This window comes from Vigna angularis, chromosome 5 (assembly GCF_016808095.1).
Source record: "Vigna angularis cultivar LongXiaoDou No.4 chromosome 5, ASM1680809v1, whole genome shotgun sequence".
Taxonomy (NCBI): Eukaryota; Viridiplantae; Streptophyta; class Magnoliopsida; order Fabales; family Fabaceae; genus Vigna; species Vigna angularis.
The window spans coordinates 27,680,584-27,752,672 of record NC_068974.1 but is presented as its reverse complement, the minus strand read 5'-3'; the positions used below and the strand labels follow the sequence as shown (position 1 = coordinate 27,752,672).

Genomic DNA, 72,089 nt, shown 5'->3' with positions numbered 1-72,089 from the left:
TTGTCTACCATTAACAAACTACAACCATGATCATTTCTATGTGTTTTCTCAGGCTATCCCCTTAATCATAGAGGTTATAAATATTTTGATTTGTCCAACAAAAATGTAATAATATCACGACATGTCATGTTTTTTAAAACATGGTTTCCTTTTACTCATGTGATAGTTTCACCAATGACATACATCTCTCCCTTATTCATCCCTAGCCCAACCCTAACCATATCCTTTTCCTAACCCATAACCTGCAAGATTACCCTCTTATTCATCTAGCACATCCACCTCCACGACTAACCTATCCACTTCTCCTATACTTCAAACCATCCTGCCCTACCTCTGAACCTTACCCCTCTATCACGAGCCCCCCTCATAGTAGGACCATGACCACTCGTAGCATGACCAATGTTTACAAACCCAAAAAGCTCTTTAACCTTTTTGTTTTCATTGTCGATCCGATGATATCACCTCTTCCCAAATATCCAACCCTTTCTTTATCATACCCTAATTGGAAATCTACCATGGAGTTTGAATTTGATGCTCTAATTAAAAATAATATGTGAGATTTGGTTATGCGACCTTGTAATTTTAATGTCATTCATTATATGTGTATTTTCGAACATAAAAAGAAATTAGATGGTTGTTTTAAGCATTACAAAGCTTGTTTTGTAGGTGATGCAGGTCTCAAATTGTAGGTGTTGATTGTGATGAGACATTCAGTCATGTGGTGAAACCTGCGACCATTTGCACGATTCTTACCATTACTCTCTTCAAATTTTGGCCATTCATTAGTTGGATGTCCAAAATGCATTTCTCCATGTTTATTTACATCAGACTATATACATGCATCAATTGTTCATTTTTCATGATCCCCTTCACCCTAATCATGTTTGTCGTTTGAGAAAATCTCTTTATAGTCTGAAGCAAGCACCTTGTACCTGTTGTCAACATTTTTGTTTACCATTGGATTCCAACATAGTGCTTTTGATCGCTCTTTCTTCATCTACTAACGTGGTTCTGACATGGCATACAGGCTTCTCTATGTTGATGACATCATTCACATCACCTATTTCATGCCTGTCGCAAATCCATCATAACACTCATTTTCTTTGAATTTTCTATGAAGGATCCTTGTCCTTTAAGTTATTTTCTTGGGATTGTTCTTCAGTCAGACCATTTATGCTAATGACATCATTGCATGTGCCGACATGATCTCTTACTCTGATTGATGCTAAGTAAAGGCTCAGTACATCCTTTGGCACATTGTATGAGGAACCCACTATGTACCGAAGTCTTGTTGGTGCTTTACAATATCTCACCTTCACTCGTCGTGACATTTCATATGACTTTTAGTAGGTCTGTCTTCACATGCATGCCCCCTGCACTAGGCACAAGCTAGCATTGAAACGCATTCTGCAGTATGTTCAAGGTGCTCTTTTATCTTACCTTCGTTAAGAAACTTATTTCTTACATTGGTGTTGGTTGGAGTGGATGTCCTGACACTAGACGCTCCACATGTGGTTACTATGTGTTTCTTGGTGACAAATGGTCTTCAAACCACCAGCATATTCTCTTTCATTCTAATGCAAAGGTTGAATATCAGGGTGTTGCAAATGTTATTGTTGAATCTTGTTGGTTCCACAATCTCCTACTAGAGCTTTATTTGCCTTTTCTCAAGTTACTTTGCTATATTATGATAATGTTAATTCCATTTATCTATCTGGTAATCATGTGTAGCATCCACGCGTAAAACATATTGAGATGGATATCCACTTTATTCAGGAAAAGGTAGAACGTGTTCAAACAAAAGTTCTTCATATCCCTTCCTACCACCAGATTGTTGACATCTTCACGAAAGGCCTATCTTGAGTTCTTTTTTATGATTTTCGGACCATTTTAAGCATCCGTGAACTTTTTGCTTAGACAGCGGGAGTGTGATAGAATCCAAATTATTCTTTTGAAATTAAGCTAATTAATAAGTAATGTCTTGTAATTAAACTAATCAAATCCCTGTAATTAGACTACACCAGTGCAAAAACAGCGTATAATGTCACACGTTCAACGTCTAACCACTTAATAGCAAACATTAAAAATGACTGGTGACAATTTTGTAAATAAATGCAATTATTAAACGTCGTTTAGAATTATAATTCGACGTAAAAGGATATAAAACGTCGAATGCCTCAGCGTTAGACGTCAAAAGGTTAGTGAATTCAATAAAAAATTGAGCGGGATATTGAAAATTCATTCACTTTATCTTAGCGCGCGAGACCCTCTTCTCTGCTCAAATTTTTCTCGAACGAAGTTTGACGAGCATCACATGTAATCTTTCTTTCATTTGATACAAATGCATGTTAATTAACTACTTTAGGTATGATTTTCGTTTTTTTTTCATCGATTATTTTCGTGTTCTTGTTCTTCATAAGCACATTCTGTTTTCTCTCTCACTGGTGGCAACACTTTATTCTGATGAACCCACCTTTTGAAGGTTAGTTTTTCGTTTTCGTTTTGAAGAACTTATTTGTTGAACTTGTTTGTTGTTTGATTGAACTTGTTTGATGTTTGATTGAACTTGTTTGTTGTTTGTTATTTTTATTTGTTGTTGATTCTATACTACCGTTCATAGTTCTGCTTTTCAGATCTCGTAGAGTTGTAAAAAAGGATTACAATTAATTAAAAAAAATAAAACAAAATTTGATTAACGTCGTATATTGACAAAATTCGACGTTAAATTAACATCGTATATTGACAAAATTTGATGTTAAATTAACGGCGAATTTTAAATTCAACGTCAATTTAACATCTCCCAATATGACGTCATTCTCGAATTTGACGTGAAAAGCCAAAAATATTCGACGTTGTACGTTGTTTCTGTACTAGTGCTTTTATATATTTTTGTGCTTTTATATATTTTGTAATTATATACATAATTACATTCCTGATTTAGATCATACTCTTATCTACATATACTTATATCCAATATATAATGAGACGCACATTCAATTCATCTTTCTTACATATACCAATGACATAATCATATATAAAAGAAAACCACAAAAAACCCTATTGGCTAAGGTTAGCCCATAGGCCTTCTTTTTTTTAAAAAAAAAAATTCATTTTGAATATAGGAAAACATACAATTAACTCATAATCTATCGCAAATCTAAATGCTTTTAATTTGTTAAAGAATTATATACACATATTTTAATCAGACTAATATAGATTTTGTAAAGGGTTTCAATGAACTTTGTTACTTGCTTATATAAAAAATTACACAGCAACATAGGACGTTGAAATCATTGACTAGCTAAAAATATTTTTTTAAGTATATAAGATAGTCATTTCATTTTGTTTTGTAAAAAAATCATCTAGATCTGAATCAAAATTAAATAATGAATTTATGAATAAGTAGTTTATGAATTTTTTATTTATATGTTTTTTTTTATGTATGGCTTAAATTTATACTTAAATTCTATCAATGGTTTATTTCTCTTTAACAATATATATATATATATATATATATATATATATATATATATATATATATATATATATATATATATATATATATATATATATATATATATATGGGTTTGCTAACGCGCGTACGCCTGTTTTTCAGTTGGTACATTTTAACAATGTGTACCGGGTTTTAGTAGAAAAAAATACCCTTATATCATGGATTCTAAGTTTTAAGGTTAAGGGTATTTTAATAATTTTCATTCTCAAAACTAAAAAAAAAAAAAAAACCCCAAACCCTTGCTCACCTCCCTTATTCGTCTCAACCCTTTCTCTTTCATCTCTATCACTCCAACATTTTCTCTGTCATCCTATGGTAGCCCCAACTGAAAAAAATCCGAAACACTGGCGATTAAATAATCTTACAAAAAATGATTTTATAATGAGTTTTCATTTTATAATTTTTGTCTTATATAATTTTATCCAATTTTCACAAGCATAAAGAAATTGGTAATTAACCTGGAAAAAAATATAAATACTCGTGGTTAAACAATTTCTTACAAAAAATGATTTTATAATGAGTTTTCATTTTATAATTTTTGTTAGCATAATGACTTCAAAGGAATTGGTAATTGGCCTGGAAAAATTAGAAACACTCGTTGTTAAACAATTTCTTACAAAAAATGATTTTATAATGAATTTTCATTTTATAATTTTTGTCGTATATAATTTTATCTAATTTTCACAAGCATAATGACATCCGAAGGAATTGGTAATTGGCCTGGAGGGTTATTTTTAGAGATGATGATTCAACATATGCAGATGATGAAATTAGAGAGGTTAGTGAAGATGGTGAAATTGAAGAAATCTTGAATGAACCTTTGCCTGAAGGTGAATATGTCAATGACTCAACTCTTTACAAAGGCAAATTGTTTAACGGCAAGTGTTTCTGATTTTTTCAATTGGGATTACAGTAGGGATGACAGTGCTTCTGATTTTTTCAATTGGGGCTACAATAGGGATGATAGAGAAAAGGTTGGAGTCAGAGAGATGACATAGAAAGTGTTGAGAGGAATGAGAGAGGTGAGTAAGGATTTTGGGGTTTCTTTTTTTTTTTTTAGTTTTGAGAATGAAAATTATTAAAATACCCTTAACCTTAAAACTTAGAATCCATGATATATAAGGCTATTTTTGTCTACTAAAACCTGGTACACATTACTAAAATGTAGCAAGTGAAAAACAAGCTTACACGCGTTAGCAAACGTAGTAATTATAAAAAATCTTCAGATTTTATTAAAATTAATCTAATATTCTCACATTTTTGTTAGATTTTATGTTTCTTTGAAATTTTATCACAATATACTATGTACTGCTTTATTGAATATTATAGGTTATTTTTTTTTTAAAATTGATAAAATTAATAAATAGATTATAATTACTAACTGTATTAAACTACATATTATATATTTTATTTAATAACATAATAATAAATATGATATAAAAATATTAATTTAAATATAATAAAATTACATCATATTAAACTATCTAATAAAATATATAATTTTAGATATGTTATAAATAATATTGTTTCTAAGAATTAATTAAAAACTTATAAAAATTAATTAAAAATTTATAAGAAGATCAAATCTACTCTAACCCTATCCTTACTCTATTTGAGATGGAACATTTGAGACTAAATTTTTTTTATCTCCACTTAAGAAAATCTCTTAAAGGAAAACTTTTTAGATGATGAATTAAAACTAACCCATAAATTATAGGTCAAGTTTATACGAGCATACCTAACTCTAATTACCTCTTGCTAGCTGCATTTATTTTTCGAGTTATGGTTGTGGTAAATGATTATATATCCATTGGAAGTTGATATTGACCAACCACAGACCAATCAAACCTACATACGCGTAAGGTACTACGGTTTTATATGACAGTGGAAAACTACCTAGTTTTGATTTTGTTTTAAGGAAGAAGATATATTCTCACTTTCCACAAAAAAGTTAAGATTTAAGATCCTTATATACTTTCCAACCCAATCTAACCAATCTTAGTTTACTTTTTTTCATGCTTCTTAGGTTTGTGCCATTGGGTGAAAAACGAAATCCATTGGTATTTTAACAAATGTATCACTTTTTTTTGAAGAAAATAAAAGTTGTTGAGTCAACACATCTAAAAATATTTTAATTATGCATTGTACCTATTTTCTTTAATAAATGTATTAAATATAAAAGATTGATTTTTTAGATTGTTAATTTCTTGCACATTAAAGGATTATAATATATTTTCATCCTAAAACATATTTATAAAAAATAAATATTAATTTAAATTATATTAAATTAAATAGTAATTTAAAATTGATATCAAATTAATTTATAAACTTGAAAAGTAAGTTTCTTTAAAAGATATACATATAAATTTATAAATTAATTTTAATTTTAAATGTAAATCTAGATTTAGTTTCAATCCAATTATTTAGATTTGTAATTAAGTATAGTATATATGCTAGTCAATGTAGTGTGGTAGTTCTAAAACGTATTCTTAGAATAATAATTTCTCCTTTTGCTTGATTACGATGCAAGTTTAGTGGTTGGACATGTGTATCATTATATAGAAATTAACAATACACCATCAAATATCATCATGCAAAAATATTACTAAAAAAATAACTACTTCGATCTTATCCTGACTGCTTTTTTACTTCGTTCATTAATGATGACACTTAGTGGAGATTTTGGAAGAAGCGATTAAGAAAACCAAATAAAAAGGTTCCCTATGAGTAAGGTCTCTATTTTCATGAAACGCTAATTGGGAGTGGAGGAAGTGATTAACTTGTTTAGTTTTTAATATATCAAAATCAATCAAATTTTTTAAGTTAATGTAAAACATTTAAGTGTATGTGAATCAAGTGCATAATAGTAAGAACAAATTTTCATTGAACTTTCCAAACAATAAAACCAATTATATCATAAGAGGGTTGCCAAATAGCAAGTCCATGATCACGAGGCTCATGACCCAAAAAGTAAACGCAAGCTAAACAAAACGCTTTGTATTAGCTAAAACCAATCACCTTCGATATCCAAACATAAATTTAAAGCAAATGTAAAATTGTGCTCAGAGATGTCAAAAAAGATCCGGTAGGCTAACTAGCTCAAAAAAGGGGTCAGAACAATGTTTTCAACTTAAAAGTCCTAATAACCTGGTTCGTCAAACTTGTTAGTTTAACAAGCCAGTTCAAGGTCAAGTCAGGCTAAAGTCTAGTAGTCCGACTTTATTGAAAAATATGAACTTGTACCGTGACACTTAATAATAACATAACTCGTCTTTATTAACACAACTCAACAATCTCGGCAAAGGTTAGATATGACTCAGTCAAGGTTTGATATATAGCTCGATCAAGATCTAAAACAGCCAGCACGGTAGTCCTATTCAGTCCTTTCCAACTTGTTTTCAAGTAAAAAATAAAAAATTTTAGTCTATTTTCATGTAATATTAGATTTTTGATGACAAAAAAAAAGACGAGCTAGTCCAAAAGTCCGACAACTTGCGAACTAGGTTGTAAGTTCAACCCGTTTTCAATTAACAGACCAGTCCGAGCTTACACGTGTTTTGGCGGACAATATCGAACCGGGCTTAAACGGACTTGTTGGTCCGTTTTATCACCCATATTAAAAACACAAAAAATAAAATTAAGAAGAAAGACCACACATCAAAATAAATGTGTTTAGTAAAAATAAGAAGAGGAAAAATATTGTAGAGTTAGTTAGTTATTTTTAGTCTATTTATTGAAGAGCTAGAACTCTTGGTAGTAGTTGTGGACATTTTTCTATTTTAGTAATAATGAACATTTTTTTTATTATCTCTCATAAGGTTAGAAAAGGTTTCTTTTTTTCCTACTTAGCCACATTTATATGTCATTACATTTTTCATTTGTTTCTTTTCTTTCAAAAATATATACTTTTGTTTTTAATTAATTTTATCTATGTAAGGACTTAGAAAATAGAGTATTAGAATAGATAGGTGTATTAAAATAATGAGACGAGCATTTTTATTTTAAAATAATCTTATAATATAAATAGAAATTTATAAAGCTCGATTCATTATCTAAATCACCTCTATCTCTCTAGAACTCTATTCTCCTTGAATTCTCTGAATTCTCTCTACCTTTTCTTACTATAGAGTTATCTGTTCAACGATCAGGAAGCGCCTAGACGATCCTAGTGTCGAGAGCAACAATCTAGACCGATCAATTTCTTAGTCTGAGTCGGTAAGTCATTTTTCCCTTCTTCTTGTACGTTCTTGAACCTTGATCATGCAATTGTTTCTGTTTGCATGTATCTAGTAGTTTCTTTCTTCAATTCTCAGCTTAATTTAGGTTCTAAGAGTTGTTCTCTATCACCAATCGATGAATTGTAGGTTTTTGTAGAGTTTCCTTGTGGCACAAGCTTCAATTTGGGGTTTCTAGAGCTGGGTAGTACTTCTCTAAGGTAAGGGAAGCTGGATTTTTTTTCTCTGTTTAGCTAATTATATTATGCATGTGTGAAGAGTATGTTAGTCATATATATAATAAGCTGAATTGTTGCCTTTGATGTTATAATGAATGTGCTTACTGTGGCTGTTGTAAGTGTGTATGAAGAAATTATGAATATGAACTGGTTTGAATAATGATTATGATGTTATAGACTAGATGAAATGTTAAAATTTGGATGTGACTGACTTATGAGAAAGTTGAGTGAAATATACTGGTTTTAGGTAAGTTTTGAGGAAGTGGGGTAGTGAAATCTTGAATTAGGAGCTGTAGGCTGTATTGGTAAGTTGGAATAGGTTATATAGGTCAATTAGGACTTGCTTGAGTCCTTAAGTGACTGAAAATAGTGCCAAAAGTGGTAGAATGGGTTTTGAGTCTCTAAGTTGATAAATTTGATGTTTTGTAGTAGAAATTGATCCATAAATCCTATAGATTGATGTTAGGAAGGTTTAGAATCACTTAGTCAAGTCTAATTAGGTATATAAAACAATTTAGGGGTGTTTGAAGTTGGGGAGAATAGATAGAATCGGTAATTGGGGTTTGAGTTGCATAATTCTGCAGATTTTCGTTCTGCAGATTATGCAGACTCGCTGTGCAAATAGATTCGCATAGCGAGTCACCCTGGCGAGATGCTCTCTGCCAGGGCATTCGCACAACGAATAGACGCGCTGTGCGAATGGTTTGAGAGGGTTGCTCTCTGTTTGACGATTCGCATGGCGAATCAGGACGCTATGCGACTGGTTGGGGTTTGGGACTACTGCCATTTTATTCGAATAGCGAAAAGGGGCGCATAGCGAGTGAGTTGGGATGGTTCGTCTCTGTCTAGGCTTTCGCATAGCGACCTGGGGCGCTATGTGAGGGGTTGAGCTTTGGTACCTCTATGAGTTAATTCGCACAGCGAGATAAGTCGTTGTGCGAGACACTCCTGGTTTCGCTTTGTGAATTGGGTGCGCGGAGCGAAAGATCTGAAAGTGTTTACCCATTTATTTGCTTTGTATTGAGTTGAATTAAATTAATTGTGGCATGTATTGTGAAGTATGTCTGAAGGTGTATGACAATATATAATTGAGTATTATTATAAATGAAATTACAAATAAAAGTATGTGATTCAAAGGAGTGAATGTAAGTTTCAGTGTAGAATCTCTTGGTAAGATTCCAGGTTGTTTAGAATAAATGCAGGAGCTCAGTCTTGGGGGTTATCCTGAAACTCCAATGGTCTTTCATTCTCAAGTAGAGAGGATTGAACCATGTCGTGAGGAGTAGCAGGAGGTCTTAGTCTTGGAGGCTTCCAGTATGCCTCAAGGCCCGAAACAGACTAACCTCGTGAGTGTGGTAGGGTGAAACCCATTGACAATGGCTTTGCAAAGCAGTAGAGGCCACCACAAGTGCAAGACCCGCCATAGCTCGACAATCATTCTAAGTGTGGATGAGTCAAGTCTAGAATATAACATGCTAGGATGTTTGATTTAGTTATTGTGCTTGAGTTATCTTGTGGATGTTATATGCTATTAAATTAGGTGTTTTCTTGTGTATCTAGCATACCCTTCTGCTTGTGTTTGTATTTTGTATGTGTGGTGTTTTTCTTTTGCAATATCATCCTATGGATGTGAGTAGAGGGAGATGATGTGCCTCTGGAGCAAGCTTTGGAGGGAGATGATGCTGCTGTTTGGCTCAGTTTAGTTAGGTTTTTATTTTGGTGTATAGTTGTAGAATACACTCCTGTAAATAAAGTTTTAAATTATACGGTTATTTTGAATGACTGTAAAAGTTTATAATTTATTTCCTAGTCTTTAACTGTTCTATTTTATTATTTATAGGACTACTATTATATGATTTATTACTATATTTTGGAATGTTACAATTTACTTTATTTTTCTATCTTCCTAACAAAGAAATTATTTCTAAGAATACAATAATTTAGCATAATTTAAAAGAAAAATGGACCGAACTTGAAAAACGGGTGCTCCATTTGGGCACAACATTTGATATTTTTTAGGAGGGGATTTCTTTCTTATCCTCATTTTTTTGCATTCCATAACTATAAAATTTCTTATTTTATTTTTAAAAAATAAATTTTAAATTACACAATTTAAAAATAATTTTTTTTGTAATTTTTTTTCCTTTTTTTGAATGGTACAATATAAAACATTTCCTTCCTTTAAATACATCCATGATACATCACATACAAGAGTAATAATGATGATAAGAGAGACAATTTGGTCTTTAAACCTTCCCTACAGGGTGTATATGAAAATTATGGAATGTGGAAAGAAATGACACTTTCATGATTACTTGAGTTTTATTTTTATTACTGTGTTCATCCATTTTCTAAATATTTTTTGTTGGTGACTCTTTCAACTCAACAATTACTTCCTACACCCCATATTTTCTATATGCACCCCAAAGTGTTAAAATACCAAAATTATCCCTATGGTAATAATTATATGGAGCGGAAGTGTTTGAGCGTTGTTATTGTAATTTGTCATGGTGTATTTGTGTTGGTGATTGGTGTGATAATAGTTATAAGGAGCGTGAGTGTTTGAGTGTTTATTGTTTCTTAGTAATATATTTGTGGTGGTTAATGGCGGTGGTGATGAGAGTTTGTGGTTGTTGGTGGTGATCGGTGATAATTTTTTATGGTGGTAGCAGATATTAGCGTTACATAAGTGAGTTTCTTAAATACCTCTTTCAAGATTAAGAATTATACATTCCAAAATAAATAAAACCATAATAAAATTCACACTACTTCAACTGTAGTACAGTGCAACCCTTGAATATTATCCAATAGTAAATCAAAAGTGAGCATTGAAGCCTTAGGTTTTGGTTGGCGAGTAGCAGAGTTCATTAGCAGCAGTGGTTCCATTGTTGACCTTTCACACGTGCCAAACCACTTAGCTTCCATGTACTTGTGTTTCCTCCATGGCCCAATGTGCATTTTCTTCTCCTTCATGCACCTTTTAGCAGCTGAGCACATGATCTTCACCAATGCTCTTAACCTCTCTGCTTTCCCTACAAACACTTCTGGCAATCGCTTAATCAATTCCTTGTATTCTTCATTCGCACATGCCATCTCGAATTCCCCTCTAAAGCTCAATTCAATCACCACTTTCACTTCTCTTTTGCTCTTTGATAAATCCTCTCTCACTTCCAAATATGAGTGCTCCCCTTCCAAAATCAACACCACTTCCTCAGTTACATAATATTAAAAGTTCCATATCGAATAGATATAAGAACATTTTATATATAGATGCAAATTTTACTATATGTATATACCTGATATGATTTCCGATGAACTCCTCCATTTAGACTTGCAAATGGCGCAGTTGTAGCCAAGGTTCAACAATCGATGACATAGCTCTTTCAGCATGCAGTTCCTGCAATTCTTAGCCACCACTTGCCGCCGACAACTACACACCATCTCAGAATTATCCATTTCTCTCATGATCTCCTTCGTTGCTTCCCTAACCTTTTTCTCACATGAACTAGTCCTGCACAAAATTCCCTTTTTTTTGCAAAGAAAGTTTCATCATTAATATTATGTTAAAGTATACATGAAGGATTCATCGTTAACAAGAAAACTGTATGTACCTTAAGAAGCTGATCTTTTTCCTCCCAAAAGGCCTTACACTTTTCTGACGAAGAATCATCGTTTTCGTTGTTGTTGTTTTCATCAACATCTCCGTCTTTATTGGAATCGAATGAATCCCAACTCTCAAAAACTATGTCAGCTAAACTCACTTCGTCGGAGCTCCGGCCAGTTGCCGAACCAGTGAAGAATTCTTTGGCCATGAGTATGCATTTGAAGTGAAGTTATCTTTGTTATATACAATGAGATGGGACAGTGTGTGAGCACTTTAATAATAATTAACTCTTGATTAATTAATCTATTCATTAATTACTTAATTATTCAGTATATGGTACGGTACAAAGTTGTACATGGTCTTATCCATTGTGAATGTTGGAAATTGATGCAGCATATTATTCCATCCTTAATTCATGTTCTTCCAACCATCGGAGTGACTGACTTAACTGAAAACATGGAACATTCTGGTATTGCAAATATAATTCACTTTTATCATCTGTGTGTTCATTAATTACTTTATCTTATCTGTAAAAACGTGAACTGAAAAAGGCATATGATCAATGTGTATTAATAACTTTATATTTTGTTGGTGCCATTTGGATGATACTTGTATCATTTTTCAGTCATGTTTTTGGTGTACGTGAACCTTATAAAATAATATTTTATTTATTTTTCTATTATATATTGTATTATTTATTAGAACAATGATATAGATACATGATTACATCTTGTTTTCTTCTCCCTTTCTTCTCATCATATAATCTATTCTGTAAACTTGTCACCGGTAAGTATATATAAAGTGCTGATTAACATTTTTCATGTACATGAATCATTTTTATATTTATTATATTTACTTTTCTCAATTTGTTTTTTGCCTTTACATTCTCTCAGATTAAATAGCATTTAGTGTGATTGATTATTTGTTCTTTATTTATCCGTTATGAATAGTGGGATTTCAGCTTACGGGTCTAGGTTATTGTTATCTACAACTAATATATCTTTATTTTATATACATTATAATATGTTTTTAAAATACTTTCCAAAATGTAAAGTTGGAAAACTGTCCGTCAAGTACGTTTCAAATGTATTATTATTTTTAAAACATTAGCAAAAAAATTTTGACGACTTATTTATGCAATTAATGAACTTTTAATTTAAAATGATATAGAGTATTATATCCGTCCTACTAAAATCATTATCTGACATTATTCTTGTGATAACGACATCTTCAAAGTTATGTTGACTCAAAACAAAAAGATGAAGTTATGGAGATGAAATTGTCTCATAGTTTTGAGAATTATACTTACGATTTTGTTGAGTGTTTACTATGGAATGGAGGTGTTTGATGAATTTCTTGATATGTTAAGCCAACTCTAAAGAAGTGTGACTAGAGAAACCTCATGAAATGTTCTGGCCTTGACTTGAGACAAGGTATGGTTACTCAAATATTTTAGAGTTAAGTCTCTCTTGTGTTGTTTAAGTTTCATACTTAGTAGATTTTTCTCCCATTTTTTGACTTGTGAATTTTTGAGTTTCCAAAAGGGATTGTCAAATATGATTTGTGATGTTTGTGTGTGGTAAAAAGTGAAAAGTAAAAGGAAAAAAGGAAAAGTAAAAGTTAAAGCAAAAGTCAAAGGAAAAGTAAAAGTAAAAAGCAAAAGTTGTTTTGCTTTGACATGACATATTACCTTTCACCACAGTGCATCATTAACTCTCTACTAGTGAAGACAGGAAGTAACCATTTTTCTACTTTAGTTATTTTCCTTTTTGTGATCTATTCTAGTGCCTTTCTTTAGGTAACTTTTTTGTGCCTAACCTTTGTTCTTGAGCTTTATTTTATTGATTGTCTTGTTCAATACTCTATGTTTTGTCTCATCATAACTCTTTTTGAAGAACTTTTGTTCATTTTGGCCTTTATTTGTCCTTTCCTTGGATTTCTATCTCTAGGATTTGGTTTTGGAAAGGAACAAGCACCATTTGTTTGTATTATACATTTTTTAGTTCTAAAATTGTATTATTTTTGGACTTGTAACTCATGGCCTTATTAGGTGTCTTGGGGTAGTCTTTGATGCTCAATCTCATCTCTTAAAAAGAACTTATAAACTGTATTTGAAAAGATTTCTAGTTGGTAGAGGTTTGAAGGTTCCAAAGTGTCTTCTAACTTTACCATTAGGTCGCATAGTCTAGTTTAAGTGTTTTCTTTAACTACTTATAATTTAGCATGTCCACTTATGTATCAAACCTAATTCCATTTGAGAAGTTTGTTGCGAGAAGACTTGAGGTAAAACTAAGCTAGGAAAAGCTTGGTTGTTAAGTAATCATTTGTTATTAATCTCCCTTTCCTGTAAGTGGACTTGAGATCATTTTGTCCCCTTACGTTTCTTAAGCAATTTCCTTTTGAAATACAAGTTTTGTGTGTCCACTGCATAATTTCAAAAATCTTAAGAATGATAGATTCTTTGTGAAATTTGTTTTCCAAAATTCTTTTGAAAAAAATGAGAGCCTGCATGAGAACAAAATTTGTTCATCCCTCATTTGATAGAAACCAAGAGTTAATATGTGAGATGAGAGAACTCATTACAAGAAGAAAAACATTTATTAATAATGTAAATGAGTTATATTGTAAAGAAGATGGGTTTGAAGAAGAAGTGAAGAAGCTCTTGAGTGCAAGAGGAAAAGAGAGATTAAAAGAAGAAGGGATGAACAATTAAGAGAGTTAGAAAAGAAATAAAAAGAGGTAGAAGCTAAGAGAGAGGAATATAAAAGAAAGAGAAAGAAAGACAAGGAGAATGAACAAAGAGAGAAAGAGGACCAAGAAAGAAAAGAGAACAAGGAAGAGGAAAGAAGAAATAATGAAGAGAGAAAGAAAAGAGAAAGGAAAGAGAAATATAATAGAGAAAAATAAGATATTGAGATAAAAGAAAGAGAAGAAAAAGAAATCTTGTTCAAGGAGGAAATGTTACTACAACCACCTTTTATCCATGCAATATTAATTAAAACTTATAGGACAAAGAGAGTTTTCAAATCTTTGAACTTTTCTCAATTTACCATTAATTCATCTTTCTTACATCCAACTTATATTAAGGAGAAATTTTCAAATTCACTTCTTTATTTCATTATTTTATACTCCTCATTAGATTTTTCACAACCACACTTTGAGTTGATGTTACCTTTTAGGGTACAATTAACTCAAAATAGACACAAAAACTTTTATGAAGTGGGTCTTGAAAGTTCTAAAACAAATTCTTTCAAACTTAACACAAGGCTTTCTTCTAATTTTTCATTTAGATATATTTTGTTTATGATACAAAAATTTCTTGAATTTTTGTTTGATAACTACTACATATGGATCTTTGATCCTGGAGGAATAATACACAAGTTGACCAATAATAAGAAAAAGGCATTGTCATGAAGAAACATGAATATTTAAGGATAAATCATTTTCAAGATGAGCTAGGTTCATCTTGAAATATTTGATGACATATGTCCTACCCATGACCCAAACACATTCAAGATGAGCTAGATTCATCCATGCAAGAAGACTATTTGAGCTCGGGGGAAGAAAGCCAAACATCTTCAAAAGGAGGAAGAATGTTCGTATGACAACTTGAGGATTTAAGGACAAAGTCTTTTGAAGAGGGAGGGTATGACGACATACGCCTTAGCCAAGAAGATTCAAGAAGAGCTAGAGTCATTTATGCAAAAAGAAGCAAAGCTCCTTCTCTAGGACCATCATGAAATCATTCTAGACCTTGTATTAAGGTCAAGTAATATAGGATTTCTTTTTAGGCCTTGTATTAAGGGCTATGTAGTGTATAATTTATAAACCTAGCTTGATGGGTGGTATCCCACCGTGGAGCATATGGTCACATGACAAGCTCTTAGTGAAGAGTTTTCTTACAAAGGTAGTGATCATGTGTCATTTTCTAAGTGGAGAAACTTTTACTAAAGTAGATTGTCACATGACACTCTAAGAGTGGAGAGTTTTTAAGGCTTTGGTATACTTTGGAGACACCTTCGTCTATAAATAGAGGTGTCTCCTCCCTTGTAAAAACACTTGAAGAATTTAGAATGTTATGCTGTCAAAATATAAGCAACCATATCTTGTCCCAAGACAAAGAGCATCCCACAAGGTTCATCTAGCCACCATTCTTTAGAGTTGACCCAACCTCTCGAGAGAACTCCACCAACACCTTCATTCCACCATAAACACTTACCAAAAGGAACAAAAGCTCTTCAAAAGGAGTTATGGTGAGATAAAACAAAGAGTATTGAACAAGACAATTAAGAAAATAAAGCTCAAGAATAAATGTTAGGCACACAAAAGAATTACCTAAAGAAAGACACTATAATATATCATAAAAACCAAAAAAAACTAAAGTAGAGAAATGATTATTTCCTGTCTTCATGCGAGATAATGATGCAATGTGGTCAAAGGTAATATGTCATCTCAAAGCAACTTTTTCTTTTTACTTTTACTTTTCACTTTTACTTTTGACTTTTGCTTATACTTTTACTTTTACTTTTACTTTTTACTTTTACTTTTACTTTTCCGTTTTCATTTTTATTTTTCACTTTTAACCACACATAAGCATAACAAATTAGATCTAATAACCTCTTTCGAAAACTAAAAAATTCAATAGTCACAAAATGAAGAAAAACCTACTATAATCAAAACATAGCATGAAACTCAAATGAACACAAAGAACTTGTCAATGGTCTAATGACAAGCACGAACTCAAATATGCAAAATAAAAGCAATCAAATGGATGTACATAGAGAGATTTCAAAATTCAAGTTGAATATATTTTTTTGTGACTTTTGCAATGCTCAAACTAGGAAAAATTGACACAAAAATGATTACACATGACTCTAGACAACATGGATGGATTTAAAAATAAAAATGGCCAAAAACAACATCAAAACATAACCATATATGTGAAGAAAGATTCAACAAAATATAGAAGGACACAACAACACATGTATATGGAAAACTAGTGGTAAAAATCAAATGGTTCCGATGAAGAACAAAGTAGAACCATAAAAACAACGTATATGGACGTGAAAAATGGAAGACAATAAGGAACATAATATAAACAACAACAAAAACACGAAGATAGGTAAAGGAGTAAGAAACTTAGATCTTGTAGAACCAAAGTTCTTGATACCAAATGATAGCAAACTCCTCAAGCTAGGTTGGGTCAAAGCAAGAAGATGAAGCTATGGAGATGGAAGTGACGCGAAAGCTATGAATATGATGGTGAACCTCACGGTTTTGGTGAGTGTTTATGGTGGAAGAAGGTGGTTTATGGTGGTGTTAGAGAGGTTGGACCAACTCTAGGGAATGGTGACTAGAGGGACCTCATGGGATGCTCTAGCCTTGACTTAGGATAAGATATGGTTGTTCAAATATTTTGGTAGCATAACATTGTGAGATCTCCAAGTCATTTTACAAGGGAGGAGACACCTTTGTTTATAGAGGAAGGTGTCTCCAAAGTAGATAAGAAACCCTAAAACTCTTCATTGTTAGAGTAACATGTGGCAAGCCACTTTAGCAAAAGTTTCTCCATTAGAAAAATGATACATCATCATTACCTTTGTAAGAAAATTCTTCACTAAGAGTTTTTCATGTGGCCATCATGCCCCACAGTGAGACACCCTCCATCAAGTTAGGTTTACAGACCAATCACTACATGGCCCTTAATACAAGGCCTAAAAAGAAACCCTATACTACTTGACCCTTAATACAAGGTCTAGAATCACTTCATGATGGCCCTAGAGAAAGAACTTTGTTTCTCTTTGCATAGATAACGCTAGTTCTTCTTGAATGTGTTTGGGTCATGGCTAAGACATATGTCATCACCTTGAGTCACCTCTCACTACTCCCTTTAAATCAACATGTGTTGTCTAACAAATCATGTTATTGTTCGATGACACAATGGCATCTAGGAGTGACAAAATAGGTCAAGCTGATCCGTTTTGGCCTGACCCGTTTTTTACATGTTGAAAATGGTCCAAGGCAAGCAAGTTTGTTTACATTGCACGAGTAAGAAATAACTTGTTTCATCCTATGACAAGCGGACAAGGTAATGGGCCAGCCCATCTAGTCCGCCTTTTTTCTTTAAGAAAAAATTGTGTTTTATTTTTCTTAACTTGATTTAAAGAAGACTACACTATAATAATATATGGAGATAGAAATCACATATTCATGGGTGAAAATGAACTCTTAAGAATTTTGGTTTCAAGAGCTACCATGCTTTCAATCACTTCAACACAAATTAATGCTTAAGTTTAAAGGACATAACCTAAATTTTAAAGAACTGGCTATTAATCAAATTTAAAAACCCACATTAGGGACGCATTATGTGCATCTCAATAGAGCTAAGACATAAAATTCTATTATTCTTTCTATCTACTGTTACTTTCATTATTCATGTTAACTAATAATAAAGTTTAGGCAAAAAAATAAAATATTGATACGAGCCACGGGACAGCTTGTTTTACTTATGTTAATGGGCCACGAGCCAGCCTGTGACTGTAACCCAATGGGCCGATAGGCCAAATGATTCGAATTAATATGGGCTGACAAGTAGAAAACTTGGCCTAACCCACCTTTTTCTCCATAGGTTGACGAGATGGCCCGTCCGGCCAACCCATTTTACCACCCCTAATGGCATCCATTGTCCTACAACCCAATAGTTAGGTTTGTTTTCTAAAGTTGCAGTAATGTGTGTGATTCTTGTGACACCTGACATAGGTATTTTCCTCAAATTCATTCTTTCCCTTTCATTCATGCTTCCTTGGAGTCTAGTTTGTTTTCCTCCACTAGAATTGTTTCATATTCACTTATTTCACACACTTAAATGGATATTTGAGTTTAAAAAAGCATAAAAGAACTCAAACATAATAAAAAACAAAAAGAAGATAAACTTGATGATTAAAATATGATAAAAGTTATAGAGGGCTTGATTTTATTAACAAAATTTACCACAACTAAAAGGTAAAAATTAATGTATCATCTATGTCAAATTGAGTCAAGTCAAATCAAGTTAGACTTATGTCTGACCAAGCCATAGCAAATCCACATTAAGTTGTATATAGTTAGGCCTACCTATGGTTGAGTCGACTCAAGCCCACTTTTGGTTGAACTAAGTTGAGCACACCACAAACAAGTTTGGTCAAAGTCACCTTTGACTGAGTATAGTCGAGCCTACCTCAGACTGGGTCTACCGAGCTCACCTTGGGTCAAGCCCACTTTAGGCTGATTCAAGTTTATTCCACCTTAGACTAAGTCCAATTAATTCAAGTCCACCTTGGGGTAAAGTCGAGTCTACCTCGACCGAATTGAGTCAAATTTACCTCATGCTAAGTCAAGTTGGTCCACCTTATTCATGTCATGTTGCGCCCACCTCAAATTAAGTCGAGTCAAGCGAACCTCGAGCCTAGTCAAGTCAAACTCACGTAAGGTTGAATATTGTTATGGCCATGTTACATTGAGTAGAGTCAGACCACATAAGATCAAGTCGCTTAGGTCGATGTTGGTTGAGTCTAGTTGAGCCTGCGTAAGATTGAGTCTTGAGGCAACCCACCTTTGGTTGAGTTAAGTTGAACCATCCTTTGATTGAGTCAAGCCAAGCACACGTTGATTGAGTTAAGTTAGATTGGTGTTTGACCGAGTTAAGTTAGACTGATGTCAAGTCAAAATCAATCCAAGTTTTAAATAATTTCATACTAATTCAAGTTGAGATAGAGGTTCAATCAAGTTTGGATGCAAAGTTAAGTTTAGTTGAACTCAATTTAAGTTGGTTAACTTTTGAGTTAAGTTGCAAATAGTAAAATTCAATTTATAATTAATTTAAGATGTTTGAAAATCAATTTATAACTTAAAATATTTTAAAGAATCTTATTATTATGAAAATATGTAAACATTAATTAAATTATTGCCGTGGGAGCAAATCTACTTTGTCTGTCTGACCCTATAATAATTTTAAAATGCAGTTTTGGAGACAGAAACTTTTTGAGCTTATTCAATGGATCAATGAATAAGAGGTTTATTTAAAAATATATTAGAGTTAATCATGAACCTTAGATTAGTTCACTCAATTTTATGTTGTGCTAAAGCTATTACTATGGTTAATCAAAAGCAAGTAATCCAGGTGGTTATAAGTTTTTCAAATAGAGCAAAGAGTATGATTTACTTCGTTCATAGATTTAATATATAGTTTAGAAATTTGAGTGTCCCTGATATTATTAGGGCTGGGCACAATTTACTTAAAAATTATAAACTATAGTTATCTGTACTCTTTTATACTTAAAAAAACTTAAACTATTTTTATTAAAACCTAGTTAACTGTTTAACAATTCAGTTTAAATATATTGAACTTATTTTATTTTTAATACAGTTAACTGTACTGTACTATGGTTTAGGTTTGCGATCAAAAATTTCTCCTGCCTCATTACATTCTTTTCTCAGTATTTCTATGGTTGAAGGCTCCCGTGGAAGGTTCGCAAGCTCGTCGCCGTTGAAGGCTCGCAAGCTCGTCGCTGTTGAAGAGGCTCGTCGCGTTGAAGAGGCTCGTCGCCGTTGAAGGCTCGTCACAGTTGAAAGCTCGTCGCCGTTGAAGGCTCGTCACAGTTGAAAGCTCGTCGCCGTTGAAGGCTTTGCCGCCCTCTGCCGTCGTCAAACTGTCGAAGGCTCTACAAAACATTTCTCTCTTAGCGAGAAGCAAAGGCATATCACTCTGCAACCCAAAAGTACTAGCGAGAAGCAAAGGCATATCACTCTGCAACCCAAAAGTACAGTTGTTTTTCCTTTCCCTTTCAAAAGGGATAAATAAAATTGGAAAGCGATGCACATTAGGGTGAATCCAGTGAAGTAACAATTGATTTTTTTCTTTGTTAATAAAATGTGTTGTGTCTTTTTCTTTGTTAATTTTAGGTTTCTTTCAAAATTATGTATGTTTTAGTGTTGTATGTTGTTCAAAGCTTAGACTTTTTATGAGGAATTTGATGGAAACTAATGAAAGATTGTTGCTTTGGAAGTATGTTATATGATCTTTTTGCATTCTGTCCATTGGGTACATTGGTTAACTTTGTTTTTAATGTTAACTCTGTTTAGACAGGCTTTCAGGGGTGACATTGGATAATTAGTTTGTTTTGATTGAAGCAGGATAGAGTTTACGAGAAATTTGTGTGGATTTTGGGAATCATTAAGTGGTTGTATGCTTTGGTTTGTATTTGCTGGCCTTTTGAAGCTCCTTTTGGCATTTTCATTATCCTTTATTATATTCATTATTGATCTTGATGAGTTTAATTGAATATTTTATGGTGTCTTGGAACATACTATGATCGATCTGAAGTACAAATGCATCAACTATTGAGGAGCTAGTTTCAAATACCATGAAGCTTCCACTTTTATCCAGTTCATATTCTTCCAATGATGACTTGGTTAGGGTTGATGATAGGCCGTGTGATTTTTGAAGGAAACCCAGAAAGTTATGGTGAGGGAGAATACCTTCTCTAGTCAGGGTCAAAAGGAAGGGCTGGAGCCAACATCTACGGAGTTGAATGGTTTCCTTTACCATATCACCAAGGGTAAAGGGTGTGCTTTGTATGCTTCATTCAGAGTATTCATTTTCGTTAAGCTCATATGCAGAGATGTAGAAATAATGTACTTGAGAGAAAGTATAGGTTGTTTAAAGTGGGTGATGAAGAAGGACTTCCAAGCGTAACTCTTAAAATAATTAATTATGGTGAACATAATGAGGGTGAGAATTCCTTTGACCTTTAGGCAGAATACTAAGTTCTGCTCTTGATGTGAACTAATATTATTTGAACTATTAAATTCTTAATATGTTGAAAGTTTTAAGTACAACTATTAAAAATGCTGAAGCATAACATTATTTGTTCATTTGAATGTGATACATGCTGATTTATATTTGATCTGTTGATTTGAATCTTTACCTTTGTTGATGGAAAGAAGATAAATAAGTCGAAAAAGGGAAGACTTGGATCTACTGAAACCCATAGTCCTGAACTACATAGGGGAAAGCACAAAAAAGGTTAAGACACAAATCAAGAAGGTATCGATTTTGATTTCGTATTTGGTTATGGTTTATAAATTCCACATTCTAATGTAAATGCTTGCTTGTGAAGAACATACAATAGCTGTGTATATCTTGTGGTTTTATGTGTTGTGGTTTATTTATTTTATTAGCATATTGCATGTTGTTTGGTTATGAGTATTCATAGCTGTTGTCTCATTGAATGATGCCACATTTATTTTTCTTGACATAAACATTTATATGTATAGAAGGGGCTATAGATGTAATCTTTAGTGAACACTATCAAAAAGTTGGTTGACACCGATATTGTCTTTGGTGTTAGATCTGTGTTATCACTTCTGCTATGTTTTTAATTATTTTGGGTCTTTCATTAGTTTTGTTAATGTTCTTTATGGAGAAATTGGTTTTCTGATTTTGGAAATTTGGTGACTTTTTTTCCTGCTTTGGAGTGTGTGATTACTGGATTTTTATTTAGTGAGATTCATTTCAGAGCTGATGAATTGGATGTCAACAAATGGAAAGGGATATTGAACGTCCTTAGCAAGGGAGAAGAATGCATCATAAAACTTGAAGATAAGAGCTCGGGTAAAACCACATGGAATTTGCTTCTAATATAATGTACAATTTTTTCTTTATTTTTTAATTTTATGATGAAATATATAATTAGGTGAATTATATGCTCGGACATTTTTAAGAGGAGAGCCGCATCCAGTGGAGTATGTTATTGACAGCAACGAGTGGTTTTCGCATATTACTGATTCATGATGATTTCAAGGACAATTTTTTAGTTCAGTTTAGTTAATCTGAACTAAAAAATAGTTCAGTTCAATTACTCTGAACTATTTTTTAGTTCAGTGCAGTTTTTTTGAACTGATTTATAGTTAACTAAAAATTTTTATAGTGCAGTACAGTATAATACATTTTGCCCACCCCTATATATTATACAAAAATAAGTTTTCGTGTATAATAATTTGTGTACTTTACTTCTAAATGTATATATTGTATAGTATAAGAACAAACATTACTTTTAATAAATTTATTACTTCTTTACGATAATAATTTTAAAAGTTTTGCAGAGTGTGATTTGCGATCGAATGATTATCCAAAACTATTTTGTGTAGTTGGTGTATGCTCGGCAAAAGGAATTTTCTATTATTTTGTTTTTAATATTATTTTTATGGTGGTGACTAGGTAAAATTGGAGGAACTGAGTTGTAAAGCGACATTTATCAATTAATAATTAGAAAAAAAACCTTAAAAGTTCATTCTCTCCTACGGTTATCTCATACAAGTTAGAGAAAAATTTTCTCAATGATTATGATAATAATTTTTAACTGCGTTGATACTTGAGTGACATACTCTGTTACAAAACTTCGAAAATGAATGGAAAAAGTGCAACAAATTAATTGAAAAGACGCACAAAGAAACAAGAGTTAAATATATAAAATATTACATATGTAAAATTGCTTTCGTCACCCCTTCTTTGTTTTTATAATTATATAGACATATTACAAGAGTATTTGTAATTTTTCTTGAATCAAATAAAATTATAATATTTCTTATAATCATCCATCCTTCTCTTTGTATCGTTCTAATTGGAACAAGACATATTTATAAGTATAATTGCTTTTTTTTTTCTCTTTTATTGTTCATATACTTGGTCCATCCATATCTTAAAAATGAATATGAAACTACTTCTATTTTTCTCAAAAATTAAATATAATTTAGTCAAAGATTATTGTCGTTAGAAATTCAAACTCAAACATTATTGAAACAATTCACCTTAATAATCCGTTTTCCAAGCTTTGATAGGAAATCTTGATATAGACCTACAAAATAATATAACTTATGGTCATGAAATGATGTCAGATCTGACTAGGTCCATTTAGAATAGAAGAAAAAAAGCAACTTCAAATTTTCCAGCAAGTTGCTATTGTTAACATGTACTTATGTTATAACTATTTAAAATTTCATACAGTTGTTTACATCTATATATACAAGTTTGTTACATAAAGTAAACAATTATAAGATGTCTTATTTTAAAATAAAAACAAATCGTAATTAGAAATAAAATCAAAGTGAATATATTAAAATTTTATATATTACAAAAAACATTAGAAATGAAAATCACAATTCACCCTAACTTTAGTTTTTCAAAGACACAGTTTTAAGCGTCATAATTAATTTTCATAAACAATATCATACAATATACACTATTATTATACATTATTTATATAAATATTATATTGATATTTTTATTAAAATAAACTTTTTTTATTTAATATTTATAAAATTATTTTTAAAGTAACTCTAACAGGATTTTATTTAAATTAATTAATTTTAATTTTATAAAAAATATAAATTAATAATATAATAGTTCTATATATTTAATCTTTTTTAAATAAAACTTAAATTTATTTAATAAATATAATATTATTTATATGATAGATAACAAAGTATTGCCTTGAAATAAAATAAATATTTGTCTAACTTTCTTATTATTATTATAGCAATAAATTAATTTAATATGTAATCATTTTAATTTAATTAATTAAAGAAATTAATTAATTTATTAAAGACTTAAAAAATAAAATATTGATATGAATAAAATATTGGTATCATTTTAATATATATATATATATATATATATAACTAAAAAATTAAAATATCATAATAATATTTATGTATGTATAGAAAATTAGTTTTAATTTCGAGAGAATAATATTATTTCATTTGAAAAATAAAAAATTAAAAAAATAAATATAAAAACTGAATTAAATATTGGTAATGATTTTTGTTTCTAACTAGAAAAATTAAAGAAACCAGAAACTCACACATGTGATGTATCTTTAATAATGATGATTCAGTGTTAAATTAATTAAATTTTCAAAAATTAGAATTTAATTGAAAAGAAAAATAAAAAATTAACTTACTTAAAAATTTTCAACCAAAACTGAAAAAAAAAACTAATTAAACCTTATTTAATTAAATAACACTTTTAGAAAAAAAAAAACACATATAACAAGAAAATAAAGAATAAATTTACTAGATAAATATAATTTGTCCTGCATACAAGCTATTATTTATAAATGATGAAAGAAAACAAACATATCAAACTCTGCTTCTTCTTTTTTTTCTATTTCGGGGCATCAAGAATTTATGAAAATAAAAGAAAATCATCAATTTTTTTATGAATTGTAAAATAAATTGCTAACATCATATATAATTTTGAACAGGTGTGTCCTGTGTGCTGCAAATCACAGCATATCTTGAAGAAGGTTCCATGTTAGGTAGATGTAAGAATTAAAGAGATAAGATCATATCTTTATTTTATTATAAAGTAAAGATCAAAGAACTAATAAAGTGAAAAAGTAGTCTCAAACTAAATTACTTTATACCATACCATAACACCCTCAGCCAACTTGGCTAATACTTCACCAATTAAAACAAGATAACTACAAAGCTATCATGGGAGAGAAAGCAACCCATATTATATTTAAATTTTAGTGTGCTTTAGTAAAATACAAATTTATCTTTAATAAAAGGTAAATAAAATTTAAATTTAAATATAAATTTGATTTCTATATTTAAATTTATAACTTATTTTAATTTTTATATTCTATTCTCGAGTCTAATATTTTTTAATATATATATATATATATATATATATATATATATATATAAATGAACAAAAGTAATTAGTTAGATTAGGGTTGTCCCAAAGTTAGAATTCATCAAATGTTATGGAACTTTTTTTTAAAATTAGTGGTTGGTTAAAAGATGCAAAATGTAAATTAAAACCATCATAGGAAAGTGAAACATTTGTCTATAATTCGTTATCTTTATAAATTAAAAATTCAGAACTTTAAGAAGTTGCTCGTAAGAAGACGTAAAGTGTAAATTAAATCATTATAGGAAAATGAAACATTTGTCTATAACTCAGTTCTTATCTTCTATAAATAAAAAATTCAAAATTTGAGAGTATAGAATAAGTTTGAGATTCGAAAAAGAAAAAACAAATAGAAGCAATTTTGTTCCATTCTCTTTATTATAGTCGAGATTTGATTAAGTGAGAACACTTTAAATCTATATAATACTATGAATATATTGAAAAAATTCTTTTTACTAGAATATATTGAAAAAAATGTTCTTGTAATCAAGTTTGACTGGTAAAAATCCAAACATGTGTCGTTAGTGGAATTTACGTGTCAAGAGGGAGGCTCGACACTCAGATGACGAACGTCAAGCGAAGGAGACCCTTAAAATCAGTTAGTGGAAAGCAAGTGTCGACTGAAGATGGGACGTTCGTTGTGACGTGTGCAGCAAAACTTGGATTTTCAGAAAATCTGCTTCACTCTCTGCATGCACCCTCTTTTCACGTTTCTGAAGAACCTCATTCTCTCCTCCTTCTCTCTACATCCTCTTCATCTTCTCTCTGAGTAAACACTCACTTTCTCTTCTCCGATCTCCATTCAGGCACCGTAGGAGCACTTCCGGCGTCCCAAGCTTTAGTTTGATCCGATTGGTTTCAAATTCTGAACGGGTAAGTTTTCCTTGTCTTTAACCGTTCGTTCTTGAAAACATGCAAACCAAGTTCTGGTTGCATGGGTCCTTAGTTTCATTCTGAACGAGTTTGGACTGTTGTTTTATTTTGGTTCGAAGAGTCGTTGAGCATTGAGGGTAGAAAGGATCGTAGTTCGGCGAACTGAGTCTCAGTCTGTAGGACGTACGTTCACGCTCAAAGGTAAGGGAAGCTTATTTAATTTAATTTGTATTTGTATGTTGTTGTACTGGATGAACGCTCGTTATTTGACTGAATGACTTTGATGCATGATGATTGATATGATTAGATTGCATGAACGTTCGTTTGTTTAATAAGTGGAAATGAAATATGGTTGAGTTATGTTTTAATGCATGAAAGATATGAACGTTATATGATATGGATTGTATGAAGTATGAAAGTTGATCATGATATGAATGTATAAAGTTATGAAACTATATGTTAAGAAAGGAGATAAATACAAATAAATTCTGAATATGAAATTTCTCATATGAAAGTGTACGTTCGTAACTGAACGGTTATTGACCGTTCGGTTCTTCTGGTAAACATAGTTGAAATGAGATTCTTTCATTTGGAGAGAATCCTAGTTGAGGACGAGCGTCCTCGTGTGGTAATACTATGCTTGAGCGTTCGGCCAAGCACAGTTGTATCTGGGTATCCTGTGATAACTTAAATCTTTATATATATGTAATGGTAATATTTTCGTTGTTCGTAAACACTACTTCTATAGTATCTGACTATATTTATCAAGCCTTTTATTTTAAGTTCATTAGTGCTCGGTCTTACACCAAGCACTCGTACTGAGTAGTGCTCGGTCTTACACCAAGCACTCGTACTGAGTAGTGCTCGGTCTTACACCAAGCGCTCGTTCTCGTTTCTTATATAATCTATCTTGATGAAAAGTAGCGATCGTCTAACTTAAATAAAATCTTCTTCTCCACCGTGCTCGGTCATTGACTGGCATTCGGAATTCTTTATGTAAATTTAAATAAGCTAAATATTTTTAAGCGTTCGGTTTCTTCAGGTGAATCCTTCTAAGTATTCTTCTCTAAAAGTCTTGAAGTGTATACGTCCATTTGGTTTCGGCTTAGAGCTTTAGTATTTGGCCTAGTTCTTTCTGCGTTCAGTTAGAACTCTCAAGGGTCAGTTCATCTAATTGACTCACTTTGTAAGTAACGTCCATTCTAGTCATTCTTGCGATATGCAGTTAACCTCGGTTTCTTTCGTAATCCGATAGTAACCCTCTCGGTCTTATTCTATTCTTGAACTGGAGACCTCTCTGTCTCGTTCCAAGTGTTCGTCCTCGTTCTGAGTAAGGATTGAACGTTCGGTATCGAGTATCCGTAAGAATCTTTGAACAAAGATGAAATTTAACTTATTGGTAATGAAAGATGAATTTAAGAAAAGTGATAATGAAGGATGAAATTGAGAATGATTATGAATGAAATAGGAAGAGAATGTGATATGAATGAAATGATGTGTATTTGAACGAGCGTTCCAGGGAGGAACGACTCATGGATGAATATTGGAATTGGTAAAGTATGACTGTGGGCATGCTAATGCTGGCGGTTCATCCTGATGTTCCGTGAGTACTCGTCCTCACGTAGAGGAGGGTAGGTCATGTGTGGGAACGACAGGAGGTCATAGTCCTTAGGGGTACTTTGGACGGAACGGACTAACCTCGGGTGGCAGCTGATGAGAGTATTCCAGTTACTACATCACCCGGGTGCACGAACGCCTGTAGCTACGCAGATTTCATACAGTCCGGACAGTCAGTCTAGTGATAGGCTTGTGTGATACGTACGTTGAAATTTATCTGGTGTTGAATTATTTGAAATGTATGTTTATGCATGAAGTAAATTACATAAGCTTACCCTGCGTTTCCTGTCGTGTCTGGTTTTGTACGTCCGTCCTTGTCATTGCAATGATCATCCGTGTGGATGTGAGCAGAAGGAGTCGAGCTACTGGAAAAGGCGCTGGAAGAAGAAAATTTGGAAGAAATCGAAGTCAAGACCGAAGAGTAGGACGTTCGGTCAATAGTCTAGTTATAGTAAGGTGGACGTCCGCTCACCTTCCCTTTTGTTTAAGTATGAACGATCGGTGTCGTTATTTTGTAAACCGGTCGGATAGTTTTGGGTAGTGAGGTACGGCTTGAATTTGTAACTCTTTCTGTAAGGCCGTTCGGCCATGAGCGTACGCTCGACTCTAGGGTAAGACTAATCTGGATTATTATTAATGTAATTATTCTATCATATGGTTTATTGCTGTATTTTTTGGATGTTACACTATGTATGTTGATGTCTGAGTATTTGAACTTATAGAAATAATGTTAGGTTTAGAAATAATGTTATTTTTAGAAATGTAATAATTGATGCAGATGAGATTTTTATGTTAATTCATATTAGAGCATGATTCTTCATTACAAATACGTATTCAGTAACAATTTTTTTTTATTCAAACTGGTATTTATGTCTTATTTCATACATATTGTCTATTTAAAACAAACAAAACATAATATGGTGCTCTATCTATTAACTTTTTTGGTTTTCACTAACATTTTGATATTATCTTAATTTATGTTTTATATTTGTTTAAGGAGTTGTAGGTTAACAACATCTCTTTAGGTTTTAGGTTTTGTTTGATGTTGTAGGGGAAGGTGCATGAGGAAGTTGATCCATGGGTTTTTTTTCTTTTTTTTTTCTCTCTTTTCTTATATTCATGTATTAGGGTTGGAATAACCTTATTATATCTCTTTAATTATATTTGTTATTTTTGTAAAAAAATAAAAGACTTTACAAAAATAAAAGTAGAAATTACTTTTACTATATAAATTAGAATTTTAATTTCTTTTTTTTTTTAATTTTCTGTTATTTTCTTTAAAATTTTGAGATTATTTCTCTTTCTTTTATTTCTTTAGAGGGCCTACTTTGGAAGACAATAAATTTTATAATAATTGAATTTAATCAATTTTTTTAATAAGGTTTTTTTTCTTATATTTCAAGTTTTTCCTTTTTTTTATGGTTTGCATATAGGAGGTTTGTTCTCACTAAAAAAGGTTTTAGTTGAATAAATTAATCTCTAATAATATAAGTTTGTGGTGATATATTTTATTTGTCAATTAAGTATATGAGAATATGTTAAAACTTCTCTAGTTTTCCTAACTTTTGGATTGTTTCCTAAAGAGCACACGAATTGAGGTAAATAAAGATAGATTCTTATTTAAACATGATTTCACTTCTACCAAAAAGGAAATTTAACACAATCCATTGAATAGTACTTACATCAATTTCACACTAGATATATAGATGTCATCATCTAATAAGTGAAATAATTTTTACATTTGTTATTAAATCAATTTGAGAAATATTTTAATAGTTATGATCAAAATTGATATACCCTTTAGATCAATTTTGAATATATTACATTTGTTGTCTTAGAGAATCGATGTATATGTCTTGTTATTAGTTCAAAATTGCTTTGTAAGACACATGTTACATCAATCTTAGTTATTATTGAATGTAGTAAAAAATTATATATGAGATTAATCTTCCTTGTGTATAAAATACGTATAAAGTACTTTATTTATAATGAAAGAAATAAAGGCTAAACCCAAAATACAAACTAAAAAAATAACAAAGTAGTATAAGATAAGTTACTAAAGATAAAAGATAAATATAAGATATCTAATAATCTAAGATATGTAACACTCTCCCTTAAGTTGGTACATATAAATTGTATATATCAAGCTTGTTACACATATAATCAATTCTTGGTCCCCGTAAAGACTTAGTAACAAGATTCGCTAACTAATCATTTGAGTTAATGAACTTAACCTTGACATCTCCAGATATAATCGTTTCTCGAATAAAATGGCAAACAATCTCAATGTGTTTGGTTCTCTCATGAAATACATGATTTAAACCAATATGGATAGTAGCCTAATTGTCACATATAAGTGTCATTTGAGTGACGTCTCTAAATTATAACTCTTTAAACAATTGCTTAAGCCAAACAAATTCACAAGCGGTTAAGGTGGTAACTCTATATTTTGCTTATGCACTAGATCTTTCTTATTGTATAGTTTGTTTCTTGATTTTCCAAGAAATCAAGTTACCACCAATGGAGACATAATATCCGAAAGTAGATCTTCTATTAAAAGGAGATTATGCTCAATCAACATTTGAATAACAAACAAGTCTTGTATGGTTATTGGAACCATATAACAACCTTTCTCCAAGAGATCTTTTAATGTATTTTAATATACGAATGACTACATTCCAATGATTTTCACATGGAGAATTAAGAAATAGGCCTACCACACTGACTACAAAGGAAATGTCAAAATGAGTAATTGTAAGATAATTCAATTTTCTAACTAATCTTCTATATTGCTCAAGATCTCACATAGACTCCCCCTGATTTGATAAGAGTTTGGTATTAGGATCCATGGGTGTGCTAATAAATTCTGAATTCATCAACCTAGTTTCCTCAAAAACATCCAATGCATATTTCTTTTGAGATATAATAATACAATTGTTGGAAGACTACATACCAATCTAAAAGACTCTCCCTGAGCAACAAATACTAGAGGTTGCTCCATATAAATCTCTTCCTACAAATCTCCATTAAGGAACACATTTTTTACATCCAATTGATAAAGAGATCATTGTTAAATAACAACCATGACTATAAATAAATAAATAAATATAATCTTTTTTATTGAAAGGGGGAGCAATGTGAGTGCTAAACCCAATCCCTGTGTTTGTTTTTATGATGACAACACATTGATTATAGCAACACATAGATGTTGTCATGACATAACATAAATGTGTATTTGTGATTGATACACATGTTGCTATGAAAATGTTTCTTGATGAATACATATGTTGATATGTTGATTAGTTTGCATACTTCTATGATCATAATGGTACTTATATCTCTATATGCATACTGTTTTTGTGTGTTAAAACCACAAGCACAAAGCAACTTTGTATGAAATAATCGATTATAGTGATGTTGTAATCAATTAAGTTCATCAGATAGTTTATGTTTTTAAACTGTGGCAAAAAAACAAGTTTTAAATCGATTACATTAAGTGTAAAATCGATTAAAACTCGTGTCTTTGCAAACATATTGTTGAAATGTGTTGTGATGAGTTTTTGAAGAGAAAAAGTTTTCAAAATCTGTTTAAGTGAAAAGCTTAATCGATTACACTAGTTATGTAATCAATTAAGTCTGTTATAATTTGAAAATTGTTTTCAAGCTTAGTCATATATATGATAACGGTCATATTTTTAAATATGTTTGACTAGCATTTATTGCAAATCGATTACATTAATTGTGCATTCAATTGGAAATGTGTTAGTTGTAATACTGTTATATCTGCTACTAATGTAACCGATTACATTACTAACGTAATCGCGTGCTTTGCGTCTGTCACGAGGAAAACTATAAATTGATGCATTACACATAACTTTGTAACAGATTGATCATTCAAAACTTTCATATATAATATCTTTGATTTGAGAAAAGTGTTATAGGTGTTGAGACATTCCAAGAAACAAGATTCATATCTTGAAGGTTTCTTGAAGAACAAATTTGGATTTACATTACTGATCAATTACTGCACGAGTGAGGTGTATTCTTACCTGATGATACTTTGTTTTCTGCAATCTCGGATTATTAAAATATGTTGATGGAGTAAAACATATTTCTTAAAAGGTACTCCTAGAAATATGAACGATTTCTAACCCTTGTTGTGTTTGGTATACCATCGCTGAACAAAAAATGGTCAATTTTCCGTTTTTATATACCCTGTTTGGAGGGGCAAAGTAAAAAAAGCTGTCTTGGTTACATGATTATTTCGGAAAGTGCTTTTTCCACTTTGATAGTTTGTATTATAAGATTGAGCCAAAATCAAATTGAACATCCAACAACAGCACCAGTGGTCTAGTGGTAGAATAGTACCCTGCCACGGTACAGACCCGGGTTCGATTCCCGGCTGGTGCAAGTTGCGGGGATAGCTCAGTTGGGAGAGCGTCAGACTGAAGATCTGAAGGTCACGTGTTCGATCCACGTTCACCGCAAAACCCTTTTTCTCACAACCTTTTCCTAATTTTACCGCAAATCCATCAATTCTCTGTCAAAAAAAGCTTGCACCAGCCGGGAATCGAACCCGGGTCTGTAACGTGGCAGGGTACTATTCTACCACTAGACCACTGGTGCTTCTTTGAGACATTGTTTCCGAATTCTTTTAGATATTCTTACCTATAATTTTCAATCGGCTAAAATATCTTGTGCAGTGCAGCTAAATTGATCAAATTATCAAAAAATTTGTCAACTTTGAACCTTCGTCGTAAATGGCAGCAGATTTTTTGGACCATTTTGATAATTTCTTGGAAGGAACACATGTCTGCAAACTGAAACATTCTTCTTTGGAGGTGAAGAAACACCAAAGAATCAAATGGATAAGTAAAAAACATTTTTTAATATGTTAAGGTTAGCTTACCCTTCCTTTGATCACTTTCATATTTGTTCTTAGAAACAAAATCTTGTCAAAAGATCTCTACCATCTTCCATGTCAAACCTTCTCATCTCTTCCCTTCTTCTCACCACAAACCTTATCTTTCTAACCTCAGTTTCATCCACAGAGTTCATCTACAACACCAACTTCAACTCCACCAACACTCTTATCTATGGCAACGCCACTATTCAATCTTCCATTCTCACCCTTACCAATAGCTCCACCTTCTCTGTGGGCCGTGCTTTCTACCCTTTTAAGATCCCCACCAAATCTTCCAATTCTTCAACCCCTTTACCTTTCTCAACCTCCTTCATTTTCTCCATTGCTCCGTTCAAAGGCCTTCTCCCTGGCCATGGCTTTGTCTTCATATTCACACCTTCTGCAGGCACCATTGGGGTGAGTTCTGCTCAGCATCTGGGCCTCTTCAACTTAACCAACAATGGTGATCCCAACAACCATGTCTTTGGCATTGAGTTTGATGTGTTTGACAACCAAGAGTTCGATGACATCGATGAAAATCATGTGGGGGTGGACGTAAACTCTCTTGTTTCTTTTGCTTCCCATGCTGCTGGATTTTGGGGTGGGAACGATGGTGACAGGTTTGAGGATTTGAAGCTTAATAATGGTGAGAACTATCAAGTGTGGATTGACTATTTAGATTCCAGAGTTAATGTTACGATGGCTCTTGCAGGCCAAAAGAGACCCAAGAAGCCTTTGATTAGTGAACTTGTGGATCTCTCTGAAGTGCTTTTGGATGAAATGTATGTTGGATTTTGTGGGGCAACAGGGCAGCTAGTAGAGAGTCATAAGATTTTGGCTTGGAGCTTCAGTAACTCAAATGTTTCTATCGGTGATGCTTTAGTTACTACAAATCTGCCTTCATTTGTGCTTCCCAGAGAATCTATTCTTAGGTCAAAAGGTTTTGTTGTAGGGATCACTATAGGTGTTTTGTTTGTCATCGGTAGTGCAGTTGTAATGTTTGTGTTTTTTCTCAGAAGAAAAAGGAGCAAAAGAAAGGAGGAGGAAGAAGACATTGAAGACTGGGAACTAGAGTATTGGCCACACCGTGTAAGATATGAGGACATTTATGCTGCAACTAAAGGATTTTCAGACCAAAATGTAATTGGGTTTGGAGGGAATGGAAAAGTGTATAAAGGGCTTCTCCAAGGAGTGCAAGTTGCAGTCAAAAGAATTCCTTATGACAGTAAACATGGAATGAGAGAGTTTTTGTCTGAGATTTCAAGTTTAGGCAGGTTGAAGCATAGGAATGTGGTTCCATTGAGAGGTTGGTGTAAGAAGGAGAAAGGGAACTTGATCTTAATCTATGACTATATGGAAAATGGAAGTTTGGATAAAAGAATATTTGATGGTGATGAGAACACAGTTTTTGGTTGGGAGGAGAGAGTGAAGGTGCTGAAGGATGTAGCTCATGGTATATTGTATTTGCATGATGGTTGGGAGGTTAAGGTGTTGCACAGAGACATCAAGTCAAGCAATGTGTTGCTTGATAAGGATATGAATGCAAAATTGGGGGATTTTGGACTTGCCACAATGCATCATCATGAGCAGATAGGTCACACATCACAAGTGATTGGAACTGTTGGTTTCATGGCACCAGAACTTGTTCATACAGGGAGAGCCTCAACTCAGAGTGATGTGTTCAGCTTTGGAGTGTTGGTTTTAGAGGTGGTGTGTGGGAGAAGGCCAAATGAGGAAAACAAGCCAACCTTGGTTGTTTGGTTGATGGGGCTAATGGAGAGAGGAGAAGAGTGTTGTGGTCTTGATGAAAGATTAAAAGGGAGAAGTGAATGTGAATGTAAGATTGATGAGGTTAAGAGGGTTATTCATCTTGGTTTGTTGTGCACTCATCCTGATCCTCATGTTAGGCCAAGTATGAGACAGGTTGTGAAAGTGCTTGAGGGAGAGGATTTAGATGGAAGCTTGGTTGAGAAAATAAATTCAGCAGCTGAATATGTTGGGAGCTTTGGTAACAGCATTCACCCCACAATTCAGGATATTTTTGCCTCCCACTTCTCTTACTCAACTGTGTGTGACACTGAGGGCAGATAAATAGCCTAGAAAATCATTTCAGTATTGGTTCATTGAAACAACTGCAAAATGCATCATTGCAAATTTGCTAAGTGTGTCCCCAGTGACAGTCTTGGCTATTGTTACACACCGGTTGAATTGTTTGTATATGAAAATGGCATTCTGTATATGCTTTAAAATTTTGTTCTATTCAAAGTACTTGTTTACTATATAATAATAGATTCCAATGTGATTTTTTTTAATATTTTGGGTTGTAAAATCTTTTTCATTTACAAAGAGATCGTATCAGAAAGTATAATGTAGCTCAGAGTTTTTCTTCTGATGCAAAAAGATAGCCTTGCGGATCCCTTGTGCAAAATCTATCATCCAACCCAAATGCCTTAAGAATCAATAGAAGAAAAACATTGAGGTATCCAATTATGTGTGCAAAACTGAACCATAACATTTTATACATCTTGCCCTTTGTTATTAAATAAATGAAGTTAAAAATACATTTGAATTTGATCATGCTTAATTTTGTTCATAGTAAATCTATTAACTTCCACATCATCTCATACTTAAAGTCAGTTATTAGTTCAAACATTTGTTTCACTTGATCAATTACTATTATCAATAGATTTTAATAACATTGTTTCACTTTAACTATTCACCAAAATGTTGGCAACCGATCTCCCTTTAGTCATCTATCCAAACACCACACATACAATCTCAATCTTGGATTTATCAAAACTAGCATAATATTCTCAACCATTTTAAAATAAAATAAGATACTCTAACTTCATGTTATAAAATAATAAATTTAGTTTCAATTAAAAGTAAAACAACATTGTTTATGTTATAAAATAAAAATACAATATTAAATCAAACATAAATATATATAAATGAAATTAAGTATAACATACTCACATTTATATTGTCTATTGACATTGATAATAATCTCATATGTCATATAACGAGACTTTTGACTCGAAAAAAAAATTAGAAATAATTATAAAAATTACAAATTGACACATAATATGTTAATTTTATTAAAAACAATTTAAAAATAACATAATTAATAAATTTTTTAAAATTAAAATTTAATTGAATCAAAAATTAAATAAGAATTAATTTAAAATTTTACAACCATATAAAACGAGTAATTAAATATTTAAATTTTTAAATGAAGGCGCTCTTTATCAAATTAAATGGTAAAACTTATCATATACATTTGCCAGTGTGTAAAATCAATAACTATTTATATTTAAACATTTGATTCGTAGTTTTTTCTTAATAACTCCTTGTTTTCCCTTCTTATTAGCAAACAAGTCCAATATTTCTTATAATTTTTTTCCTTATTAGCAAACAAGTCCAATGTTTCTTTTAATTTTTTTTCTATCTTGGATAATCATTCTTCTAAACAGTTTTGACTATTTGCTTCTTTGATTTTTTTTTTCTTTATTTTCTAACAACTTCAAAAGCATCTGTTTAATTTAATATAATCTGAAACAGATGTACAAGCAATGAAATCTTCCTTTATTCCGTGAATACGATGTTTCATTCTTGCAACACCACTATAACATATATAGATAATACTTACTAAAAGTCTACTGGCTGAAACACTCTCACACCGACTCCATGTAATTTTCTTTCTTTCTTTTTGATTTTATTGATTCAATATCTTCACCAACAAATTCAAACAAAATTGTTTTCTTTCCTAAGAGATAAAATAAACAAAATATTTAAATAACGACTAATTCTTTATAGAAAGATAAAAAATAAAGAATATAAGAAAAACTATAAACTAATTCAGGCTGATTTTCTTTTGGAAAAATAAATAAATAAAATTTTTAAATATCAAATATGATTTTATATAGAAAATAAAAATAATTATCGAATAATTTAAATTGTAACTTCAAATTTTTCAATAGAAATAAAATACAAAGACATTAATCAACAACTAATTTGTATTAAAAATTAAAAAGAAATCAAAAATGAAAATATAGTAATGGATATATATTAATTTAACAATAATTAATTTTTTTAAAAAGATAAAAATAAACTGAATCTTAAACGTCCTAGAATATCAAAGTTCAACAAATTGTTCCATTGTTTCTCTTTAGTGTTGTACATTATTATTAACCAGCTAATCTTGTGGTCTACAAAATTAATGAATGACAAATGTATATCACTTATATGTTATGGATTCTTCCCACATTTATTTTTTATTTTATTTTTAAATAATATTTTTAATTAAGATAATTATTTTATCAATATTATATTTTAATTGATCGTTAATTTAAGTTTAACTGTTTTTTTATTTTATTGTTTTTTTAAAACTTAAATATTTTCTTAATTAAAAAATTAAGCACAAAATAAATAAAAATATAAAATAATGCAATAATGCAATATTGGGGAGTTTGTTGAAGCTAGGCTGCATCACATGGGATAGTTGCTTCACCCAACTGGAATAAAGGAGATTGAAGGGCATATATACCTCCACAACTAGATTGAATCTGACAACCATCAATCATGTTTACTTTTCAAAAGCTCATAAACATATCTCTTAGGTAGAGATTCTTGAGGTAAGCTTATCCATATTTTGACAAAGTCTTAACATGTTTAGAGATTTTTTTGCATTTGACATCGTTGTTTTTACAAGACAGACAGCCAGCAATTGGTATGGACAATGACCAATTGTATAGTGACCTTGATGAGCTTTCATGGCTCAACCAAATTTCACACGCCATTGACTTTCAGGAACTTAAGACAGTGTTTCATTAATCATTAGGGTTTCTCATGTGGAAGCTTCAACCATAGTAATGTTATCCGACTGTGACTTGCTAAATTATTTTTGAAAAAAAGATAGAGACACTCTTTCCAACACACTCTTTTTTATACTTTTTTTATGGAGAAATTTATTGAAAGCTACAAAATCAATGAAAATAACTATTCAATAAAAAGTGAATCTCACTTTTCTATTCTAGGAAATTTCAATCAATAAAAAACATAGGTTTCTTTGTCGCATGAAAGAACGTAGTTAAAGAGTACATTTCCATCATTATCCCTCTCAATTTCATGGGATTTTCTTAATAGTTAAGAAAAGAAATGTGGCACAAAGATTGGAAAGAACTGAATAAAATGAATTGCTTATATAAATATTATCTAAGGGTGAAGCATGAAGAGTTGAAGAAAGACTAATCTCTTCTTATGAAGCCTGCAATTTACATGATATTATATTTATGTATATATATACTACAGTAAATTGAATGCACTTTCTTCCTCTCCTCAGACTTGTGATAAATAAATGTTGTCATAAAAATATGTAAGTGGTTGGTTGAACAAACAGAAATACTAAAGTAATGTCACCACTTCCGCTGTGCACGAACTTTCTCACCTCTTGACTTATCAATTCTTGCTCGTCTTGAAAACTCTTGGATCTTTCGATCATGCTCTTTCAGCATCTGATCCATGTTGCTTGATGACACCATTAATGGTCCTGAGAGGTATATCTTGTTGTTTCCCATCGACTCCCTCCCACCCTGAAACAGTGTCCCCACATCAATTTTCAACTAAAAAAACTGTTGCTATAGTGGTCAAATATTCATTCACTGTTGCCACAGTACTTGGACTCCATTTACTATAATTAGTGGCCTATCATCTGTGAGTGCTACATTCAACTACTAGGGAACATGGGAATTGGAGCATTTCATAAAAAGAAGACCAAAATTTTATAGAATAATAGTGTGACAATGTTAGAATCCGATTGAAAAGTATGGAACTTCAGTCTTAAGCTCTGCAGCTAATACAGCTAGTTTTTGTGGTGTGATTCTCCTAAGGTTATTATCAAACAGTTTACTGAATGTTGATTTGAATATAACGATTACACTTTATAACACATCAAGAGGAACACTATAGTCCTTATGTAATGAAACTTGTGTTTATCTACCTCCAATAGAATGATCATGTAACATGAGAGAATCCAAATCAAGTGAAGATTTCCACTACCAAATATTTAATAATTACCAAAGTGAAAAAATATATAACACTAATAACTAACCGGGGTTGATTTTTCGGTGGGGACCCTTCTGCTTTCGATTTGATTGTGATCAACAATCCGTTTTTGTTCCTGTCTTCTTCTGGACTCTGATCCAGTAGTTGACTCCATTGATTTTCTTACTTCACTTGGTTTTTTGTGGTGCAAGTGAACTGTTTTGTCCTGCTGATCTTCTGGCAGCAATGTCCTAGATGCCACTAGCCCAGATAGTTTTGCTAGATTTCCTCTGATTGAAGTAGGAGGTACATCATCAACTTCCTTTGCACCTTTTGCCCAAACAGAACCAGGAACCAATGGCCCTGAATGCGATGGCTTCTTATATATATGCCCAGAGAAACTATTTTCCATTGCTTTAACATCTTCTGACTGTTTGTGAGGGAAAACCAGAATCCCAGACACTGCTCCCCTATGAGGGTTGTATAATTCACTTCGGTTCTTTGAGCTGGAATAACGTCCTTGCTGCATCAGACAACAGTAAGATAAGCCTAGTGGAAGAAAAGTTAAAAAGAGAATAGAACAGTGGAGGTAACATGTGAGAAGAGCACAAGAATACTTAGAAATTTAGTATATAAGATTTGGTTTCAGTATATTAAGGCTTTTATACTGTATAATAAAAAGTTATTTATGAAATAACCAATAGGCACTAAGCTCACAAGTCTTTTCTTTTAGTTTTAGAACTAGAAATTCACTTATACCCCAGCCTGATTCAAACCCAAGTATTCTCATCTTAGCCTCATAAATAAACGAGGTTACAGTAAGACTAAAATGTCAGTGCAAGTTGCAAACTTGCAACAACACAAAAAAGGTTTTGGTGTCCTGACACATTCTCATAATATCAAACTGCACAGAAGTTGCACAATAGACCAAGGTAATCATAGAGGCAAGTCATACAATAAAATTTAAAACTTTTCAGAGTACCTGTACTGATACAGCTGGGTCGGCATTGTCTTTTACTGTGACACTAGTCCTATGCCCTTTTTCTTGTCTAACTCCCAAGGCAACTTTTTGGTCCCTACCTCCACCAGCTCCTTGCCTAAGACAGTAAACAAAAATGAATACATATTACTTATCATTTATAAGCAATAGTGCAAATGTATGAATCAAGTCATGCAGAAAGCACGGCTAACAGTTGTGATGAAACAAATAAAGGTAAACGTAACTATGTGTTCAAGGCTTCAATCACCAATAATATGAAAATTTATTTTTCTGGAAGTACACAAGAAACCCCCATTATTGATTATTTTGTTCATGGCAGAGATGTCAACATTCAAAAGAGACCAATTTGATTCACACTGAAATTATTCAGATTAAGCCATATATAATTTACATTCCAAGCAAAAATTTCCATAGCAGAGACTGAAGCCTCCATCACAATGTTAATTACTAAAATTACATATAATTGTTTTGGCCACAAAATAAACACAGTTAACCTATATAAGTACCTTCTGGCTTCATCTCGTAACTTAGCATCAATTTCCTTACTGGGAGCATATTTTGGTAAACTTGATGGATCACAAGGCACAGGCTCTGATGTAAAGAACTGCCAAAAAATGGAGAATCACACGCCTATTAAGCAGGTTAGAAAGAAAAAGAAAAGGTTCATAAAATATGTTGGACAGAGTTGTGCAAGAATTTTGATTATTTTTACAACTTCATAACATAGCAGTACAGTAACAAAAATATATCTTGATTTGTCTATTTGAATCTGACTTCCTGATTCCCCTGTATTGAATGGTGAGAAGATTCTCTTCAAGGCACATAACGGAAAAGGAAAAAGAAAAAGAACAAATCTAGAGTAGCATGAATGTTAAAGAGTAAAAGAAGTACAACATTAAATTTAACTCATTTTAGCAGGTGATGATGGACAAAAATATTTACAACTAAGAACTAGTATTGAGTGTTGACACATCACTGATATATCAAACGTTTGCAATTTGGATATTTCCAATTTCCGGAAATTCCTATTTGCTGATCACATATTCTTCCCCAGATATATCAGAATCTAAATGAGAATGAATTACAAGAGAAATTTACGAGATATACGATTAGATAAATTTTGATCTGTAAGTCCGAATGAGAAGCATTAATCACACTTTTGTGTGCATCTAAGTGATGTCATAGAAGCAAGCAACACGAAGAGCTTCATTAAACAACGATACAAATTTTCCTTGAATGCTATAACTGCTTGCTGGAGATAAAAACCAGTTTACCTCACTTTTCAGAGCAGCTGCTGCAGTTCCTCGTTGTGCCGGCTCTACCGAAAGCAGGGTCTCTATAAGCTTTACAGCAGTAGATGGGTAGTCCTTAAATGTCTCAGCAACACATCGTCTATAATGGTGTGGTGGCCGGAATACTGTTGAATGTGACAGCCGCAATTTAAGCCAATACTCATCAGATGGTGAGCCGCAAAGTTTAAAAATTCGATGCAATTGCTCAACCTACAAAGAAATAAAGATTCTAGAATAACAACAATACAAGAAAAATGATGGAAACTGCACTTATATATACTCATACCTCTGTTTTTCCTGGTAAAATGGGCCTTCCAGTATATAGTTCACCCAGTATGCAACCAGTGCTCCACAAATCCACTGCAACCCCATAATGATTTGCTCCAAGTAAAAGTTCTGGTGGTCTATACCATAGAGTTACTACTCGGCTTGTCAATGGAACACTGTGGTGGGGGTCAAAAAAACTTGCCAAACCAAAATCAGCTATTTTTAAGATTCCATTATTGTCAATGAGAAGATTTGAGCCCTTTATGTCACGGTGGAGCACACCATGACTATGACAATGATCCAATCCACTAAGAAGTTGCTGCATGTAGCATTTTAGCTGACATATAAAGAATATTGTTGTTTTAGGAGTTTTTTAACAAAAAATGGAGTATAAGCAAACATGTTACATACATAGCTACTTTTCTATACTTGTAGTCTTATACCAGACATGTACATGCAAAAAAATCTGAACTTTTTAAAAATACGTTGAGTAAATGAAAACAAACGATTATTACCTGTGCTTCAGAGAACTTGATTTCCGGATTTGATGCAAGTCCTGTAAGATCGTGCTCCATATACTCAAAAACAAGGTACAAGCTGCGAGACATATGAGACGTTACCAAACCCTCCAATTTTATAATGTTTGGATGGTCAAGCCTACGCAGAACATGGATTTCCCTTGCCATAAACTTCACACTCTCAGGATCAAGATTGTCAAAGCGTACTTTTTTCAATGCAACAAACTTGCGGTTAATCACATCCCTTGCCTTATAAACAGTACTATAAGTTCCTTGTCCAATCTGCATAATAGAATGCCATCATCATATTATTCCTTCACCGAAATAAGAAGTTTATACTCAAAAACAAACAACAAAAATATCAAACCAGTGTACCAGTCATTCTTTTTTCATTACAACAAATAATATGAAATTAACCCCATCTTGAACTCCAAACCATTACATAAACAGATTGATGCAGCATCTTAAGACAGCAGACAGTAAGAATTACAGAACAGTTTAATCATAATGTAAACACAGAAAGCAGACAAAACCACTTACTTTGTCCAACTTCTCAAAATTATTCGCTCTCCGAGGTATCCATCCCTTAATAGCTTCACCAGCAACAGAAGAAAGCCATGCTGGCCATCCAGCTGCAACTTGCTCTCCTTCTATAGCCTTTGGAATTCTTCCAGGGCCAATATGATCCACAACAGTCACTTCAGGCTTCTCTGTTTTCTTCTTCCCACCATGATCAACATACAACTGCCCTGAACCATTGGCCTTCTTGTCAATCAATGAACCTTTTACATGACCACTGTCTGTTATCACATCTTTAGCCCCACCTTCATCAACCCTCCTAGTCGAATTCAACCGCAAAACATTCAACTCTGAAGGCCTTGTGCTATACGATTGCAATTTCTTAGTGACTCCTACCTTGCTGTCCTCTACAGCTGCACTCTTAGAGCATAAGCAACCCATGTTGAAGCACAGCGATATCACATCAACTTCACAAAATTATTATCCTTCAAAAAGTAGGATCGCCATCCACCAGCACCACTTCTTCCAACAACTCCACCAAAACTCATAAAAATTAAGTCACCCACTACACAGTACCTTCTTTTCTCGCTATTCAAAAGTAAAGACGAAAACTTTCCTTCATCGACGCAAAACCAATTCAAAATAAGATACCAAAAATACACCACTGAAATATTCCACTCCCACCCAATTCAAAAGCTCTGAGCTTGAATCAAACCCACAATTCATAACCCTCCAACAACAATCGCTAACTGTCATAAAGTAATCATTGTTCAATAATAAAAGAAGAAATCTAAGCAATAAAAAAAAGTCTGAGATGAATGAAGGTTATAACACTCAGAGTATTATGATTTACAAACAATGGAATCAATTAATGAAGGAAAAAGACAAGGTGGACCTTTGGATTGGGATTAAGGGTAAAAATGGATCAGAGGCTTAACAAGAAAAAAGTGTGGTGGGGGGTATGTCTGAAAGTTCAACGCGTATTCAGACATTAAAAAGAACATTATCATCAACCAGACAACAACCTTAGACGGCTTTTGCCGGCTAGGCTCAGTCAAAAGACTCCACTTTCTCTCTTTCTCACACACACACACAAACACTTTCCCTTTCCCTGTCTCTCTCTCTCTCTCTCTCCCTATCTATCTATATTCTCTAGTGATGCATGATTCCATACAGTGTTGTGACTTTCTCTCCCTCCACCACGTTTCTTCTGTCAAAAATACCATTGGTGTTAGTTTTGTGTTCAAAACCTCTGTTTTGGTCGTTGGGTTCTGTTTGGAATATCAATGCTCTGCATTAAACGCGTTTTTAATTCTCTCCAATTTTTTATTGCTTTTCCCCTTTTTTTCATAGTGCAGGGTAACAGTGTCCTTGGATTTTTTAAAATTAAAAGCATTCCTCCTTCATCAGTATCAATTTGGTATTTCTTAGTCAAGAGTTTAAGAATCGATTTAAGAACTTCCTAGAGTAAACACACGTTAGAAATAGTTCCTAAAAATACCTTACAAATTAAGATAAAAAAAGATTAATTGAATAACAGGTTTTAGTTTAATATAATTTTAAGAAAAAGGTGAATAAATGTTAAAATTCTAGATTTTTAAAATATAAATTATCACTTTAGCTATTTAATTATATATTCTGTAAAAATATTTTTATTTAAACACTTTTTAATGTTTCTCTAACTTTTTGGAACTAGTTATTATTATTTTTATCACCTAACATGAGTAAAAAAATAACAAATCTGTTGTCATTTTCCATCCATCAAAAATCTTTGATAGAGCAAGTTCAATTCTCTTTCACAAACCATTTCCCAGTATTTTATAGAATTATGTATACTTTAAATTCTCACAAGTTTTATGAAATGAGGAAATGATGTTACAACAAGATTAATCTTTGATTTTTATGACATTTTAGTATTTTGAAGGTTTTCTAAGTATTTGAGACTTTTATGTAATTTCAGACTTTTTCTACACTAGAATTCTTATAACTTGGAAGTGACACTGATAAATCATTTTATTTCAATTGAAGTTGAAATTTTATGTAGATATTGAATTTATAGTGAATGTGAGTGTTAATATGAGTCAAATTGTTAAGCCATGGAGGTTTGGAGTAATCACTTTTCATTTAAGTGGTCATTGACCAAATTTGAAGTAGTTATATTTTATTAATTATTCATAGATATATGCGTGTTTTTTATATTTATGGTTTTAGTAAACTAAAATTATTTTAATTCACTAAAACAAAGTTACAAGCCAATACTTTAGAATTTTAGTATATTAAAACAAGATTTTAATATGTTAAAATCGATGAAGTTTGAATTTTAAATAATTTTAATCAATTAAAAATTATTTTAATTTATTAAAACAACTTCATTTTAAAGTTTAAGTAATTAAATTTTTATTTTTAATCATTAAAACCCAGGTAATTACATGAATTTAGTTTTAAATTATTTTAATTGTATAATATATTTTTAATTAATAAAAAATAATAATTGATTAAAATTAAAAGACCTTTTAAACATTAATTTAGACGAATTCAAATCATGGATTAATGATTACCTGCAATGCACTATAAGATCAAAATATAAATAAAAAAACAAGATAAAATAAAATAATTAAGACCCTAATTTTTTATTTTATTTACAATCAATTATGCGATCAAAAACATCAAATACTCCATCTTTAAATTTGTTTTAAGTTTTTATATCATTACATGTTGATTCTTATGTAAAAACTCCTTTATTTTAATAAAATTAACTTTAATAAAATTGAAAGTTGTACTAACAAATTTCTTAAATTAATTATCAAAGCAAAATGAGTTATACACTAATATTCCTCGTAAATTTAATATTGTTAAAAATTAGAAAGAGAAACAAATGCATTGAGTTTGGACTTTTAAAAGGAAATTTAAATAAATGAAAAAGACTGAGAACATCAACATGTTAATTTATAACAGCGATATAGTATACTTTAAGTATTACCATTACAAGTATTAGTTTGGTCCTATATTCAATATAAATGAGTTTAAAGAGTAGTATATAAAAAAAACACATATATTTATTATTTTAAAGTTTTGGGTTGGAAATAGTGTTTTAATTTTCTTATATGAAGTGTTTATGATTCATTGGTGTTGAATCTTTTTGGCATTCCCCTTAGTTTCATTAAGGAGTTTCATATAAGTGTGTCATGTTGTGATAAAATAACACTATTCATTATAAGAAAGTCCCAATATAAAATTAACTCATGTAAAGAGAATATTGTTAGGATCTAAATGTGATTATTGAAGATAAGGAGATAAGAAGGAATAATATTACATTTAATGTACACATGTAATGATTACTTGAAAAATTGCCTTATAAATAGGTAAATTGGATGAGAAATTCACACATTATATTTTGTTCAAGCATCATGGTATGTAATTATGTTCATAATTGTCATAATTTTGCACACATCTAATGCTAAAATTACTCATGAAGTTTCTCTCAAATTTAATTTGAATTAATACAACTAATTAGTGGGGACAAATCATGAAAAAAGAATTAATTTTAGTATGACATTAGGATTTGAAACTTGTTTCCAACTACAATAAGTTGGATTTTCACTTTATGTTTTATGATCTTCTTCCATGAGAAATCACACAAAAATAAAAAGATTTGCAATAAAGCACAAAATTTTATGCATCATAAGAAATTGTTTCCATGGTAAAATATGTGAATCATTTAACTTTTTAAATATATGATGAAATGAAGAATTATAAAAAGTGGAGGAGAAAGAATTTTGATTTGTCACTCTTAATGAACATCACAATAGAAATTGAGATAAAGAGAAAACAAAAAAAGAAAGAAAAACTCAAAAGAATTTGCTTGTCATTTGAAGAAAAAAAATACTTATTATCAACACATGTTACTTCATATATAAAAATCATATGTACAACATGTACTAATAATTGTTCAAACTAATCATGAATGTAAAATTACTTCTACACTAATGTAATACATTGATAAAAACTTCAAAATCAATATAACCATTCAAGATTCAATTTAGTATAACAAATGAAAACATACCAAATGGTGAACCTTCCATCTTAGCAACCTTAGTATCATATTTAAAAATGATTTTGTATTCATGGCAAGAAAGATTATAGTCTCTAATACCGAACCACACAATGAATCTAAAAATAGAAGCACCACATCATTTCTCAACTTTATTTTTTATGAATTAAAATATTATTATGAATGTTTTCCTGTATATAGCAAAATAAACTTTATTTAAATCATTGAAACTAACATGACATTTCACAACAAAAACATGCATACATACATTATCATCCATAATAACCAATTCCAAACAACCAAATCCTTATCATCCAAGTTTTAATGCTCAATTATTCTTCAACATAAAAATACAACCAATTTTATCATATTAAAAAGATGGGTTAAATATGTTTTTAGTCCCTAAACTATTGGCCGTTTCTGGTTTTCGTCCCTCTTTCAAAGTAAGGTACGATTTGGTCCTCAATCTTTAAAAAACGTTCGTTTTAGTCGAAAAAACGAACGTTTTGAGGACTAAAACGAGGACTAAAAACAAAATTTTGAGGACTAAAACGAACGTTTTTTAAAGATTGAGGACCAAATCGTACCTTACTTTGAAAGAGGGACGAAAACCAGAAACGGCCAATAGTTTAGGGACTAAAAACATATTTAACCCTTAAAAAGATCTAACAATTTTTTTATAAGAATTCAAATATAAATATCTCATCTCAATTAAGATTAAAACACGAAGTAATTATAAAGGAAACTAGAATGTAGTATATATTTATAGATTTCATGAAATTTATACAAAGTCTTTGATGTTACACATGAATATATTGGTTTAGATTATTTAATAATCCAATCCAACCTAATTCAATTCAATCCATTTCAATTCAATTATATTGAGATTTTGTTTCGTTTATGATTGAATCAATTACAACCCAACTCAATCCAAACTAACTAAATTTTTTACGGGTTAAATGACAAATTTAATATGAGTGATTCGAAAACTAACCCGAGACTCATTTTTATACTTGTGTCATGATTTTATTTTTTCATGTCTTGAATTAGTTTGAAGAAACTTGATATGGCTTGACTTATTAAATTACTTATAATCTTAAATTATTTTTTTGTAAAGATTGCGTTATTTTTTAATTGGTTGAAAATTGAAAATTATACTATATCAACAAGATAAAATACTAAGCTAATTAACTCAATTAAATCTAATTCGTTCAAGAGTAAATTAAATAAAATTGAATTTAAGATAACAAATGCAAAATATGATGCATGGATACTATACGTATCCCATACATCGATACAATCCAAATTAAAATCATATGTATCAAAAGTTGTCAATATAAAAAATTATAAATTATTATCATTATAAAAATTTTATTGCTTTATAAATTAAATACTTCGTTGATAAGTATTGATAAAGAATTTTAAAATATTTGACAAAAATATGTATCAGACATAAATAGCAATCCAAATCAAAGTATAAGTATATACCAAACTTAGTAATTTCTTTAATAAATTAAGTTATTGACTTGTCTAAATCTTACCCAACACAATTCAACATAACTCATAAATATCTTTAAAAATCACAAACAACTATGTTTAATGAATTGTTTCAAGGTTACATGATCATTAATTAAATAAACAAACTGTGAATTATTTAATATATTTTTAATAAATTTTATATTTGAATTAAAAGTTGACAGTTAAGTTTATAAGAAATCCACCAGTCAAAAATAAATTTTCCTTTCATATTTCGCAAACTCTTTGATATATTTTGAAGGACAATTTAATGTCTTACCTTTTATATCATGATCATACTATTAGAATATTTTTAATACCACAAACTTTTTGATGGAATATTATCCCTTAAACAATATAATATTGCCTAACATTTTACTACAACAATTTATTAAAAAATAAATATAATTAATAATAAATAAATCTCATTCTTTTTATATGATAATGGATTTAATGGAAGGTTTTGAGTTTTGAATAATCCTTTTGAAAATGTGGTCTTGATCTTGTGTTTTGAATGAGAGAGAATGTAAATCATTCAGAGAATTTCTGAAGTATCACCCCATTACAAATTTGTTGGATGGTCTTCATCATATAATATATGAGATAAGCCAAGCCCAGAACAGTTGTAGATATTTTCTTTATAAGTATTATTATTTATTATCGTGATTATTGTTTGCAAAATTAGTTCGAAAATTTCAATTATATTCAGTAGAGGAGAGTAAATTATTAACGATGTGGGAGAAAGAAATAGGATAATATAAGAGCGAAGGAAGAAGCATAATTTTAAGGAATAGTGAAATCCGAGGGCAGAGAGCGAGGTGGGACACGGTGAGTGCTTAGAGTAGAAAGGTCAAAATTGAGGTTGTTTGATTTGTAGGCGGTGAATGGCGCAAGAAGAGGAACCCACATCTTCACCTATGCACCCATCTTCCTCGTACACCTTCCTTCTCAACATCATGAGCAAAAGGAGAACCTGGGCATGTCTTTTTCTCTTTGTCTATGGAACCCTTTTGGCTTCTTCATGGAACTTCCTCCAATCCACGCTTTCTTGGTACAATCTTCAAGTTCAGTCCTCCACCTCCGCCTGGCCGGCGCTCTACGCCTCCGTGCTTCTCGGCACCGTCTTTGGGCTCCTCTCCATGGTGGCGGCTCTGATGGTTATGGTTCCCGCTGTGCTGGTGACGTGGATCACGGTGGTGGTGCTGTTGGCCTTCTTTGGGAAGCCTAGAAGGACCCTGGTGGTGGAGGGAAGGAAGATCACGGGGGAGATTTTCGGGGTTGTGGTGAGGATTTTGTTGAAGGAAGGGAATTTTGTGGCGGCGGTTTGTGCTGTTTTGGGGTACTTTGCTCTTGTTAGAAGGAATGGGACTCAAGAGGGGGTTGTTGGTGAATCGTGAATGGTTGGTATTTGGTGATGAAGTGGTTGGTTTTTTGGATTGTTACATGGGGTTTGGAAGGTCCTTGTGATTTGGTAAAGTGTCTTAATCTGTTTTTTTTTTTTTTGTGGGTTGAGAGTAGGAAGGTGAAAGGTGAAACAGTGAAAATGTTACTTACTAGGATGAGTAGATGCTTAGCTTCCGATGATGTCAGGGTAAATCCCAGTGTATGTTCTAGCTAATTCATTAATTTTTACTACCACTTACAAGCTGATCTGTTTTTGCTGAATCTATAGATATGTTATTGTTACAATGAAGTTGTTATGCTCAAACTCAATTTAGCTCATTTTGTTCACTTTCTTCTGATTTTGATAAATCTGTTTGAGCAAGCATCCAAGCCTTTCGTGTTTGAGGGATCATAGACAATCTGATTGAAGATAGTTGTATTCTCGAGAGCATACTCAATAAATAGAAGTCACCCTTTATATTAGGTGACTCATAATAGAGATCATTGGGGTTTCTTGAGTTCTCAACCAACTTTAGAACAAAATTTGAAACTTAGAACCCAAATGGGAGAGGGATGAACATATCTGAGGTGTTTGTTTGATATGTTTGTTGAAGTCAAATTAGGGAGTGGAGTGAATAAGACTTTGTTGAGAATTTGATTAGAGTGTTTTGGTGCTTTTAAGTTAGCACAACACCTATTGAAAAGACAAGGGTGTTCCTTAGTTTTCATGCTTGCCCAACAAAAAACCATGTTGTGTCTAGTAAACTACGAATTAATCAGAAACAACTTCTGTTGGAAGTCACGTTTTGGTTGAAACATCTTTACTTAGAATAGAAAAGTTAATCATTGAACCCTTGTCAAATTATCTGGTGATAACAAACAGCCACCCATCTTACCTCACTTCTTTCTATGATTTCACCAAACATGTTACCAACTAGTCAAAGCCAGTATCAATCAACATATGAAAAGAAATATTTTTTACAGAGAAGATTTTGTGAATGGAATCGTTGTTGAACCTGTGATGAGATGTCTGTGTAAACAACATATTTGGCATCTAAATTCTGAAAATTTATCATTCTAAATTGTTGACAGAGTTTATTTGAGTGATCTTAGCTTAGGGTCAGTGAAGTTGTTTTGTAAGATATCTCCCACCAGATTCTTTTCTCCAAATGGTGGCAAACATCATGGAGAAGGAGAAGCTAGCTTAAAAGGGGACGTTTTAGAGTTCATGGTAAAACAAGAATATTTGAATTTGGAATTTGGAATTTGGTGTTTTCTTGCAAATGTGTAACCTAACAACAACACTTTTTCTGCAGATTATCTTTTCTTGCTACTTGTTTTGCAAGCAAGAAAGAATCATTTGCTCCAATTGGACTCCAAATTTTCTTTTTCAATTTAAAAATTGATAATCCTATGAAAGTGTACCTTGCTACAGTTCTAACAACACCGGATTCATTGTATGTGTTTGTGTTATTTTTTTAAAGGTTGACCTGCGTGTTTGACAGTAACCTAATTATAAAAGATACTAACTGTTTTCTGAAAATCCTTTTAGAGACATAAAGAAAGATATTATTTTTTTTATAAGAAGTGTTATATTACATATTGATTAATTATAAATAAATAAAATAATGTAAAAAGTAGACAAGTATCTTGAGGAAAGAAAAAATATATTAGGTTTTGTTTAAAGAGTGGAACTTGTCTCCTTTATTTGTGCAGAATGAATGATATAAAAATAAGCAGTAGCAAGTGTATTCCTTGCTTCATGCTACTTATTTCTTGCTTCATGGCCCAATCACTGTTATCATTACAATATACATTAGCACCTAAAATTAAGCATGTATTTCACCCTTACCGACACTCCCTTGTCTATGTTTTTTTTTTGGCTCCATTAATTACGAAACTTAATATCAAAGCATGTCAAATGTATAAATCATAGGATATTGAAACACTAAATAAATATTATATATATAATTTCGTATTAATCTAAAATTTTATAATGCTTCACTTGTATAAATCAAAATAAAATGTATAACTTTTTTAAAATATAAATAATTTGATCATTTTATAAATATTGAATATTTAATATGAATAATCATGATGATATGAAATTATAATTGACAGTTAGATCGATAAAATTTACTTTTTTTTTTGCATACAATTGTTATGTTATAACATTCTTTTAGGAAAAATTCAAAACCCATGTAAAATTAATGTGTAAATAGCATTGTATGCGTAACGCATTAGTTAAAAATCACGTTTGTATTTCTGATTCATTGATAATAAATTCCATATGAATAAACTTTTCAATATTTACGTATTAAAGAAAAAGACATCCACATAAAAGTTAGTAAACTTGCTTTGGGAGGAGAAATTAAATAAAAGAGTTTTTGTAAAAAAAAAAGAAGTATATAAGTTGATTTAGTTTACGAGATAAATTAAATCTATTTTTAATTTTTTTTTTCAATAAATATTTGTGGAGAAACTTATTTAGATTTAAACATATTATATACAAATATGGCTAGAGTTTGAAAAATAAGCCTACTGTAAGGTTGAAAATGAAAGTATACTAATAAGTCAATCTAATAACCAATAAACAATACAAGTTGTAAAATTTTGTATTTAATATGGCAGACTTGTAGCTTTTGGTGGCTTGGGATCCATAGGTGTGCAATAGTGATTTCTCTAATTCATGAATTTTCTATGGGGTTGGACTAGGGTTTCTTAGAAGTTGTTTTACATTGCCCTAAAGACCCGCAATCAATGATCAAAAGTCAATCATATGTCAGTCTAAACCAAACCAAATTGGAGAGATAGAAGTGATAGCTACCAAAGAGCAATGGCTACACTTTTTATTGTCACATGATGTGAGTTAAATAAAAACAAATATTTTGAAGCAATAACATCATAACAAGTGAAGTCAAAGAGAAGGTCATAAAGGGTTGCAACCTTGGCTGAAACCCAAGTGCACTCTATGCTCAATACAAGCCATGTGCCAAGAAATTGAGCCTTGAGTTCATTATGTTAGCCAATAAAGAAAAGGAGTGATAAGATGATTAAGAAGAAAAAAAAAGTCTAAATTATGAATTTGTGTTTCAATATATGTATTGAGAATATTGAAGTTGTATTTCAAACTGTCCTATTCTTTGTTTAGTTTTTCCTTTATTGGTTCTCAACTCATGATTTTCAATTTTTTTAAGAATGTAGAATTTTTTTTTCAAATAATAAATTTCTTAAGTAATAACTTTTAAATTCATTTCCGAAACTTTATAAGATTTTGATAAAACAGTTTGACAGAAGTTCATTATATGTTTTCATCACTTACTATAATTAATTGAAATTTATATTCTTATTTGATATGACTAATGATAGTTCAAATATTGGATAGTCGAGTGGAGCTTCTTCTTTTTATTTAGATGAGTCAAGGTCTTTCCATATAGTCATGACAATTTTCTTCATGTGCTTCTTGAAGGTCTTCCTTCATCTTTTTTCGATTTGATCTTATTATACTCTGGCGTAAATTGATCATGTTTTTTTTATCTTGACAACAAATTATTTTCTTTTCTTTTAAGTCCTTAGGTTGGTGTTGTTGTGTCTTCTTCCTTATTAATCTTTGTTTTTTTCTCAATGTGCTATATATATTTCTTATATGAACAATAGTTCATCTTCTTCATCTAAAGATTTGTCTAAACATTCTTCTTTTTAATGGTTTAGGAGGGAGTATGCCTTTTATGTCATGGTTAATTTAGGATGAAAGCTTTCTCCTTTTTCACCTGTATGTCTTATTGAAGTTCCAACTTGTGAATCTTCTCACAAGTTCTACCAAAAATAGATTTTCTAAGTTCTTTAATTACTAGAAAAAAATTGTGTAAGTTGTGGCGACTATTTTTTTTTATATTGCGACATTTTTAAATGTCATTATATACGCGTGTGGCAGTTTTAAAAAACTCTATTAAACTGTATGACTATTTAGTCAGTCAAGGACCAGACGGTCCACCATCCAACAAAATTAGAGCTATCAAAATGGGTAATCCGGTCCAATCTGACGGGTTGGTCACTTAGTGAGCCAACCCAATTCGACTCATTTATTAGCGAGCCGAAAAAATTCGAACTCGACCCGACTCACCACGGGTTGATGGGTTAAATGGGTTGGTTCATTGACTCACTTAATTAACTTTTTTTTCACTCTCTTCTTCTGAGATTCTTATAACATGTTACTTTGATCGATCAAATTAAAACAGTAATGATTGGACCAATTGATATAAAAGAAAATGAAACAAAAGAAATATATTGTTATATATATATATATATATATATATATATATATATATATATATATATATATATATATATATATATATATATATATTCTAAGCTATCAAGCATAAAATTTTGCCAATTTAGTTTAATAAGAGACACACAATTGTTTAACCAAGAAACTACATATAGTCGTTAACAAAAATATGCTTGTAGATAGGTCTAAAAATAAGATAAAACAAATGATAAATTCCTTAATTATCCAATCTATAATATTATCCATTTATTAAATTAGAGTCCTGAATGGATAAATCCACAGTAATATGCTCTCTTGAAGCATTTTCTTCTTTATCTCCATCTATCATATTATCCAATCTATAATCTTAGGGTTTTATTTGCAGAGGATAACTTTTGGAAAGACAACAACGCAAAAGGCTCTATTGCTAAGTAAAGGTTGTGCATTTTGAATAATTAATTTGATTTCAATTAAAAAAATAGGATTTGAATAATTAATTTAATTAATCTGATTTAATTAAAAAAGTAGGTGGGTTGGTGAGCCAACCCAACCCACCATGGGTTCAACACGTGTGAGCTGAGTTCTTGGTGAGCCGGGTCAAAATGGGCTCGCATTAAAATTTTTGCATTTTTTTCCAACCCAACCCGGCTCAAACTCGTGGTGAGCAGGGCTGGCTCATGGGTTTCAACCCATTTTGACGGCACTAAACAAAATGATCGACCGGTCAGGAACAATAATTAATTGATAATTAATCTGAATAATAATTATTATTATTAGGTAATTAATAAGAAAAATAGTCATTAATTAGAAATTAATAAGAATAATGAAAGTAATTTATTGGTAATTAATGAGTCAGTCTGATTGTAAGCCCATTATAAGATTTATAAATATATGTTTGAGAAAAGAGATCAGATAATTACTTCTGACAACCCAACTTTGTTACAGAATCATTAAGGAAAATCACTGATTTGAGCGCCAAAGTGTTTCTTCAAAGTAACTCCTTGACGGACCGAACAACTCAAAGGCTTTTGCAGACTATTCTGGTGATCAAAGCATAGGAGTACAAGCCAGGTGGACAAGGAGAGACATCCTCAACCCTGCAAAATCGAACATTTTGGCACCCACCATGGGCCGAGCGGTATCACCCTATAGGCATAACAAACCAGATGAGCGATACGGTGGAAAATAATCACCTAATTGCATGCACTAGTACAAAAACAGCGTACAATGTCGAATATTTTTGGCCTTTCGCGTCGAATTCGAGAACAACGTCATATCGGGAGACGTTAAACTGACGTCGAATTTTGTCAATATACAAAGTTAATTTAATGTCGAATTTTGAACATTATCGAATTCAGTTTTTCAAAAATTGGCCAGGCAATTGGATTTCACCGTCGTCTACAGAGATCATCCGCACCTGAAACTACCTCCTCCGTCACTACCGTCACATTCACTTATGTCGCTCTTATCGCATCCTCAATAAAGTACTAAAGTTATAGGGATTATTTTAGAGTTATTAAAATTAATCCCTCTCTTCTCACTTCAATAAAGGACATTTTGGTATTTTATTAAAGTTGATTAAATATCATAAAAGAGGAAAAAGGTTTTACGACTGTTGACAGGTTAAGTTTTTGAAAAGAGAGAAAGACAAGTTACATTCTCTAAAAAGAAAAGAAACTGTGACTTTGATAGAGAAAAACATTCTTGACAATTTCTATATCATCAAGAAAGCATTAAAGAGGAGTAAGAGAAGGGAGAAGATTTGACAAGAAGGAACTATACAATTGATCCAGGTAAGTTCTTTTCTAGTGTGTATGAGAGAATAATGAGTATCATGAAAATTCAAGATCCTGTGTTTTTAATTCAATTGAAAATTAAAGAATTGCTTACAAGTGGTATGAGAGTCAGGTTTTGGATTTTATGATTCTTCATGTATGGTAATTTTTTCAATTTTTTTGAAACCCTAATTTTTTGAATTATAAAATTTAGGGATTTTAACTTTCAGATGTTTAATTATTTTTATTGGCATGAAAGAAAATTAGATTCACTATAATGTGAATCTCAAAGCCGAAAGTTTTAAATTTTGATTGTTGCGCACATCACAATAAAGCAAATTTTTTTTTACTGTTGCATGATTATTTCAATTCACTGTAATGTAAATTTTGAAGCCGTAATTTTTTTTATTCATTGTTGCATTAAAGCAACTTTATTGTTGCACATCTTCAACCGCGGAATTCCATTTTGGAAGCAACTTTATTGTTGTAGTGGAATTCCATTTAGGAAGCAACTTTATTGTTGCGGCACTGTTCTCACAATAAGTATTTTAGTGTTGTGCTTATGTTAATTTTTAACATTGTTGTGCATTGAATGAAAATTAAATGTGAATTAAAAGTTTGAAGGTTTCAAATGCTTTTAATTTGAAAAGTCCATCTACTGACATGCATGGTACAATTTTTGTTTTATGAATTATATGTAATTGTTTATTAATCTTGGATGAAGGAAATTCAATTAAGTTGAATTTCGGGTCAGTTATAATTTTAATCAAAATTAAAAGTTTTAGCAATTCCGCTGTTCTTTTACATTGTTCATGTTATTGTGAAAATTATTCATAATATAAAGGATATTAAATTATGAATATATATATATATATATATATAGTAATTATTCATTGATATAAGGATATTATGGATTACCCAAAGATGAACCACTGTTTAGAATTGATGACATTAAAGTGAGACATTTCATGTACTTAGTAAATATGTTTGTATATCCAAAGATAACATACATATAGACTTAAGTATGACTGATTGTTTATTAAAGTATATATAAAATTTGTCAGTTTAAGAATCACCCAAAGGTGAACTTAAATGAATGACTTAAATGATTACCTATCGGTTTAAGTGTCACCCAAAGGTGAATTTGAATGTATGATTAGTGTAGTAATTTGTTTAAATCCATTAATTTTATCAAAGCATTAATGTATGAGCTTGTGTATTATTTCCAGCTTACATGAATTTATCAGGTTTGAGCAACAATGTGGTCAAGTTTAATAGGCTCAATTATGCTGATTGGTCAGAACAAATTCAGTTCCAATTGGGTGTGTTAGACTTGGATATGACAATTATGATGGATGAAATGCCCGTAGCCATTACAGAGACCAGTACAAGTGATGAAAAATCTCTTTATGAGGCTTGGCATAGGTCTAACAGGTTGTCACTAAACTTGATGCGCATGTCTATGGCAGAAAATGTAAAGCATTCTATGCCTAAAACGGAAAACGCAAAGAAATTCATGAAAATGATCAAAGAGTACTCACAATCAGACATAACTGACAAGTCTATTGTGAGAACTCTTATGAGTGAGCTGACTACCAAAAAGTTTGACTGGTCACAACCCATACATGAACATGTAACTGGAATGGCTAATATAGCAACAAGATTGAAGTCAATGGGAATAGAGGTGAATGAGTCTTTTCTAGTACAGTTTATCATGAACTCTCTTCCTCCTGAATTTGGCCAGTTTCAAGTGAACTATAACACTCTTAAGGATAAATGGAACTTTCAAAAAATCAAAGCCATGTTGGTACAAGAGGAAGGGAGATTGAAGAAAATGAAAGATCATTCTATCCATCTCACAACTCATGAAGGTGCTAGCTTCAGTAAAGTCAAATTAAGAAAGAAGAACAAGAAGGACAAAGCCTCAATGAAAGTGAATAAGGGTAATATCCAGAAGGACCAGAAATGTTTCTTTTGCACGAAAGTTGGTCACTTCAAGAAAGATTGTCCGAAAAGAAAATCTTGGTTCGAAAAGAAAGGTACTTTTTATGTTTCTATAAGTTTTGAAACAAATATTATTGAAGTGCCTAATAATACCTGGTGGTTGGATTCTGGAGCTACCACTCATGTTTCTAATATTATGCAGGGATTCCTTTCAATCCAGCCCATAAAAGGAACTGAAAAGTATTTATATATGGGGAACAGAATGAAGGCACGAATAGAAGGAATTGAGACTTACAGATTGATTCTAAACACTAGTTATTGTCTGAATCTTGAAAAGTGTCTCTATGTTCCTGGTTGTGCTAGGAATTTAACTTCTCTTGCAAAGTTGGATTATTTAGGTTTTAACTTTAAGATTGAAAATGGTATTTTTCATTTGTATAAACTTTCGTACTATTATGGTTTTGGTACATTATTGGATGATTTATATTGTTTAAATCTTGATGTTAATTTTTCTGAATCCTTGTTTAATGTTGAACATGTTGTTGATAAAAATTGTGGTGCAAGAAAAGAATGTTCTACTTTCTTATGGCATAAAAGATTGGGTCACATATCCAAAGAAAGGATGTTGAGGTTAGTGAAAAATGAAATTTTACCTCAATTGGATTTTGATGACTGAGATGTATGTATTGATTGTATTAAGGGTAAACAAACAAAACACATATCAAAATATCCTGCCACAAGAAGCAGTCAACTTCTTGAGTTAATACACATATATTTGTGGTCCTTTTGACATTAGATCTTGGAGTGGTGAAAAATATTTTATCTCCTTTATTGATGACTTCTTACATTATTGTTATATATATCTATTGCATGAAAAATCTCAATCAGTGAATGTCCTTGAGGTGTTCATAAATGAGGTGGAAAGACAATTAGATAGAAAAGTAAAAGTGGGGAGATATGATAGAGGTGGTGAATATTATGGTAAAACTTATGAGAGTGGACAATGTCCAGGTCCATTTGCAAAGTTTCTTGAAAGTCGGGGTATATGTGCACAATACACAATGCTCGGTACACCACAATAAAATGGTGTAACAAAAAGGCGGAATCATACTCTTATGGATATGGTTAGGAGTATGTTAATTCATAGTAATGTTCCTTTATCTTTGTGGATGTATTCATTAAAGATTGATGTATATATGTTTAACAGGGTTCCTAGCAAAGCAGTTTCTAAAACTCCTTATAAACTATGGACTAGAAGGAAACCCTGTTTAAGACATCTTCATGTTTGGGGTTGTCCGGTAGATATAAGGTTATACAATCTACATGAAAAGAAGCTTGATGCAAGAACCATTAGTGGTTACTTCATCGATTATCCTGAAAAATCAAAGGGATATATATTTTATTGTCCTAACCATAGTACAAGAATAGTTGAGTATGGAAATGCTCAGTTAATTGAAAATGGTCAATTTAGTGGGAGTGAGGAATCACGAATTGTGGACATTCAAGAGCATATTGATAGTGTTTCTACATCTAATGTCTCTTCTGAAGTTGTTATCCCTCTTGTTGTATCACAATCACACAACAAGCAGAGACAACAAGTTAATGTTTCAATCCCACAAATTGAACATATAAATGTTGAGCCAATTGACAATGAGCAATTGATAGAGAAACCACAAGAAGCATCATTAAGAAGGTCGGTAAGGCAGAAAAGACCTGCTATTTTGAATGATTATGTGGTTTACTCTGTTGAACATGAATGTGACTTAAGCATTGATGAAGATCCAGTCTCTTTCAAACAAGCCATGGAAAGTAATAATTCAGAGAATTGGTTGAATGCTATGAAAGAAGAATTGAAATCAATGGATGACAATAAAGTATGGGATCTAGTTGAATTGCCTAAGGGTTCAAAAAGAGTCGGTTGTAAATGGGTCTTTAACACTAAACATGACTCAAAAGACAATATTGAAAGGTATAAATTTGCCAAAGGTTTCACTCAAAAAAATGGCGTTGACTACAAAGAGACCTTTTCTCCTATTTCTAAGAAGGACTCTTTGAGAATTGTTTTGGCTTTGGTGGCTCATTATGATTTAGAACTTCACCAAATGGATGTAAAGACCGCTTTTCTGAATGGTGACTTAGAAGAGGAAGTTTATATGGACCAACCAGAAGGTTTCATAATAACAGGAAAAGAAAATTTGGTGTGTAAATTGAAGAAATCAATATATGGACTGAAACAAGCTTCCCGACAATGGTATCTAAAATTTAATGATACCATAACTTCTATGGTTTTGTAGACAACATCGTTGACCGGTGTATATATATAAAAATCAGTGGGAGTAAGTTTGTTATATTGGTTCTATATGTTGACTGTAAGATCCTTGAAAATATTTGTTAGATACTAGAAAAAAAAAAAAATAATAATAAAAAAAATTAGTGAATAGTAAATTGTGAATAGTAAATTGTGAATAGTAAAAAGTGAATAGTAAAAAAAAAAAAAAATTATTTTTGGAAAGGATAAGTGTTACACGTAGCTTTGGGATCAGAATTCACCAATTTGCAAATAAAAAATTATTTTTGTAATAGTAAAATGAATAAAAAAAATGAATAGTAAAAATGAATAGTAAAAATGAATAGTAAATTTTTTTACTATAAATAGCCAAGGGGGGGAGGCTGGAAATTTACACCAAAATTCTAGAGAAATTGTGAGAGAAGAGAGTTGGAGTAAATTCTAGTTGAAGAGGGGAAATTCTGGAAATTTCCGGAGAACGGTTTGAGAAGAGGAAACTAAGTCTGGAATAGAGGTAAGGGGAGCTAACTTTGAGTATTCCTTTTATATTATCTTGAGTCTTGAATATTCTATATTTTGCTTTTGTCTGATCTTAAATCTTGAATATGGAGTATTTTGTTTCTGTATGATCTTGAATTTTAAATGAGAGTATGCTTTTGTGTTGATATCCAAGTGTGATAGTTGTAAAATGTGATGTTGATTATGTTATGCCATTTGTATGTTATTAGTTGTTTATTTTTGTATTTTGGAAGGATTAGAAATTGTCTAACCGGCTCTGCCAGATTCAATTTCTTGTTTCCCCAAACATTTTATTGCTTTCCTTATTTATTTTTATTGTATTTTGGAAGGATTAGAAGTTGTCTAACCGGCTCTGCCAGATTCAACTTCTTGTTTCCCCAAACTATTTATTGCTTTACTTATTTATTTTATTGCATTTTTGGAAGGATTAGAAGTTGTCTAACCGGCTCTGCCAGATTCAACTTCTTGTTTCCCCAGACATGTTAATGTTCGTGTTATTTAATTATATTGTATTTTTGGATGGATTAGAAGTTGTCTAACCGGCTCTGCCAGATTCAACTTCTTGTTTCCCCAGACATGTTAATGTTCGTGTTATTTAATTATATTGTATTTTTGGATGGATTAGAAGTTGTCTAACCGGCTCTGCCAGATTCAACTTCTTGTTTTCCCAGACATGTTAATGTTCGTGTTATTTAATTATATTGTATTTTTGGATGGATTAGAAGTTGTCTAACCGGCTCTGCCAGATTCAACTTCTTGTTTCCCCAGAAATTTTATTGTCTTATCTATTTTTTTATTGCATCTTTGTGGAAGGATGAGAAGTTGTCTAACCGGCTCTGCCAGATTCAACTTCTTGTTTCCCCTGAATTTTTATATTAATATTATTTTGATGGTAAGGGCAACTAATTATTTTTGTATGAATTTATAAATATACGAATGTTGAACTGATGTTCTCTTGCGAAACTGTTTTATGACTTTTATTATATTGGGTGTTATAACTGAAACTGTTAAATTGTACATGTTGAGATGCGATGAATTTATTGAATGAGTTTGTTGGCTGAAATTGATCTTGTTGGAAGGTCTGGAGTAAGGGTTCTGTAATTGCTTATATATGAGTATTAAATAGATATACAGATATTGTTTGAGGTTGTTGTGAGAGGAAGTAAAAATATTAAAATTAGGCATTTTAGATTTAGAGCATAAGACAACAAGGTAGATAAATTAAATAAATAAATTGATTAATTATTGAGGGCCTCCCTTTGTTGGTAGGATAGAGGAACCTTAAAAACCTGAGTTGGCACATCCCTGATCATAGAGCAGCCCTGGCCTGGTCCAGTCAGTTGTGACTAGTCATATGTGCTGGCGTCGAAGGTGAGTTTGATGCGTTCAGACATCTGGGTCCTCTCCGGTGACCAATTGGAGTAAAGAAAAATCTCTACTAGGATGAAAATAAAATAAAACAAGTTGATTATAGATGCATAATATTATCATGGTAAAAATTTCATATATATTTTATTTATTATTACATTGAGCCCAGACTTTAATATGTAGTTCCTACGATATGTTGATATATTTTGGTTGATCCATGATCTTTGTTTGGTGAAAATATGTTGAGTTATACTCGTTATGGGCAAAATGAGTTTATAATATGAAGCATAATATATGGTAATATGTTTAATTTATTGATACCAAAACGGGTTATTATGAATTCTTGATTAAAGAATGAACATGATTGAGTTAGGTGGATAAGAGGGTATGAATTGTTGGTTTTGTGAAATGTTGGAGTGGATATGAGAAATCATTACTTATGAAATGATGTTTACTACCGGGAGTAGTATGTTCGAGTTATACCATGAGAGTTTGGTATGAGCAAAGTAACACCTGAGGTTTATGAAAGCAGGCAGAAAGTGGTCTGACCATAAGGCTTTGACATAAACATATGATTCGTAAGTTATATAGAAGCAGGCAGAGAGGGGTCTGACCATAAGGCTTCAGAAAGTAAGACATAGTATATAAGTGAGGCTTAAGGAAGCAGGCAGAGAGCGGTCTGACCATAAGGCTTCATGAGTAAGCATGGTACACTTGTAAGATTTATGGAAATGGGAAAGATGACTTTGATAATGATGAATTAATGACATCGGAATAATGATATTTTATCAATTGCAGAAATACATGATTATAATATTTTTATTACAAGTTTAATGATTTTATGATAAGGTTGGCTTACCCTTATTTGTTTGTACTATGATCATATAACTCATGTTATATGTGATTAGATAATGTTGCAGATGCGGTTGAACAAGCTTAGAGATGAGAGAGATGCGGGGAAAAACTTTCAGGGATTTTTGTAAAAAGAATAAATTTGTATTGGGAAGATTATGTTGTGTAAAACTTATAAGTTGAAATTTCAATGGTGAAGACTATATTGTTTAAAGTTTGTAAGTTTGGTATTGTACTTTGGATTAAATGAAATAAAGTTTGATTGTTTATAAGAGATATCAAATTAATTTAGTCTCTACTATCAGTAATACCCTTTAAAATAGTAGGGTGTTACATTTTGGTATCAGAGCAATGGTTTTCGAAAATATTTTGGGACTCTGGGGAGTGAAATTATTATTCTTAGTAAAATATCAATTGAGTTGATTCTTATTTTATTGGAAACTAGACTCAAAGAGCTTCAATTTGACTACTCATACGCATATTTTGGACTTCAGGAAGGGGTCTAACCGAGCTGGGGAAAACGTGACAGTTTTGCTGTCCAGGGGCTAGCATCCAACCTTAATTTTAGGTGTATTTTTTTTACAAGTTGCAACTTTTTGGAGTGAGTAGGTTGTGTTCTGCACTAGGAGAACATTTTGGGACCCTTTGGAGACTTTCCTACCATGTTTTAGGGCTTGAAAATGGTTTAGAATGGTCCATTGGTTGTTTATTATTGTTAAGTGCCAAGTGCATGGGTCCTTAGTTGTCTAAGGCATCTTCTTTTAATTCCAAATCAGATTTGGAGTTTTGGAGGAGAGTAGAGAGGTCCTTGGTGGGAGGTGAACGAAATCCTAAGTGTCCTAAGTGTGGAGGCTGACTTGGTCTAGCAAGGAGGAGAGGAGTTGCTCTCTTTGAAGAAGAGTTTAAGGTGTTTGAGCCTTCAAGAGGTAAGGGGAGCTAACTCAACTTAATTTCTAGAATTTTGTAGTTAGAAATATGGTTCCAATTGCTTGACTTTGATGAAGGAGAGCTAATCCTTTATTGTTATGATCATGAATATGAATATGTTAAAAAAAAAAAAAAAATTTTTGGTAATGGTAGTTATATATTGACTTGTGTAAAATTTGGTTTTCATGATTATAATTTCTTATTTTCGAGTTACTGTGGTGATAAATTTCTATTAATTGTTTTTACCGTTGGATTTAGCTAAAATTTTAATATGTGAATCCTAAGACATATTACTAAACTTTGACTGTTCGGATTTGAAAATAGAAGTCTGTACTTGGAGAAATAAATCCTGTAAGTTTGAGTAAATTAGTTACCCCTGTAGTTCTGTTACTAAGTTGTCTCAGTAAAATATAGAATTCTGACCTATTTGACCGTTAGATCAACCTCAAAATTTGATATAGAATCCCTAAGACATATTAATACATTGTGACCGATTGGATTTGTAATTAAAGGTCTATGCTTAGAGAAAGAAATTTCGAAAGTTTGAAATATTTGATGAACACTATAATTCTGTTCTTACGTTATATTGGTAAAAATTTCATGTATATTCCATTTACCGTTAGATTGAGCCCAAACTTTAGTATGGAGTTCATAAGACATAATAGGTGATCTTGACCGTTCAGATTTGGAATTAGATGTCTGTGCTTAGAAGAATTCATTCCGTATTTGGAGTTTAACCGAGAACCACTTAAATTTCTGTCTCTGAGTTACCTCGGTAAAACCTTCATATCTACTTAGTAAACCGTTAGATTAACTTGAAACTGTAGTATGAAGCGCGTAACAGATAGTTACATACTTCGACCGTTCGGATTTTAGATCGGAGGTACCGATTTAGAGATATTAATTTCGTAACTTCTCAGGGATCTCAATATTGCTTAATTTATGTTTTTGGATCATTTATACAAAATTGATGATTTCTGCCTCATTAACCGTTGGATTGGACTGAAAATCTTACCATATAATCTAAACATGTTGTTGATTAGTTTGATTGGTTCAGATTGTCGATAAATAATATGTTGAAAAAGGTAATTTGGTTAATTTGTGCTACTTTGATAAGTAGGCAGGATGAGATGATGAAGGAAGAGATAAAGAGAATGATATAAATCGGGCTACTTTGATAAGTAGGCAGATTAACTATACTGTGCTACTTTGTAAGTAGACAGTATTGTCTTGTTGCGCTACTTTGGTAAGTAGGCAGAAGATCTTGTTTCATGCTACTTTGGTAAGTAGGCAAATTAATTATACCGTACTGCTTTGGTAAGTAGACAATAATGTCTTGCGGTGCTACTTTGATAAGTAGAGAGAATAACTTGGTTTGTACTACTTTGGTAAGTAAGTCAGATGAGGTGAAGTTGTAACACTTTGATAAGTGGAATTTTAAATTTCAGAAGTTTATGAACTGTGTGAAATTTTATTTTAGAAGACTTGTGTTGTAATAAATCACTTAATATTTTGTTGGTGTTGAAAATTGTTAAAGAAAAGTTGTATATGTATTTTTGTGGAAAAATAAATTGTAACGCCTAAATTGGGGTATTACACTATTGGGTATCAGAGCAATGGTTTTCGAAAATCCATATCTCTTTTGTAAGTAATCTTTTGTTAAATAGTCTTTGTTTAAATAAATAATTTTCGAGGACGAAAATAAATGTTGTTGGGGAGATTGTAAGATCCTTGAAAATATTTGTTAGATACTAGAAAAAAAAAAATAATAATAATAATAAAAAAAATTAGTGAATAGTAAATTGTGAATAGTAAATTGTGAATAGTAAAAAGTGAATAGTAAAAAAAAAAAAAATTATTTTTGGAAAGGATAAGTGTTACACGTAGCTTTGGGATCAGAGTTCACCAATTTGCAAATAAAAAATTATTTTTGTAATAGTAAAATGAATAAAAAAAATGAATAGTAAAAATGAATAGTAAAAATGAATAGTAAATTTTTTTACTATAAATAGCCAAGGGGGGGAGGCTGGAAATTTACACCAAAATTCTAGAGAAATTGTGAGAGAAGAGAGTTGGAGTAAATTCTAGTTGAAGAGGGGAAATTCTGGAAATTTCCGGAGAACGGTTTGAGAAGAGGAAACTAAGTCTGGAATAGAGGTAAGGGGAGCTAACTTTGAGTATTCCTTTTATATTATCTTGAGTCTTGAATATTCTATATTTTGCTTTTGTCTGATCTTAAATCTTGAATATGGAGTATTTTGTTTCTGTATGATCTTAAATTTTAAATGAGAGTATGCTTTTGTGTTGATATCCAAGTGTGATAGTTGTAAAATGTGATGTTGATTATGTTATGCCATTTGTATGTTATTAGTTGTTTATTTTTGTATTTTGGAAGGATTAGAAATTGTCTAACCGGCTCTGCCAGATTCAATTTCTTGTTTCCCCAAACATTTTATTGCTTTCCTTATTTATTTTTATTGTATTTTGGAAGGATTAGAAGTTGTCTAACCGGCTCTGCCAGATTCAACTTCTTGTTTCCCCAAACTATTTATTGCTTTACTTATTTATTTTATTGCATTTTTGGAAGGATTAGAAGTTGTCTAACCGGCTCTGCCAGATTCAACTTCTTGTTTCCCCAGACATGTTAATGTTCGTGTTATTTAATTATATTGTATTTTTGGATGGATTAGAAGTTGTCTAACCGGCTCTGCCAGATTCAACTTCTTGTTTTCCCAGACATGTTAATGTTCGTGTTATTTAATTATATTGTATTTTTGGATGGATTAGAAGTTGTCTAACCGGCTCTGCCAGATTCAACTTCTTGTTTTCCCAGACATGTTAATGTTCGTGTTATTTAATTATATTGTATTTTTGGATGGATTAGAAGTTGTCTAACCGGCTCTGCCAGATTCAACTTCTTGTTTCCCCAGAAATTTTATTGTCTTATCTATTTTTTTATTGCATCTTTGTGGAAGGATGAGAAGTTGTCTAACCGGCTCTGCCAGATTCAACTTCTTGTTTCCCCTGAATTTTTATATTAATATTATTTTGATGGTAAGGGCAACTAATTATTTTTGTATGAATTTATAAATATACGAATGTTGAACTGGTGTTCTCTTGCGAAACTGTTTTATGACTTTTATTATATTGGGTGTTATAACTGAAACTGTTAAATTGTACATGTTGAGATGCGATGAATTTATTGAATGAGTTTGTTGGCTGAAATTGATCTTGTTGGAAGGTCTGGAGTAAGGGTTCTGTAATTGCTTATATATGAGTATTAAATAGATATACAGATATTGTTTGAGGTTGTTGTGAGAGGAAGTAAAAATATTAAAATTAGGCATTTTAGATTTAGAGCATAAGACAACAAGGTAGATAAATTAAATAAATAAATTGATTAATTATTGAGGGCCTCCCTTTGTTGGTAGGATAGAGGAACCTTAAAAACCTGAGTTGGCACATCCCTGATCATAGAGCAGCCCTGGCCTGGTCCAGTCAGTTGTGACTAGTCATATGTGCTGGCGTCGAAGGTGAGTTTGATGCGTTCAGACATCTGGGTCCTCTCCGGTGACCAATTGGAGTAAAGAAAAATCTCTACTAGGATGAAAATAAAATAAAACAAGTTGATTATAGATGCATAATATTATCATGGTAAAAATTTCATATATATTTTATTTATTATTACATTGAGCCCAGACTTTAATATGTAGTTCCTACGATATGTTGATATATTTTGGTTGATCCATGATCTTTGTTTGGTGAAAATATGTTGAGTTATACTCGTTATGGGCAAAATGAGTTTATAATATGAAGCATAATATATGGTAATATGTTTAATTTATTGATACCAAAACGGGTTATTATGAATTCTTGATTAAAGAATGAACATGATTGAGTTGGGTGGATAAGAGGGTATGAATTGTTGGTTTTGTGAAATGTTGGAGTGGATATGAGAAATCATTACTTATGAAATGATGTTTACTACCGGGAGTAGTATGTTCGAGTTATACCATGAGAGTTTGGTATGAGCAAAGTAACACCTGAGGTTTATGAAAGCAGGCAGAAAGTGGTCTGACCATAAGGCTTTGACATAAACATATGATTCGTAAGTTATATAGAAGCAGGCAGAGAGGGGTCTGACCATAAGGCTTCAGAAAGTAAGACATAGTATATAAGTGAGGCTTAAGGAAGCAGGCAGAGAGCGGTCTGACCATAAGGCTTCATGAGTAAGCATGGTACACTTGTAAGATTTATGGAAATGGGAAAGATGACTTTGATAATGATGAATTAATGACATCGGAATAATGATATTTTATCAATTGCAGAAATACATGATTATAATATTTTTATTACAAGTTTAATGATTTTATGATAAGGTTGGCTTACCCTTATTTGTTTGTACTATGATCATATAACTCATGTTATATGTGATTAGATAATGTTGCAGATGCGGTTGAACAAGCTTAGAGATGAGAGAGATGCGGGGAAAAACTTTCAGGGATTTTTGTAAAAAGAATAAATTTGTATTGGGAAGATTATGTTGTGTAAAACTTATAAGTTGAAATTTCAATGGTGAAGACTATATTGTTTAAAGTTTGTAAGTTTGGTATTGTACTTTGGATTAAATGAAATAAAGTTTGATTGTTTATAAGAGATATCAAATTAATTTAGTCTCTACTATCAGTAATACCCTTTAAAATAGTAGGGTGTTACATTGACGACATTCTTCTTGGTGCTAATGATGTTGGTATGTTACATGATGTAAAGAAGTTTCTCTCTAGCAACTTTGAAATGAAAGATATGAATGAGACATCTTATGTGATAGGAATATAAATATTCCCTGATAGATCACAAGGATTGTTAAGTTTGTCTCAAAAAGGCTATATTAACAAAGTGTTAGAGAGATTCAAACTGGAAAAATGCTCTCCTGGAGTAGTTCCAATTCTAAAAGGGGATAAGTTTAGTCAAATGCAATGTCCCAAGAATGATTTGGAACAAAAGGCTATGAAGTCCATTCCTTATGCGTCAATGGTTGGGAGTTTGATGTATGCTCAAACTTGTACTCGGCCAGATATCAGTTTTGTTGTTGGAATGTTAGGTCGATATCAAAGTAATTCCGGAATGGATCACTGGAAAGTTGCAAAGAAAGTTCTTAGGTACTTACAAGGTACCAAAGAATACATGCTCACCTATAGAAAGTCAGATCATCTTGAAGTGATTGGCTACTCGGACTCAGACTATGTTGGATGTGTGGATTCAAGAAAATCCACATTTGGGTATGTTTATCTATTAGCTGGAGGAGCAATTTCTTGGAAAAGTTCAAAACAATCAGTCATTGCCACTTCCACCATGGAGGCTGAATTTGTGGCATGCTTTGAGGCCACAGTTCATGCTTTGTGGTTGCGAAACTTTGTATCGAGACTTGGTATTATTGACAGTATTGCTAGGCCGATAATGATTTATTGTGATAATTCTACAGCTGTCTTCTTCTCTAAAAATGACAAGTACTCAAAGGGTGTTAAACACATGGATTTGAAATACTTGTCAGTTAAAGAAGAAGTACAAAAACATAGAGTGTTAATTGAGCATATTGGTACGAATTTGATGATAGCAGATCCGTTAACTAAAGGACTACCGTCCAAAACTTTTATTGGCCATGTTGAAAGTATGAGCATTATGGATAAGTCAATATTAACATGATGATGTTATATGGATATGTATAGTTATATGCTTGTACTGCCATGACACTTGTGAATTCAATTAAAAGTTATGTTTCTCTTTATTCTATTGTTATCCACATTAAGTTATATACATGTATTATTGATTGTGGTAACATGTTATATCTCTTTTAGAGACATGAAAGTTATAAGATTGATTAAAGTTATGTTGAGTTGTTTTGATTATGTGATACATGGAAGGAATCTTGTCGTTTATGACTTTTGCCCGCCATGATCCAATCATTTCAATTCATATAAGGATGATTACTTGATAATTATAATGAATGGTGCGCACTTAAAGTTTAGTTTTAGATCTTCAAGTCATCACATGAACCAAGTGGGTGAATGTTAAATTATATTAATTTAAGATTGGTTCATGTAATTTAAAGTATAACTTTGATGTACAAATTCTAATGTGATGTTTATTAGAATATAAAGTATTAAAGTTATAGAAATTATTTTAGAGTTATTAAAATTAATTCCTCTCTTCTCACTTCAATAAAGGGCATTTTGGTATTTTATTAAAGTTGATTAAATATCATAAAAGAGGAAAAACGTTTTACGACTGTTGACAGGTTAAGTTTCTGAAAAGAGAGAAAAACAAGTTATGTTCTCTGAAAAGAAAAGAAACTGTGACTTTGATAAAGAAAACATTCTTGACAATTTCTATATCATTAAGAAAGCATTAAAGAGAAGGACAACATTTGACATGAAGGAACTATACAATGGATCCAGGTAAGTTCTTTTCTACTGTGTATGAGAGAATAGTGAGTATCATGAAAATTCAAGATCCTGTGTTTTTCATTCAATTGAAAATTAAAGAATTGCTTACAAAAACTACCAGTTAAGGTGTTGCCAATGGTGAAGTCAGAGTCTCCTATATCACAACCTCGCTTTAATGTGGAATTAAAGGACACAACACCAAAGAAATAGAAACAATGTAACTGAAAAAATTATGTGCTTTGTAGCTGGGATCTATTGTGATGGTTGCAAGTGTATAAATTTTCATAATAATAATATGGATAATGAGGCTGCTAGATAAGAGGCAGTTGGAATAACATTGGAAAGAAACACAAATTCTTTCAGACCAAAAATTGCTAAAAGTCTACAAGAATAACGAAATTCCAAGGAAAGTGAAGCTCAAGTTATAGAAAAGCACAATAAAGGATGTCATTGCGAGAAATATGGTTGCCTTAAGAAGTATTGAAGCTAATGCTGCTCTAACCAAATTCATTTGATCATTTGGCTATAGAAACAATATAACATCCAAGAGGAGAAAAATTCATCAAATGTTTTCTGGAAAGTCAGTTGTGGATCAAATTGTTAACACGATGCCCAATACCTACTGGGTATAGTTCGAGCAAACCTTGATTTCTCTCCAAATCGGTCAATTGGACCGCATATGTTCAACTTTGTCAGGCTCCAATTGCTTGCCTCTCATTTGAGCCTCGACTGGGCACCTCAACCCTTGTTTAGCGTATCTCAAATGATGTCTATCCATACAGTCACGGTCAACGTCCTCAACTCTGTTGGAAGTCACAAAGCATTAAACACTAACATCTCAATTGTGACACACCCTAATATGGATTTCTCAGTTTTGACCTTCAAACATTCACTTGCTTCAAAAAAAAATTTCCATTGAAAATCATAAATTTTTCTGTTAACTACATGTAATTATAAAATTATAAAATTATAAAATTACAAAATTACAAAATTAAAAAATTATAAACTTATAAAATTATAAAATTATAAACTTATTAAAGTATAAAATTATAAAATTTATAAAATTATAAAATTATAAAATTATAAAATTATAAAATTATAAAATTATAAAATTATAAAATTATAAAATTATAAAATTATAAAATTATAAAATTATAAAATTATAAAATTATAAAATTATAAAATTATAAAATTATAAAATTATAAAATTATAAAATTATAAAATTATAAAATTATAAAATTATAAAATTATAAAATTATAAAATTATAAAATTATAAAATTATAAAATTATAAAATTATAAAATTATAAAATTATAAAATTATAAAATTATAAAATTATAAAATTATAAAATTATAAAATTATAAAATTATAAAATTATAAAATTATAAAATTATAAAATTATAAAATTATAAAATTATAAAATTATAAAATTATAAAATTATAAAATTATAAAATTATAAAATTATAAAATTATAAAATTATAAAATTATAAAATTATAAAATTATAAAATTATAAAATTATAAAATTATAAAATTATAAAATTATAAAATTATAAAATTATAAAATTATAAAATTATAAAATTATAAAATTATAAAATTATAAAATTATAAAATTATAAAATTATAAAATTATAAAATTATAAAATTATAAAATTATAAAATTATAAAATTATAAAATTATAAAATTATAAAATTATAAAATTATAAAATTATAAAATTATAAAATTATAAAATTATAAAATTATAAAATTATAAAATTATAAAATTATAAAATTATAAAATTATAAAATTATAAAATTATAAAATTATAAAATTATAAAATTATAAAATTATAAAATTATAAAATTATAAAATTATAAAATTATAAAATTATAAAATTATAAAATTATAAAATTATAAAATTATAAAATTATAAAATTATAAAATTATAAAATTATAAAATTATAAAATTATAAAATTATAAAATTATAAAATTATAAAATTATAAAATTATAAAATTATAAAATTATAAAATTATAAAATTATAAAATTATAAAATTATAAAATTATAAAATTATAAAATTATAAAATTATAAAATTATAAAATTATAAAATTATAAAATTATAAAATTATAAAATTATAAAATTATAAAATTATAAAATTATAAAATTATAAAATTATAAAATTATAAAATTATAAAATTATAAAATTATAAAATTATAAAATTATAAAATTATAAAATTATAAAATTATAAAATTATAAAATTATAAAATTATAAAATTATAAAATTATAAAATTATAAAATTATAAAATTATAAAATTATAAAATTATAAAATTATAAAATTATAAAATTATAAAATTATAAAATTATAAAATTATAAAATTATAAAATTATAAAATTATAAAATTATAAAATTATAAAATTATAAAATT

The 72,089-nt window shown here is 31.0% G+C and overlaps 5 protein-coding genes and 3 non-coding genes across 9 annotated transcripts; 5 read left to right on the top strand and 3 right to left on the bottom strand.

The window, feature by feature from the left end:
* Positions 1–10,706: 10,706 nt before the first annotated feature.
* On the bottom strand, positions 10,707–11,779 carry LOC108339359 (uncharacterized). Its single transcript, XM_017576498.2, has 3 exons — positions 11,579–11,779; positions 11,264–11,492; positions 10,707–11,155 (listed from the first exon to the last, which is right to left on the bottom strand). The coding sequence occupies exons 1-3, from the start codon at positions 11,777–11,779 to the stop codon at positions 10,728–10,730; spliced, it is 858 nt and encodes a 285-aa protein (XP_017431987.2). The 3' UTR covers positions 10,707–10,727.
* Positions 11,780–32,135: 20,356 nt separating this feature from the next.
* On the top strand, positions 32,136–32,206 carry TRNAG-GCC (transfer RNA glycine (anticodon GCC)). The gene has a single exon. It is a non-coding gene; the product is annotated as a tRNA-Gly (tRNA).
* Positions 32,207–32,210: 4 nt separating this feature from the next.
* TRNAF-GAA (transfer RNA phenylalanine (anticodon GAA)) lies at positions 32,211–32,283 on the top strand. The gene has a single exon. It is a non-coding gene; the product is annotated as a tRNA-Phe (tRNA).
* Positions 32,284–32,351: 68 nt separating this feature from the next.
* On the bottom strand, positions 32,352–32,422 carry TRNAG-GCC (transfer RNA glycine (anticodon GCC)). Its single transcript has one exon. It is a non-coding gene; the product is annotated as a tRNA-Gly (tRNA).
* Positions 32,423–32,564: 142 nt separating this feature from the next.
* On the top strand, positions 32,565–35,011 carry LOC108339642 (probable L-type lectin-domain containing receptor kinase VII.2). Of its 2 annotated transcripts, XM_017576816.2 has the most exons (2): positions 32,565–33,345; positions 33,412–35,011. In XM_017576816.2, exons 1-2 carry the CDS (start codon positions 32,775–32,777, stop codon positions 34,788–34,790), a joined length of 1,950 nt encoding a protein of 649 aa, XP_017432305.1. In that variant the 5' UTR covers positions 32,565–32,774; the 3' UTR covers positions 34,791–35,011. The 2 variants fall into 2 exon arrangements, with proteins under 2 accessions (XP_017432305.1, XP_052734408.1); XM_052878448.1 differs by having other exon boundaries at positions 32,565–35,011.
* A 2,859-nt stretch (positions 35,012–37,870) lies between these two features.
* LOC108340464 (probable serine/threonine-protein kinase At1g54610) lies at positions 37,871–43,615 on the bottom strand. The gene is made up of 9 exons (XM_017577870.2): positions 43,233–43,615; positions 42,359–43,086; positions 41,816–42,100; positions 41,320–41,637; positions 41,016–41,243; positions 40,248–40,345; positions 39,724–39,838; positions 38,809–39,264; positions 37,871–38,290 (listed from the first exon to the last, which is right to left on the bottom strand). Exons 2-9 carry the CDS (start codon positions 42,776–42,778, stop codon positions 38,114–38,116), a joined length of 2,097 nt encoding a protein of 698 aa, XP_017433359.1. The 5' UTR covers positions 42,779–43,086; positions 43,233–43,615; the 3' UTR covers positions 37,871–38,113.
* A 4,983-nt stretch (positions 43,616–48,598) lies between these two features.
* On the top strand, positions 48,599–49,634 carry LOC108339845 (uncharacterized). The gene has a single exon (XM_017577062.2). The coding sequence runs from the start codon at positions 48,788–48,790 to the stop codon at positions 49,298–49,300; it is 513 nt and encodes a 170-aa protein (XP_017432551.1). The 5' UTR covers positions 48,599–48,787; the 3' UTR covers positions 49,301–49,634.
* A 6,931-nt stretch (positions 49,635–56,565) lies between these two features.
* Positions 56,566–57,160, top strand: LOC128196707 (uncharacterized). The gene is made up of 2 exons (XM_052878217.1): positions 56,566–57,015; positions 57,131–57,160. Exons 1-2 carry the CDS (start codon positions 56,566–56,568, stop codon positions 57,158–57,160), a joined length of 480 nt encoding a protein of 159 aa, XP_052734177.1.
* Positions 57,161–72,089: the final 14,929 nt, after the last annotated feature.

What these genes read in the sequence shown, in the direction of transcription:
- LOC108339642 (XM_052878448.1), top strand. Translation starts at nt 32,775, where the DNA reads ATGTCAAACCTTCTCATCTCTTCCCTTCTTCTCACCACAAACCTTATC.
- LOC108339359 (XM_017576498.2), bottom strand. Translation starts at nt 11,779, where the DNA reads ATGGCCAAAGAATTCTTCACTGGTTCGGCAACTGGCCGGAGCTCCGAC. An exon ending in AAAAAGATCAGCTTCTTAAG is followed by an intron (nt 11,493 to 11,578) that starts GTACATACAGTT and finishes TGCAAAAAAAAG; the next exon opens with GGAATTTTGTGCAGGACTAG. An exon ending in TTCATCGGAAATCATATCAG is followed by an intron (nt 11,156 to 11,263) that starts GTATATACATAT and finishes TGATTTTGGAAG; the next exon opens with GGGAGCACTCATATTTGGAA.
- LOC128196707 (XM_052878217.1), top strand. Translation starts at nt 56,566, where the DNA reads ATGAATTTATCAGGTTTGAGCAACAATGTGGTCAAGTTTAATAGGCTC. An exon ending in TGAAGTCAATGGGAATAGAG is followed by an intron (nt 57,016 to 57,130) that starts GTGAATGAGTCT and finishes AAAAAATCAAAG; the next exon opens with CCATGTTGGTACAAGAGGAA.
- LOC108340464 (XM_017577870.2), bottom strand. Translation starts at nt 42,778, where the DNA reads ATGGGTTGCTTATGCTCTAAGAGTGCAGCTGTAGAGGACAGCAAGGTA. An exon ending in ATTTTGAGAAGTTGGACAAA is followed by an intron (nt 42,101 to 42,358) that starts GTAAGTGGTTTT and finishes TCTATTATGCAG; the next exon opens with ATTGGACAAGGAACTTATAG. An exon ending in TTACGAGATGAAGCCAGAAG is followed by an intron (nt 39,839 to 40,247) that starts GTACTTATATAG and finishes TTACTGTCTTAG; the next exon opens with GCAAGGAGCTGGTGGAGGTA.
- LOC108339845 (XM_017577062.2), top strand. Translation starts at nt 48,788, where the DNA reads ATGGCGCAAGAAGAGGAACCCACATCTTCACCTATGCACCCATCTTCC.